At 35.0% G+C, this 64,728-nt stretch overlaps 1 protein-coding gene across 1 annotated transcript; it reads right to left on the bottom strand.

The window, feature by feature from the left end:
• Nucleotides 1-14,373: 14,373 nt before the first annotated feature.
• Nucleotides 14,374-43,570, bottom strand: LOC110109069. Its single transcript, XM_020839965.2, has 9 exons — nt 42,517-43,570; nt 41,538-41,593; nt 41,388-41,470; nt 38,516-38,594; nt 24,595-24,705; nt 23,877-23,986; nt 22,182-22,265; nt 18,488-18,525; nt 14,374-14,760 (listed from the first exon to the last, which is right to left on the bottom strand). The coding sequence occupies exons 1-9, from the start codon at nt 43,547-43,549 to the stop codon at nt 14,690-14,692; spliced, it is 1,665 nt and encodes a 554-aa protein (XP_020695624.1). The 5' UTR covers nt 43,550-43,570; the 3' UTR covers nt 14,374-14,689.
• Between the last annotated feature and the right edge of the window lie 21,158 nt (nt 43,571-64,728).

Below are 64,728 nucleotides of genomic sequence, written 5' to 3'. Positions count from 1 at the left end.
TTGTGTTATCTTGAAGTGTCGGGCAATCGGCTCTCACATGTCCAGGTTTCCTGCATTCAAAACAAACAACATCAGAAGATTATTTAACATGTTTATGATCCTTACCTTTTCTCCAATTTTGATGATGCTTTTGTTTCTTCCTTAGAAAGCTTTTGAATTGCCTTGTGATGAAGGAAACTTCATTGCTTTCAGACCCGGAAGATTCAGAATCCGATTTGTGCGCCTTTAATGCAACTATTTTTTTCCTTCTTTTTCTCACCTGCATCAAGATTTCTTTGATTCACCTCTTGCTCGTAAGCAATGAGTGAGCCAAGTAAGTTATCAATAGAATAAGTGTTTCAAATCCTTAGATTCAGTGATTGCAGTAATTTTAGCATCATACGATGAAGGAAAACATCTCAAAATCTTATTAACTTTTTCATAGTTTGAAAGTTCTTTTCCCAGTGCATGTAGTGAAGTAACTATCTGAGTAAACCTTGTGTACATGTTAGAAATCGATTCATGAGGTTTCATATGAAAAAGTTTGTAGTCATGCAAGAGAATGTTCAAACGGGATTGTTTAACCTCATTAGTACCTTCATAGGTGATGCACAATTTATCCCAAATCTCTTTACCAGTTTTACAAGTGGAGCCACGCATGTAATCCTCATATTTTAAAGCACAGAAAAAGCAGTTCAAATATTTTGCATTCAATTGAGCTAAATCTTGTTCATCGAAAGTCCATTCAGTAAAAGCAACTTCAGTTTTAACACCATTAATTTCACGAGAAGGTGGAGAATAACCTTCTTTGATAAGCATCCACATGCGATAATCAGTAGATTGTAAAAACATTGACATGCGGGTTTTCCAAAAATCAAAAGGTAAGTTATTGAACAGGGGAGGTCGGCTAATAGAATACCCTTCCGTAGTGTTACGATTCCCAAGGTTAGCCATGGATCTAATTCAAAAAATTTTCAAACTTAAATTTTTGAATCCCGCTCTGATACCACTTGAAAGTTTGTTAGATAACACTAGAAAGTGCTATGATATCACTTGAAAGTTTATTAGGGATGTTAAGCCCTATGAACTTAGTCCCAAGCTAACCAAGAGGGGGGGGGTGAATTGGTACTTTAAAATTTCTTTTCACAAAGAATGAAAATCACATAAATCAAAAATCACACCACAAAAATAAATGCGGAAATAAAAGTGGGAAGCAAAGAAAACAAGAACACAGGAATTTATAGTGGTTCGGTCAACTCGACCTACATCCACTCCCCGGAGGCCCTCCGAGATATGCACTACAAACTGACTGTCCTTTAGCCCCCACAGCTAGGCTGAGAAGCCTTTACAAAGCACCTCCTGTTTGCCACCCCGGCAAGGCAGATAACCTACCTCCTTTTGCTTCCTCCTGAAGCTGGCAGAGAACCACAACCAAAAGCTAACTCCTTACCTCTATAGACCCTTCCACGGATGAGAACTTATAGACAAAGAGGAAGCAGAGCGATCCTTGAAGCAACCCTTTGTGAATCCCCTCACAGCTCCCCCTCACAAGATCCTCTCTCTCTCCCTCTCTTCTCTTCTCTCCTCAAGGCCTTCTCAGGTCAAGGCAGCAGCCAAAGCTCTTATAAAACATTGAATAAGAGTTCTTAAAAATAAGAGCTTCAAAGGAGCACATTAATTGCAAGTTGCCGACATTATCGTCGAGGCCGATATGGACATCAGCCTGGCCGATCAGACAAAACTCAGAAGATTCGGCCAGAGTATCGCCCTGGATGCAAAACTGGATGATTGAAAATTGGCTTGATATCCAGGTCGATCTCACGATAGTCCCGGCTGATCAGTTCAAATCAGAGGAAAATCGTCCAGAGCATCGCCCTGAATTCGAGCTGGCTGATATTTATCGTCCTGAAGTAACCAAGGTTTTTGAATAGATTATCCTGGTCGATCCTGCGATCATCTAGACGATATGATCTTATCAATCATCCTTAATTACTCCCTTAATTTTCTGATCAATTAAGGATTAATTTGTGCATATCATCCAGGCCGATCAGAGATCGTCCTAGCCGATAATTTAAAAATACAGTATACCTTAATTTTATATGGCGGTAGCTTCTTTCTATTTTGAGCTTATCATCCTGGCCGATACACGTATCGTCCAGGTCGATATGTTAATGTTGGCTACCTTAAATAAGAATCCTATTTTAGACTTTTGTTTTAAGCCTAATCGTCCAGGACGAATAAAAATCGTCCTGGCCGATATGAGTAAAAACAGAAATTCTAAGTCTCTCAAGTGCTGTGTGTGTGTGTAGGGTTACTTGGCATCAGTCTCTTTGACCATTACAAGTAGACTCAAGAAGTGAAAAATAAAAGTGCAGACTGACTCAACTCTAAACCTACACAATCCTGAACTGGCTTCGTCTGTTCGTCTGATCTTCGATTCCTGAAAAGTTAGAAGAAACAAGTAGTCCAAGAGAATCAATAGTGTTTGTCAATCATCAAAACACAGGTCATGAAAATAGGTTTGCAACAAAGCCTTATTCTTAATGCATTGAAAATATCAAAGGCTAGTGGTTTTGTAAAAATGTCTGCAAGTTGATTTTCTATGGAAACATGAATAAGTTCAATTTCTCTTTTGGATACATAATCCCTTATGAAATGATGCATGGTGTCAATATGTTTGGTTCTCGAATGTTCAATAGGATTTTTAGAAATGCAAATAGCACTAGTGTTATCAAAATAAATGGGAATAGTTCCTATAGTTAATCCTAAATCAATCAATTATTATTTCAACCAAAGTACTTGTGCCACACAACTTCCTAATGCAATGTATTTAGCTTCAGCAGTAGATGGGGCTCCTGGATTTTATTTTCTACTGGACCAAGAGACTAAAGAATTTCGAATAAACTGACATGTTCCAGAAGTACTCTTTCTATCAACCCTACAACTTGCAAAGTCAGAATCTGAATAACAATTATTTTAAATGAAGAGCTAAACTTAGGATACCAAATTTCAAAGTTCTGAGTTCCTAACAGATATCTTAATATCCTTTTTACTGCTATCAAATGTGATTCTTTTGGATCTGATTGAAATCTAGCACACAAACAAACACTAAATATGATATTGGGTAGGCTAGCTGTCAAGTAAAGCAAAGATCCAATTCTTCCTCTAAATATTTTTTTAATTAACAACTTTTCCCTTAGGGTCCTTATCCAACTGAACTGAGAAACTCATAGGTGTATTAACAAGTTTAGTATTGTCCATTTCATACTTTTTGAGTATATCCTTAAAATATTTCAACTAGCTAAGAAATATACCCTCCTCAATTTTCTTAATTCTAAAGCCTAGAAAGTAACTTAAATCTCATATTAGACTCATCTCAAATTTACTACTCATTATTTTAGAAAAATCATCATAAAGATTTTTATTTGAAGATCCAAAGATTATGTCATCAACATAAATTTGTAAAATGAGTATATCCTCTCCAAATTTCTTCAAAATGAGAGTTATATCCATACTTCCTTTTTCAAATGATCTTTCAAGTAAGAAGGTGCTCAATCACTCATACCAAGCCCTAGGTGCCTGTTTCAATCCATATAATACATTTTTCAGTTTGAAAACATGATTTGGCTGTTTATAATTTTTAAAACCTGGAGGTTGTTCTACAGAAATAATATCTTAAATTATCCTATTTAAAAAGGCATTTTTTACATCCATTTGGTACAATTTAAATCCTCTAAAGTAGGCAAAGGCTAACAAAATCCTAATTACTTCAAGTCTAGCTACAGGGGCAAAAGTCTTCTCAAAATCAATCCCTTCAATATGATTATACCCCTTAGCTACTAGGAGCCTTATTTATAATGACTACCTCTGAGTCCTTCATTTTATTATTGAATATCTACTTAGTTCCAACTACACTTTGCTTTATTGGCCTTGCAGTTAATTCCCAAATTTTATTTCTTACAAATTGATTTAACTCTTCTTGCATAACCAAAATCCAAAATTCATCCGAAAGTGCTTGATCAATATTTATGGGTTCTATAGTTGAAATAAAGGCTGAATAATTGACTTCTTTGTTTAGTCCACGCATAGTCCTTACACCCTCACTAGGTTCACCAATAATCAATTCATTTGGGTGCTTTTTAGAAAATCTCAAATATCTAGGCAAAGGGTTTTCTATCTCCAAATTTTCTTCCAAATTTATTTTATCAATATTTTGGGAGTTAATCTCTATCTCATCTTATACAATATTTGGCTCTTCCAAAATTTCAGATTCATCAAATACAATATGTGTGGTCTCCTCAATTACCAAAGTTCTTTTTTTGAATACTCTATAAGATTTTCCAACACTTGAGTATCCTATAAAAATTCCTTCATCTGATTTTGGATCAAATTTTCCTAAGAAAGATTTTTTTATTGTTATGAATAAACACCTTACATCCAAAAACATGTAAATGTGACAAATTAGGTTTTCTTCCTTTTAGTAACTCATAGGGTGTTTTATTTAATTTTGATCTCACATTCACCCTATTCAAAATATAACATGCAGTGCTAACCTTCTCAGCCCAAAAATATTTAGGAAGTGAGTATTCTGCCAACATGGCTTGGGCGGCTTTTATTAATATTCTATTTTTCCTTTCGACTGTCCTATTCTGCTGAGGGGTTCTAGGTGCCGAAAACTTGTGATCAATTCCTTTCTCCTTATAAAAATCCTCAAATTTTTTATTTTCAAATTCTCCTCCATGATCACTTTGAATAGTCATAATTTCATATCTTAGCTTTCTTTGAATCCAAGTCAAAAAGTTTCTAAATTCCTCAAATGATTCACTCTTATGAAATAGAAATCTAACCCATGTGAATCTAGAGTAATCATCCATAATCACAAATCTATATACCTTCCCTCCTAGACTTATAATTCTAACTGATCCAAAAAGATCCATATATAAAATCTCCAATGGTTTACAAGTTCTAAGATCCTTACTGGACTGAAAAGAGGACTTCACTTATTTTTCTAATTGACATGCATCACAAAGGTTTACTTTGTAAAGTCTAGTTTTGGTATACCTCTCACTAAGTTCTTTTGGGTAATCCTCCTAAGATTTTTCATGCTAGAGTGACAAAGTCTCCTATCCCAAAGCCATGATTCATCAGAAATAGTTTTTAAACAAAAAGCAGTAGGAGTTTTAATGCAATTCAATCTAGCATATACACATTATTTACCCTTATACCATTCAAAACATCATTTTTATTTAGGCTTAATATGCAGCTAGTAGGAAAAAATTTTACACAGTATCCTTTATCACATAGCTGGCTAATACTTAACAAATAATGATTTAAGCCTTCTACCAATAACACATTTTCAATAAAAAAGCTCTTAAGATTTTCAATCATACCTGACCCAACCACCTTCCTTGTGGTATTATCTCCAAGTGTAACCATGCCTCCACTACTGGCTTCCAGCGATATGAATTATGTAGTATCTCCAGTCATATGCTTTGAGCATCCGCTGTTCAGGTACCATATGCTCTCATGAGGTCTTGTATGAGAGCGACCCTGCAAAATTATCAAACGTTAGACCTGGGAACCAAAATAAGTTTGGGTTCTCCTTTTGTTAATTTATAAATAGATGCATGTACGATATGTCTAGGTTTATGCATCTTAGGTCTCCACACCAAATAAGTTTTCTTTTTCAAAGTACAGGTCTGAGCTATATGTTCAATCAATCCACAATTATTGCATTTGACTTTTGAAAATGGATTCCTAAGTCTTCTACTATTCATCTTTATATTCGAGGATTGCATAAATTTAGGATACAAAATAGGATTATTGAAATCTTTTTGTCTTGGGGGTATCCTATTATCCTCGAGAGCTTTTATCATTAATTTGTAAAATGAATTCATATCTTCCAAAATTCAATTTTTATAATTAATTTTATACATTTTTCTCTCTAATTCATCCTTATTATTCTTGATTTCAATTTGAAGTTCTGCCAAGGATGTTTTTAACATTTCATGATTTTTATTCAAGTTATCAAACTCATCATGTAATTTCATGTGGTTGTCATCAATTAAAGCATGATCTTTCCTAAGAATTTCATGTTCTTTTGTAATTCCTAAAATTCTAAGCTCAAACTAGTATGCATTATTTTTAACTTTCTATATGCATCATGCATGTGTTCAAAAACTTTAAAAAGTTCATTGTAAGTCAAGTCGCATACCTCTTCTTTACCTAACTGATCAAGATTATCATCCATTAAGCATATATTAGTGACATCCTCTTCCTTTTTCGTCTCTGACGAGTTTGAAGCTGAGTCCGCTCAGAAAGCTCTTTGGAATTTTCTCTTTCCCTTCTTCACAATTGGTTTCTCTTCTACCTTCTCCTTGTTAGGAGTGGCTTTGAATTTTGGGCAGTCTGTCTTAATATGTCCAGGTTTTCTGCACTCATAGCAAATAACATCATTTGAAACCTTGACATTTCTATTAAATTTATCTCGATTCCATTGCTAACATCTCTTTTGCTTCCTCTTCAGAAAGCTTCTGAATTGTCTAGTCATCAGTGCGATGTCATCTTCATCGTTAGGTTGTGAGAGTTATCTCTCTGACTCCTCCACTTTCAATGCTATGTTCTTCTTCATTTATGGTTCACCTGCATTAATCTTTCTTTAGCTAACTCCTTGCTCATAACCAATTAGCGATCCAAGAAGATTATCAATAGAGTAAATGTTTAGATCTTTAGACTCAATATTATAATAATTTTAGCATCATAAGAAGTAGGCAAACAACGAAGTATCTTATTTACCATTTCAGCATTTGTTAGTTCCCTACCCAATGCATGTAACTAGTTGACTATTTGTGTGAATCTTATGTACATATCAGAAATGAATTCATTTAGTTTCATGCAAAATTATTCATAATCATGCAACAAAATATTAAGTGTAGATTGCTTAACCTCATTAGTCCCCTCATAAGTTATACAAAATCTACCCCATATATCCTTTTCACTCTTACAAGTAAAAACCCTCATATAATCTTCTGATTTAAGAGCACAAAAGAAACTATTCAAGCATTTGGCAATATGTTGTGCTAAGTCACGTTATTCTACTATCCAGTCCACAAAAGGTGTTTCAACTCTAACTCCGTCAACTAGTCTAGTTGGTTTTGTGTACCCTTCCTGAACTAAGATCCACATATGGTAATTAAGTGCATGTAAAAATGTAGACATGCATGTTTCCCAAAAATCAAAAAAGAATATTATCAAACAATGGAGGTCTAGTTATAGAGTAACCCTCAGGTGTATTTCAGTTCCCAAATATAGACATCTACGTTAATAAAAAAGTAGTCTAAACTTATAATTTTGAAACAAAGCTCTGATACCACTTATTGAAACTTGTTTAATATAAATTAGATTGTTAGACCTAAACTTATATCCCAACGACTAACCAAGAGGGGGGGGGAGTGAATTAGTAATTTTAAAATTATTCCTCTTTTGAAATTTAAACTGATAATAACTTTGGTGAATTTTTGTAGAAAAGGGTTTTCAACTATAAATTAAATGATACAGTAAAGTAAATAAATAAAAGCAGCGGAAAATAAAAAGACACAAGATTTATAGTGGTTCGGTCAAACACGACCTACATCTACTCCCCGGAGGTACCCTCTGAGTATTACACTAATACCACTAGTGACTCTCCTTTTGCACCCACAGCAAGGCTGAGAAGCCTTCACAAAAACTCTCTTCCACCAATACCCGGTGCGACAGAGAACCATCATCTTTTTACACTCTCCAAGTGTTGGCAGAGAACCATCCTCCCTTTCACACTCTCCAAGTGTGGGCAGAGAACCCTTCATCCTTTCACACTCTCCAAGTGTAGGAAGAGAACCCTTCGGCTGTTCACACTCTCAAAGTGTAGGCAGAGAACCTTTCGGCTGTTCACACTCTCCAAGTGTAAGAAGAGAACATACCGTTGTTCACACTCCACTAGTGTCGGCAGAGAACCGGATCTCCTTGAATGATCTTCTCACGAGAAATCTAGAAGGATGAGAGAAAAGAGTGAAGTAATCACAAATCATAATTTGAGATTCTTACCTTTGCGTTCCAAGTGAATCCTTCACGCTTCAGTAGTAAGAATCCTCCTTTAAATACTCTCTCACACTCTCTCCTTCACTCTCCCTTTAGTTTACATGAAGACCAGTAAGAAAAAAGATTACAAGATAATTTTAAGTGGACCATATATAGGAAAGACACGAAAAATTGCTGACTTTCAAGTCTGTACTCAGTGGATTGTCCCGTACTATCGTCATATCGTCTTGTACGAATAGTGTAAAAACAGTTGCATATGAACCCAATGTATATTGGTACAAACTAACTTCTTACCCGATCATCATCCTGTACGAACAAAATTCATCCTTGGACGAACAGTTATATCAAGGGTTCGTTTGGACAAAATGGCATGACGATCCTAAATTTTCAAGGAACAGAGGATTTCATCCGGGGACAAATATGAGTGTTCGTCTAGACGAATAGTTCATATCATGTGGCTAGAGAACTTCATTCTGACACGAACATGATGAATCGTCTAGACTATCAACACAAGTGAGAATCCAAAGCTCATCGTCCTGGGATGAATTATACACTTCATCCGGACGATCAATACAAAGTGAGAAATCCAGATCCCATCATCTAGGAACGAATGATACACTTCGTCTGGATGAACAATTCAAAGTGAGAATCCATAGCACATCATCCCTTGACGAATAGGAAAATTCGTCTGGACGATCACGACTTAGAAATATTTTCTCACTTCCTGTTCGTTCCATTGCTCTTCCGAGGGGATAACTGACCTGATCATCCCATACGAACTTGGTTCATCTTGTACGATCAGTATGATTTTTTAAGATCTCCCCAAGTGTGTGTGTACTAAGCTACTCAATTACAATCATATTCTCTCAAACTCAATAGAATGAAAAATACAAACTTCATTTTATAAATTATCTCATGCTGAATTTGATTTCAAGTCTTTATTAGTCTAGAGTTTTATTATCCTGAAATGTTAGTCCACACAAGAGCAAAAAATAATTCTTCCAAAAAGTGTTAGGAGAATATAATACTTAAATCAATAATATTTGGAATCATCAAAACTATACAAGTTACAAGAATGTAAAACATGCAAATAGCAACTCTCTTAACATCTCTCTCTCTCTCTCTCTCTCTCATGATAACTCATGATAATCTGAACCCTACAACCAGATTGACTCTCCATTTTATATCAGCTCATCCTCTTGATAGCACTTAGATAATACTTTCCTCCTATCACCTTAGTGGGGCGACTCCAGATCATCATTCCACTTAGCTCGCCCTTCTCAATAATCATTCTACTTGACACCAACAAGTGAACTACCATAAAAGATTAATGTGATAGCTACCACATTCAGGACATAACTCATGCATCCTTTCAAACCCTATAAAAAGGATAAGGAGAGAAAGAAAGAGATACCCCTAGGCCAAGAAGAATTAAAAGAATACCCTAAAAGAAGCTCAAGGATATGAAATGAAGTTGAAGATGAACTATAAATATTTAACACACACACACACACACACACACACACACACACACACACATATATATATATATATATATATAGTCGATTTGTTAAATATGTGTGTTTGTCACTTGAAATACCTAGACTAGTTTTTAACATTTTTAATATGTTGCCATTATCGGCTTCTTGAAAAGAACGAGGTAATAAAGCAACTGATATACACACCCATTTACCTACGTCAAATTATTTAATTCATTATGAGAACCTAAACTAGGTTTAACACAACTTTCGTTTAAAAAATTAGCTTGAACCTTTTGCAACTTGTGACTTGCTAGCATCGAAGTCATTAAACCTTACTTCCAACTAAGCTTTTAGTGCTTGGTCATTGAGCTTGCCTGATGAACTCATAAAATTACCCATATATAACATATACTATTCATCTAAAGGAACTCAATTAACTTGTTAAGGCTATTTATTAATCGCTAGAGGTTTTCATCAAAAAAATTCATCAAGTGTATTCACTCTCAACCAATAACTCATCCATAAATTTGATAAATGGAGTCAACTTCAAACAAAGCTTGATAACTATATAAATACCAAGCGTTATACCCACAATCTAAACATGCACGTCTAAGCTGAACATAATTTATATCCAATCAGGATTATTTGTGTTAAACACTGAGTACATATTGGATATGGCCATCAACATCATCATCTCCATTGCTTCTATTGTGCTTATTCCTAAGAACAATTCTAGCAGTTCTTGGAATGATTTTAGACCTATTAGTCTTTGCAACTTTTATTATAAATTGATCTCTAAAATTTTGATGAATCATTTATCTATTTTCCTGCCTTAGCTAATTTCTCCTTTTCAAATGGGTTTTGTCAAAGGCCGTTCCATTGCTGATAACATCCTTTTGGCTTAAGAGTTTTGTCACGATTTGGATGTTAAAGTGAGAGGTGGAAATATGATTTTGAAACTTGATATTGCTAAGGCTTATGATAATATTTCTTGGAATTTCCTTTATGATATTATGAAGTTATTTGGTTTTGACTTAAATTTTATCAATCTCATTAAGCTTTGTATTGAAAGCCCTTAGTTTTCTATCATTCTTAACGGTAGTTCTAATGGTTTTTTTAAGGCCTCTCATGGCTTGAGACAGGGTGATCCCATCTCTCCGACGCTTTTCATTATTGCGGCAGACTACCTTTCTAGAGGTCTTGCTGATCTCTTTGAGAAGTCTCCTTGCCTTTATTTTAAAACTTTAGGTAATTTTCATATTTCTCACTTATGTTTTGTGAATGATTTTATTACTTTTACTAATGCCTCTTTAAATAGGATTTATAAATTATTGAGGTTTTTATCAACAATATGAATTGCAGAGTGCCCTGGCGCTTAATAAACATAAATGTAGCTTTATTTCTACTAAGAATGTTCCTTTGGATTGCATTGTGGCTACTAAGAATTTAACTGGTTTCAGTAATGTTTGTTTACCTTTAAAGTACCTTGGTGTGCCTCTCTATAAGGGTATAAAGAAATCTTTTCTTTTCGAAGATTTAATTTTGGATGTGCGAAATAGACTTTTATCTTGGGATTCTAACTTTCTTAGTTTTCGTGATAGGTCAAGTCTTATGAAGAGTGTCCTTTGCTCTATCCCTGTTTATAGCTTTCAAATTTTGCTTCCAACTCAGGCTATGTGTAACAGGATTGAAAATTTTTTTAATAATATTTTTTGGAAAGGGGCTAGTAGCTGTTTTAAAATCCACTGGTCTTCCTGGAATAAATGTTGTGGCACTTTTGATGAAGGGGCTCTAGGGTGTAAGTCATTGAAGGATTTGGCTTATTCATTTTCTTTTAAGTTATGGTATAATATCCGTGCTAACTTGAGCCTTTGGACTAATTTTATGAATGCTAAGTATTGTGGGCGGAAGCATCCCTCCACGTGTTATTTTAGTAAAGTGAATTCTAAAGGTTCGCATCGTCTTTGCAAAGTGAATAGGAAGTTGAGCGGTCTATCTATTGGGGATTTGGTGGTGGTAATACTTTCTTTTGGCAGGATCGTTGGTTGGGAGGCCAATCCATTGATTCTATTATCACTACTTCCTCCAATGCTTCTGTGAAGGTTAATTATTTTTTCAATGATAATGACCGGGATATTGAGAAACTCTCTAATGTATTACCTAATTTTATCACTCAGCAAATTTTGCAGGTCCCTTTAAACATGAATTATCTTGATGTTCAGCTTTGTGCCTTAACTAAAGATGGAAACTTTAGTTTAAAGGATGCTTGGCATTCCTTTAGAGATGAGAAAGAGGTTTCTAAGATTTTCAAAATGATATGGCACAAAAGTATTCCTACTACGATTTCTATTTTAGTTTGGTGCATTTTACATAAGTTCATCCCTACGGATGATAATTTGATTTAACGTGGATTTATTCTTCTCTCTAAATGTCAATTCTACTATCTTATGGACAATATCCATCATGTCTTTGTCTCTGGTCCTTGTCTGGACTTATTTTGAGGATATTTTGCACTTAAACTACTATAATGTTAAGGTTTCTAATAACTCTTTACTTAATTATTGGTTTGTTAATTCTATAGGTCATATCATGAATGTTATTCCCTCTCGTATCCTTTGTTTTTTATGGTTGGACAGGAATAATTCTCGTTTTTATAGTGTGGTTATGAATCATCATAGAATTATTCAAAACGTTAAAGATAAAATTAAACTTTTTTCTGCTAAGAATTTCAAAAATTATCACATAGCTACTGTTGACTTTGGAATTAATCTTGATGTGGATAATTGTCATTATGTCCCAAGAAGTATCTTGTGGTTGAAATCTCCTGATAATTTCTTTAAGTTAAAGGTGGATGTTGTGTACAATAAGGCTGTGGCGAGCTATGGTGAAGTCATCAGGGACTCCAATTGTAATTTCATTTTGCGATTTGCTGGTCCTCGTTTTAATTGTGATGTTAATACTGCTGCCACTTTTGCTATCCTCTATGGTTTAAGGTTGTGTTTTTCTTTTGATTGCATTAATATTATGGTGGAGGTTTATTCTACTTATTGTTATTGGTCTTTTATTTTGAGAAATGATAAGATGCGCTCTTTTGATTTGTTTTACACGAGGGAAATTAAGAATTTGTTGACATGCTTGATTTCTCTTTTTCTTCTATTGAGGTGGATGTTAATGCTTGTGCTAATGCCATAGGAAGGAGGGGCTATGGATTGGATTCCATGGAGGATTTCTTTAGTTCTAATTTACCTCTTCATGTTAGGGGTCTTTTAAATCTTGATAAGATCAGTGTTCCTTATGTTATTCATTAAGGTGGATGGTGTTGCTGATTTTCTGTTGAACTCCTGTTATTCTTTTATGTTCTTTCTCGATTGGTTGGTGTGTTTGCATATATTCTAGGTTGATTTTATGTTTTCCCTGCTTTTGTTGGAGCATTATGTGGCTGGGTACATTTTTGTTTGCTGGTATTGGTTGGCCTGGTGGTTTTGGCTGTTTCTGAATGGTTGGAGGTTGCCTTGCGGTTTGTACGTCTGCTCTTATTTGTTCTGGGAGTGTGCTGTTGGGAACTATGTGGCCTTGTGGTTTTGGATGTTTCAGAATGGCTGGAGGTTATTCGTTTGCTCTCATTTGTCTTTCTGGGAGTGTGTTGATGTGAACCGTAAGTTTGGCATGGGCCATGTGCAGATTTTTTGGTTTTGGTGCCTGGCTGTTTTGGAAGCCATTCACGAGTCTTTGGATTAATCTGCTTTCCTTTGGGTTAATCTGCCTGTTATTTTATTTGTGTTGGCGCAAGTTGAGGGAAGGTATTTTTTCCTTTGCGATTTTGTCATGGGCTTTTGTTTTCTTGAAGCCTTTTGCTGGACTGTTTACCAGGTACTTGAATTCCTTTCTTAGGGGTTCTCCCTTTGCTCTTGGTGGTTTGCTGTTGTAGTTGGGATTGGCTATTAGGATCAAGGATCCTCTTGTTTTGGCTTATTGGTTGGGGCTAAGTTGTTTAGAGGTCTTTTTTCTGGCTACTTGGCATGAGATTACTAATATGAACCTCTAGTGGCTTATGAGACATTATACTCTTGGGTTGGGTTATTTTAACTTTGGTGGTATTTTTAATATCCATTGGTGCTATAACTAGATTTTGATATATTTCTACTACTATTTTTGTTTTTATGTCAATTACCCTTTTCTATAAAATGCTTTCAATGCAGATGATCGTGCTGTTGAGCTGCTCAGGAAGACTTTGGAGCTTAATATTATTTTTTGTTCCTTTATGATTTTTTGAATGCTCGTTCTTGTGCACCGTACAATGTACCTAAGTTTATATGTACTTTTACTTAGTAGGAAACTCGAGCTAATAGGTTATTTTGCTTTTATTTTTATAACTCTTTAGAACAATAGTAAGCTTCAATTCTCTTTAAAGACCGTATAATCATTTTTTTTATATAAACGTGTACACCTCTTCATAGGTTTCTCCTAAAAAAAGAAAATGATCATTGCTATTGCTTGCCTCAATAGCATGAATCATCTTCTCCAACTAGCACCGCTCACAACACACTACAACCATTCTCATTAGCAATCCCCATGACATTAATTAATAATATTAATGACTAATAATTATATTAGCGTAGGGAATTTTATTAATAATTACGCTTAAGATAATTCAAAATTCTATAAGTCTAAGTAGGGATACTTCAAATACAAGGATAATATCTTATCAAACAAATTAGAAAAATCAATCTTACTGAACCATAAGAATATTAATTTAACTTGAGGTAAATGAAATTCATTTCAACCAAATGTATTGATAAAAATTGAAATTATAAAAACAACAGAAACAACCAGACTTTCTTTAAATAAATTTCAAACAATTACTTCCAAACAAACTTGCCTTACGGCGCTCCGCAAGAATTAAAATATTTTAACGGTTCAAAATATTAGGAGCATAACTTCCAAAAAATTATATGTTATAAGCGTTCCTAAATCACACGGCAATGAAAGATGATATTCAGCCAATGAGATTCGCCATCTGCAATGAGCCAACTAAACCTCTAGCTTAGGATCACCACAGCTCAGTTCACCAAGGATCTGGATCTGAACTCCATTCAGGGGCATGCAAGCTTCCACGAGGAGAAGCTCAAGTAGATAGAAAATTTACTGCATGGTTATAAATAGACCTTGCCGATCTGATCTTCTAAATCTTGGAAACTCCAAGCGTCATCTGCAGCATATTCACCTACAGGAGAGGAAAACAGAGTATGATGAAAAAAGTATGGTGTATTCTGGAAACTACAATATTAAACTTGAAGAAAAGACATTGGCACTACATTGGTATCTATTATCAATCATATAGTTCACTATTGAAGTTATGGATGACGGATGAAATAAAAATGACATAGAGTTTTAACAGAGTATACAACTACAATATCCAAGATAGATTGCAACATCTAATGTAAAACTTTCTTGCGTTGGGGGTCTGGAACAAACTTTAGGGGCTGTAATGTTTGGTTTGTTTAAAAGAGGTGTAAAGTATTTCAAATTCAGGGATTTTAGAAATATGTGTTTGGTTTGAAGTAAAAGGAATGCAGAATAAATTTATGAAAAAAAAAAAGAAATTCACCCTATAGTTAAAATCAAGAGTATTTGAAATTTGGCCAATTTGGGCAATTTCCAAATACACCGGAAACTCGCCGCCATTTCCACTGCCAACCAGCACCTCTACCTATTGTCGACCACCGTCAGCCACCCTCGACCACCCCCGACCACCGCCATCCGCCCCCCTTTGCTAGCCAACGCCTGCCACCACCACCGCCGGCCACACCGCCTCCAATGTTAGCCACCGACAACAACTTTTTTGTATTTTACATTGCATTCACATTACTTCAATAACAACAACATCAAGCATTTGTCTCACTACGTGGGGTCGGCTACATGAATCCTTTTTTGTCATTGTGTCCCTTTAAAAGTCAAATTCTCATTTAAATCTAATAAATAAATATCATTTCTAATATTTTCTACCAAAGTCTTTTTAGGTCTGCCTCTACCTCTCTTAACATAAGTCAAATCTAATACATCAACTTTCCTAACCGGGTCATCGGAAGGTCTCCGTTTAATGTGACCAAACCATTTAAAGGCGACTCTCTCTAATCTTATCTTCCACTGGAGCTACTCCATCCTTTTCATGTACATGCTCATTTCGTATCCTATCTCTAAGGGTAAAGCCACTCATCCACATAAGCATCCTCATCTCTGCAATACTTAACTTAGTATTATGCTTCTCTTTTAATGGCCAACATTCAACACCATAAAGCATTGCAAGTTTCACCACCATCTTATAGAATTTTCCCTTAAGTTTGAGGGGGACTTTTCTATCACACAACAAGCCCGATGCATTCCTCCACTTCAACCATCCAACTTGAATTCTATTGATAATATCTCTATCTATTTCACCATCACTATGAACAATAATTCCAATATATCTAAAATGTATACTCTTATTAATGACTTGATCGCCCAAAGTCACAATCCCCTCACTAGGTCTATTGGTACTAAAATTACACTATATATATTCAGTTTTAGATCTACTCAAGCAGAAACCTTTAGACTCTAAGGTTGACCTCCATAATTCAAGTTTACCTTCAACTCCCTCTCTAGTCTAATCAACAAGAAGAATATCATCAGCAAAATGTATACACCAAGGTACATCCTCTTGCAAATGTCTAGTGAGAACATCCATGACTAACACAAAAAGATATGGACTTAAGGCTAATCCTTGATGTAATCCAACCGAAATAGGAAAATACTTGGTCAAACCACCTTGTGTTTTAACACAAGTAATAGCTCCGGCATACATATCTTAAATGATTTGAATATAAGCGTTATTAACTTCTTTCTTTTCAAGAACTCTCCATAGCACTTCGCTTTCTCTAATCAATAAATATCATATGCAAATCCACCTTATTCTCTTTAAAGTTCTCCATCAAACCTCTCAAGAAATGTATGGCTTCCATAGTAAACCTACCCGGCATGAATCCAAATTGATTTTGAGAAACATTAGTATCACGCCACAACCTACGCTCCATAATTCGATCCCATAGTTTTAAAGTATGACACATTAACTTGATTCCTCTATAATTCGCACTCCTGTGCATCACCATTATTCTTAAAAATAGAAATTAACACACTCATTCTCCAACTGATCCGAAATCTTTTGTCTTCAAAATAGTATTTAAAAATTTAGCAAGCCAAGAAATTCCTTTATCTCCTAAACATTTTCACATCTATTGATATATCATCAGGTCCAACAGCTTTTTAATACTTCATTTTCTTTAAAGCCTCTCCAACTTCGGTTTTACTAATACACTGATAAAAACAAAAATCTTTATTTTCATTTAGGGTGCTAAAATCACTAAAGTCAATCGTATTTTCACATTCTTCATTAAAATTTTTTTGCAAAATATCTAATCCACCTTTATTGCAATCACTTTACTTCAAACAAAAAAAGTAATCTTATATATTCCTTTTACACTCATCTAAACAACTCAAAAGTATTCATTTTACACTACATTCCTTTTACGTTGCATTCCTTTTACATTGTTTTTTTTTCTTTCAGACAACCAAATAGCCCCTTATCCCAAACCTAGTCCCAATCTATTAGATGCAATTAGGACACAAATAGGTATGTGGGAATTACCCAATCATCATCTATCCTAAACACAAAAAGGATTCTTGTGTTGCAATATAAACTAAAATACTTCAATAAATATCCATTTCTTGAGAATTTACACTTAGCAAACTAATCAGCTTATTTCCCGTTCGATCAATGATCTCCACCAAATCCACTCACATATACATTTTACCCAGCTAAACTCCACCCTCATAGATTGGCACTAAGGGCTTAAGTGGGACATGTAGCATTACTAACTAAAATAACTTTAAGATATATTTACGTCTATTTTGGAAAACAAAATACATTTCAATCAAAACAGCAGTTCTCCCCTGTAAAATTGATCTTCACTAACTGCATCCCAATGAAAGCCAATTTAGCCCAGACTACATCGCACTTAGCACACAAGCTGGGTTTCATGTAGAATTACCAACTAAAAATCCCTACAAACTTGTTCAAAATGAACTAAATCATTTACCTGGCTCCCTATCCTGACCCTTAAACTCAACGACATCCAACCAATCTATCATCAACTACTCTTTATTGTCTACTTAATCATATTTCACAAACGTTGAGTCTTCATCAACCAAACTAAAGCACAGGACGGACCAGGGATGAGTCCACAGTAATGCAAACCGGCTATTAGTCACAGTAACACAACCCAAACATTACTAATCAACATCCCTCTTTTATAGAAAAATAAAGCATAATTTCTAGAGATCGCCCTTGGTTGGAAGAAGCTCACTTGGACAATTATCAGGAGGGTCGATGAATATCACGGACACCAAAGCCTAAAAAATTGAAATTACCGTATTCACGTACATCTTAAGCCAATAGTTACAGGAAACAAAAATGATGGCTAAATATGAAATGCACAAAAAATATGGCCAACTACAACTGTAGATCATTAACAACTAAAACTACGTTAAAAAAGTGCCTTTTGTTTACTGGGGAAGTAATGGAAAGCTCAAGACATTTCAAAAACATATATCATTTATGCATTAGATGATTAAATAAAATTTGTATCAAAAAATTAAAAATGAAAAATCAATAGGCATTAAAAAAACATGAATATAAGTTGTTCAAAATGATTTATAAAAAATAAGTCTAACATCTCAATAGAAGTTATTCAAAATGATATGTAAAAAATAGGTTCAACATCTCAAGAAGTCCACAATATAAATGAATAAAATATGTGGATTTAGAATGCCAATCCTGGCCAACATAATTGAGATTAGGATAATGATAATAATGATTATGTTGGTATATCATTTACACATTAAGGAAAAGCATTTACCTATTGAGTCCCTCCTTAGTGCAGTCAAGTGCGCACAACTGCAGACATAAGATAGTTGATGAGAATCAGTCCAAGAAATTAACATTTTACACGTCTCCACTTATACCTTACTAGGAAGAACAATAAAAACCCTACAGAAAAATTATAACTAAGTTTATTACTACTGGATAATGTATAAGCACATTGTAAGGAAAAAAAAAAAAACACAATCTAGCAGCTGATAAATTTTTAAGATCTAAAAGTCAACATTTGAAAGTCCTAGGTTCATCATAGCAATAGAAAAAAAAAAACTACGACACACGCATGAAATTGAACTTTTAGCATAACAGAAATGCATATATCCATGTATCGATGTGTATAATTTTTTATGATCTTTATATAAAAGATATATTGCTCATTTTCATCTCCAATATGAAAGACTTACTGTAGTTTCATCAACTGCCATAATGATTCGACTAGCATACCAATTGCATTGAAAATGAGGAAGATAGCATGGATGCCCGAATTAAATTTCACTTCTAGACACGTATTTTCCTACCAAAACTATTGAACCTTCATTAATTATTATAAATCCTTTATTAAATGCTACATGTTGACCTCCATGCGCACTATAAAATACATGTTGACCTCCATGCGCATTATGAAATCAGTGCAAGCAAGTTCGACGAGAAGGGGACCAATCAATTTGACGTCAAGCACAGCTCACTCAAGACACCTTAACTGTGGTAAAAACCACCCTCCATACATCATCAGATCTCAAAACAGGTCGCATTGATGTATTCAGGATGTCGAACTAATCTAAGAAGAAACACCTGCACGCGGCTCGCTCAAGCAGATGATAAAAGCAACAATTGACCATGACGATGCTGCGAAAAATTCCCCGAACATCGCCTAATCACGAAATGAATTGCGATGTTGCACTTGAAACATCGAATTTACCTAAGGAAAACTACCCGTGTCCGATTCAAAAGAACGTGAACTAAACGACAAATTACGAACATAGCATTATACAACATCACCCGAACGTCGCCCGTTCATGAAAAGAACAACGTTGTTGCATGCATAACATCAAAATTACCTAGATATAACTAATATTGCATGCGTCTTTCCGCAAATCAAAAGGACGAAATTCGCATTTGCCCGAGTTGATGGCACATAAATTGAGGTGCACGAATGACAAAAAATTGCTTGAGGGGTTGATTCACATTTGCTTAATAATTTTATAGTATTTAATGAATTAATAATAAAAAAATTGATAAATGTAAATAATGTGTCATTTTATGTGTTATATTTTTAGAGAATATGTTGTTTTAGTTGTGTTGTGCAGGAAAATACATAAAAAGGCTTAAAAATTCTAAGTTCCATATAGTGTCATGGTGTTGGAACAAACAACGTCGCAATGCCATCAAAGACACCGCAAGAGCGCCAGAAGATCAACATTGCAGTGCCAACTTCTTTGTCGAATAGTTCCACGATAGTTAAATATCAACTTTGCAATGTCGAGTGTTATGTTGTCCAGCACCGCGACGTCACAATCAATAACGCTCCGGTGCCCAAACTGCCCTTCTGGCGCTGCAGCGTTCTGAAAGTCAGCATCGCCGCAGTGTTGCAGTTGTTACTTCCCAAGGACATGACCTGTCAGCGAAGCGACGCGAATGTTCACTAAGTAAATGATCCATGTCAGCAAGTGCCATGGCAGAACAAGAAAAATAGTGCAACGACGTTAATTCATTTGTTGGGCGCAACGGCGCTAATCTTTAGAATATTGCAATGCCAGATACCTATTTATGTTTTTCTATAAATAGTTGTGTTGTTATATTTGTAAGGGAGTTCAGTCACTTAGAAAATTTCAGTATAATTTAGAGTGCTTCTCTAAATTTTCCTTAGGATGACAACTAAGAGAATTTAGACAAGTACTTGATACCATCATTAAAGTGTTTGGCTTGTGCTTGTGGAAGCAATTTGATAAGTAAAAAGGAGTGTAGAGAAGATCCATTGAACCAATCTAGTGATATCTATCTCTTGTATTTTCTTTCTAGCATGCTATTAATAAAAATGAGTTTACTTCAACTTTTCTCTAACTCTGACTAAATTCTCTAGTTTTGGATTGATAAAGTATTATATGAAGTACAAATGAGTTCTCTTATTTCATAAATGATTAAAATGATATTTTCAATATTATCATATCTTAATTTAATGCACATAGTGACCAGATGTGTAGTTAAAATTAGAAGTAATGTGGAGTCTCGATGGAGGAAAGCAGACATAAAATTAGCCACTCAGGGCTAAAACTTTTTAATAAAATTTTGAAGTATAACATTCATTAAATTTTAAAATATTGTAAAAAAGTTAAATTTAATCATCTAAACTTAAAGAAAAATTAAATTACCCTCCCCAATTGTTCAACGAGGGCGATAAATTCAATAATAAATTCAACTTAAAAAAATGAATGTTCAGTCGAGAATATCACTAAGATTCATTTTCAAATAATATCCTACTAAAAAAGACGTGACATGTGACTTTTAATAGATGTTTGGCTCAATGGCTTCATAAAATAAGTGGTTTGGCCCAACAACTACAAGTGAAAAACGATTATGATGGGATCCTCTAATTGGTGGTTTGGCCTAATAGCTCCACATGGTAAATAATTATGATTAGTCACACTGACTAGGTGGTTTGACCACTATGGCTTCTACTATATCCCCCCCCCCCCCCCCCCCCGCTCTTTAATAATGAATCATAGGGCAACTTAATAGGGCACAAAACTCTCCATTAGCCGAAGCTTACTAAAATTAATTCATAAGATAAATATTCATCCTAGGTCTATAAGGTACCCTTGTATAAAGCAACCAATGACTGCCAACAATGATCATTCTATCAGATTAGGTCAACGACCACCTCTAACTAAGTAGACTAGGGGCCATGACAACTCGGGATGATAGAACCATGAGATCTTGATTGTGTTTGTCATAATTATCCTGACTATCCGCTTTAGGTGAATTGGTGATAAAATTTCTAATCTTAAGCATCTAAAACTACTGCTACTATACATTAGGAACCTGTGCCTATCTAGTGATAAGTTTTAATCGAAAGTGCTCTCTCAGTACTGGGAGGAGTAATTAACTTTAAGGAATTACACCTATAGAAAACCTGAACTCAGATCTTGATGTTCTCGCATATGAGGGTGAAAACTTTCGGTAATGTTTTATCTCTAACCAATGTCTAAAAATTTCGCCCATAACCTAATATGTTACAATTTTCCCCGAACCATGCGGAGTGGTTGAGGCTCCAAAAGCCAAATTTTTGTAGCCCACACTACATGAATGAAATAAAAACTTACTAATCTCTCTTTACGAGACTATTAAACGCAACTAAAGGATGACCAATATTTAAAAATCATGAAAACATGTATTTCACTACATTTAATGCATACTGAAGAGTATATATGGTCAAGAACAGCTTCATAAGACAGACAGACAATATATAGCACATTCTCTGAGTCAATGGCGATTATTCCTTACAAAAGAAATACAAAGTGCACCGCATCTAAAATAAAAGAATTACGTATAACTAAAATATAGATTACCACATCCCTTGCAAGTACAGGTTGAGTGTGCTTAACAAATAAATCAATACATATGAGAAACATAAAAAACGTAAAAATATTAAATTTAACTTCAGGGGAGGAGAAGACCTGCCAAGTGCCTTTCCAAAATCTGCACAGAGGGATCGAATGTAGGTTCCTTTAGAGCATGAGACCCGAAATATTAGATTTTGTCTGTAGTTCATACAGGAAACAAATAGTCAGTTATGATGAAATATGCCAAAATAAAGCATATCATAAGGGTACCTACCCTACGGTAATAATAATAGATAAGAAATTAACCGTTTAAAGAAATTCTCTGTTTTCATGAAATTAATGAAAACAAGTGCATGCTACCCAGCGTAGAAAAATTGTTTTATGTTTGTCATAATTTCTTATTCAGGCTTGTAAGCTGGATTCTAACATAATGGCAACTTATAAAAAGCACTTGTTCTATGCATCCCGGAAGATATGAAGCCATATACATGGTTATATGAAGAATTGATGCATGCGATATGATCTATAGGATTGTTGTCATATTCTTCTTTCCGTGATTGTCACTTACAGGCGTTGGTATGAATTTAGAGTGATCAATCCGCAAGTTGTATGTTAAAAGCTGTGAAAATCTATCATTTAATTAAATTGATAATTTCATCTGCACCTACTAAGCCATTGAACTACTTCAGATTAGAAAAATAATTTGTGCTGCTTGCTTTCGTTTTAATCAAATGCTCCAACATATAGAATCAAGGCCATACGATAAAGAATTAAGAAGCTGCATTACCAACACAATGTAGACAAATTCCAGAAATTCCCTCAGTGATCTCTAAATCAATTCCTCAAGGAGAATGATGCAGAAAATGCAAATAAATTTCCACATCTAATTTAAAATAAGGCTGCTTGAACATAGAAAAATTATTTCCAGGTGCTACTTAAATTCTATTGTAGCATACACTCGCACCTACAACATAATGCCAGAAAGTCAATAAATTAAAATAAATATTTTCTGGTTTTTTTCCTGTATATACTTAACTGAGAAGAGCCAAATTATTAATCAATCTGATAAATTCGAAGAAAGAATAATAAAATAAAGGCCACTGGGGTGGGTAACAAGATTTTATTGCTTTGAAAATTATAAGGAACAAAAGAGCAACCCATTCCTTAAGAAAACTCAACTTACAAAATTATCTGGAATGAAATATCACGTGAACATTAAAACGTGAAGGAAAAATGAAACAGTGCCAAAAATTATAGTAAGGAGTTAAATAAAGAATAATTTGCAGGCATTTTTCTATACAAATGCTGAACATAGAAGAAGCCAAATTGCAATCAATCAGACAAATTCTAAGAAAGCATAGAAGTTCAATAAATGCAAGCGCAAGCGGTAACAGAAGTTTATTGCCACTGTACTTGGCAACGAGAAAGAACAAAAAAGCATTCCATTACTTGCGAGACTTCCACTTAATAAATCATCTGGAAATAAATATCACGAAAATATTAAAAAGTATAAAAGGAAAATTGGTTATACTTATAAATAGTACCTAAAGCTGTAGTAAGGAGTTAACTGGATGATTTAAAAGTATCAACAATAACAAACATCAAGTCTTTATCCCACTACATGGGGTCGATTACATGAATCATTTTTCTCCATTGTGTCTTATTAAGAGTTAAATTCTAATAAGAAAACGATCATTTCTAATATTTTCTAACCAACTCTTTTAAGGTCTACCTCTATAATTCTTAACATGTGATGGTTTAAAATTATTAAAAAAAAAAAAAAATCTATGCATGCCATTATGGTCAAACCTGTCATTGAGGCTGCGTTCAATATCAAACTCAAAGATTGTTATGCGCCTCGGTGAAAGCTCAAGCATCTCCCCTCTCCTTGCTTTATCATACATCTTCTCGCCTCCAACCTAAAATAAACACAGATTTTCAAGATGAAATTAACCAGTGTTGAAACTGAAAACACAGCTGCTATGAAGACAAACATTACATGCAGAAAATAACATTATAGCAGCCTGAAAGTCAAAGAAAGACATGGAACGGAGCAACAAAAACCATAATTTAACCACACAGACAATTACATAGCATCATTAAACACTAGCATAGAGAGCACAGGACAAATCAGCTAAAAGTTACATCCATAAATGCTCACATATCTTGTATAATATATCAGACTGCTTCTTTAATAAAAAACACTATGTCGCTGCACAGGAGTGAAATTACATCTTCAAGTATCCAATGGCTTAATTTCTAAAGAGAAACACATACGTACATACATAAACAAACACAGACACAAAGCCAAAGAAATAAGCATGTACAAATGCACATAATAACATCAAAAAACTATACACAGGAATTGCACACAAGCACGCACTTGACGTAGAAAACAGCAGAGTGATAAGGATATAATCTACTAAAATATAGCTTGTCAACAGAAGTCAGTTTTCCAGATAAAAAAATTCTCATTACAAATATGCATTTTTATGAAAATAAACAATGTAAATGTTTAATAACTCACCTTAATGGCAGAAAACATGGGAGGTACCTGCCAGATCTCCCCATGGAAGGATGCAGCAGCCTTTTTAATATCTTGATCTTTTATGTGTTCCCATGGCTCTCTTTGAATAACCTATGAAACATAACAAGTCCATGCATGTAAATGTTAAAAGCACAAATAAAAAAGTAAAAGATCCAAATAAATGAACAGATAAGAATATATCTACAAGTAATTTTCCAAATGAAATCCTATAATGTACTGTGAATGTATCTTTTCTGAATCTCTATACTTGACACAACTTCAGATAATACACCCTGGAAAGGATAGAAAGTGCCCTACCTCTAATCATAGGATTATCCAAACCAATTCAAAACAAAAATTAATGCAACTAATTGCCAACCAAGAAAAACAATCTCATGTAATGAAAAAAAATACAACTTGAGTCTTGAAACACAGAAGAAAGTGCCAAAACTATAATGCTAGGATTATCCAAACCAATTTAAAAGAGAAATTAAAGCAGCTAAATGCTCATCAAAAAAACTTTAAACCACAAATATATATATATGGAAAAAAGATACACCTTTTGAAGAAAAAAAAGATCTTTTCTTTACGTAAGGAAAAAAAACATAAGAAAATTATATTCATTGTCTATGATAAGCTAAGAAAATTTAAGTTTATAAAGCTATTTGTTCCAGTCATGCACTAAAGGCAATGGGTGTATATATATATATATATATATATACATGCACTAAAGGCAATGGTTTATATATATATATATTAGCCCTCAACCTTTTTCGTAGAGTGATGATATGGAGCTTAGCAAAGGATACATAGTTGAAGATTAATAAAATTAAAGAGATGGCAATTGAGGTTATGTTAACGATTGATGAGAACATTAATCTAATGTAATAAGTGGTTATGCTCTTTGATGTGGTGGTATCAGATGGTGGTCTTTGGTATTAAATAGAAAAATAAAAAAATGGGTTATGGATTTAAAGTAAAGGGATTTAAGCTGTGGATTGATTGGAGTTGTTTGCATGGTTCTTGTTGCTTTGAGAACAAGTGGTTGGGTCTTCGTACTATTATGAGATTTGCTTGTAGGCTTGCAAGGTGGGCACAAGATTGCGGAATCTGGTTGATTCATCGTTCACATGTATCTACATTGGATTTAAGGGCAGGAATCAAGTTACTTAAGAGTTTAGAATTTAATTGGAATTAACTTTACATTAAGATTGATCATATGCTGATCTTATCTCCTAAGTTAGGCTAAGAGAAATTTACATATAGTGAAACAAGTCATGCAATTCACAGCTTTTGGCTTAAATAAAATATATCCTCAGATTTTCAATTAAATGTTAAGTTAGATGTGCAATTCCTTCAAGCACGATACAATTGCAACTGATTGATTTCAGGGAAAATCATCTCCTTGTAAATAGTATGAGGCTTGAGCTTAGATAGCTTTATGGGATAGAACATTAGACAATATATGTTAGAAGCCTTTCTTAATAAATTCACCCAAGTGTGCTGTGCAAATCTTATGAATGTAAGACTAAGAGCAAAAGCATTCAAAACATTTGAGGAAATAGAAACAAACAAGAACATGGCTAGATAAATTTTATTCAAAAGAAACGGAAATAGATCATAATTGCATAAGGTCCATGTTGACCTCTAAGCATTAACCAGCAGGAACAAAAAAAATTCAAAATCAAAATACTTGTAAACCGCTGGATCCACGAAATCCTCCGCAAATCCAGTCGTTCGGCGCCGTCTGTGTCGTATCCCGAAAATCATGCGTAAATCCTGCTCAAATTCTGCGATCCGTAGCTCCGCTCGCGTCGTTAAATACCCGTTGCTCACACGACACTTCTCCCATTCGCTACTTCTTCCTCTCCCGATACCTCTCCTCCTCTCCCGTCACTGCCTCCACTCCTCTGTCAGAACCCCAGCGGCCACAAACTCCAGCTCCCCATTTTCCGAAGCCCGTCTCCTCCTCCGACCAAATTCCTCCAAAATCTCGTCGCCCCCCCTTGCCCGAGCTTCCTCTGCGTCCGAACCCCTCCACCTCTTGTATCGACCCCGTCTGAGCCCTCTCGGCTCTTCTGATCCTCACAGAGACAGAGAGAGAGAGAGAAACAGAGAGAAAGAGAGAGGAAGAGCTTCTTCCCTACCTCCTCTCCAAGCCGCAGGAGCTCCAATACCTCCTCTCCAAGCCGCAGGAGCTCCAAGCCACATCTCCACTGCCGATCTCCATCTGAGCCTAGCTGAATCCCTTAAGCTGAATCTCTCGATCTCCCCTGCCCTAGACGACATTCCTTTCTTGTCGTTTTGGAAGTTCAACATTTTGATCTCGAGCAGTGACGTGAGCTCTTGCTGTGAAGGTAACGTTTCCCTTTCACGCACTGCTTCGGCCAAATCCCGCAAATCTGTTAAGAGAGTGGAGAGGGAGAGGTAATTATTTTAATTTTATTTATAATTAATCAATCTTAATTATAATTAATGAAATAAATATTTTAAATTATAATTAATTATGATTAAATATTGTTATTTATTAGTAGTTACACTTAACTATTAATTAGCATTAATTATTTTTAATTATAATTAGGTATAACTAATTATAATTAATTATAATTAATAGATTAATTATAATCAAATAGTTAATTGTTATTAATTTTAATTTGTTATTTAATTATCATTATTATAATTAAATAATATTAATTATAATTAAAAGTAATAAATGAATTAGTTATAATTAGATGATTAATTAATTACAAATACCTCTCTCTCCCTCGATCCTCGAGCCTCGACCACCGCCAACCCCGCGAAGGTACGGATTTCCTAAACTCAGATTCTCGCTTCCGTTGTGTGCGGCGGACCGGAAAACCGCCTATACAAGCCTTTATTGCGCGTGGTGGGATGGGACCCCGGTCCGACGCTTTGATCACTTCATTAATTTACTAGATGCTTCTAACATCAAAGTTGTTTTATCCGTTAATGGATAAAGTCCATTTATTTCAGATAAGATTTTGCTGACATAATAGATAGGGATGTTGCATAGCTTTCTCCTCTCGAATCAAGACCTAGTTGATAGCATAGGTGGAAACAACTAGATACAGGTAGAACCATAGTTTAAAATTGCGCAATATGAGGCGTGCCTCTGCGCAATTCGGACCAAAAACACCTCATAGCCTACGCAATTATGGTGTTTGCTGAGGCGTACGCCTTAAGCTATGTGAGGCGCGCCTCAATTGCCCAATTTATGGTGAGGCATACGCCTCATAGAAGGGTCCCACTTAATTAACATTAAAATGAATTACCATCAGCTCCCCATCTACCGGTCCTGCAAGCTCCCGAACACGCCTTCAGTCCCGATCCCGCAAGGTCCCGAAGCCGGCATTACCCGCAGTCCCGCACGTCTCCGTCGCCTCTCCAGCCAACACCGCCGCTCACCGGTGAGTTCCTTATTTCCGGCCGCCCCTCTACATCCCTTCTTAAAGAGTTTTTAGAGTTTTTTTTAAGTTTAGGGTATGATTTTTCACCTTATAGGAAAGCAAGGGTTTTAAATTTTTTTTTTATTTTTCTTTTTTCCTTTATGAAAGATGGTTAAGGGCAAGGAAAAGTATAATACGTCGTTGCGGAGGGACCCTTCTTGAAAATATGGTGTACAAGTTGACATAGGCGGCGATGAGAAGACTTATTTGCATTATATTTATAGCAAGTGAGCAATTAACATGATAATGATCATTCTTATTGAACAGGGAAGAAAAGAGTGAGTCACGTTGAAGATGATGAAGATATGACATTCATAGATAAAATTGGAGAAGAAGATTCCCTTGAAGACCCATTTAGTGATGGGATATGATTGAATTTTATATGTTCTTTCTTAATTGTACTTTGGGAGTTTTAATAGACTAATATTTTATAATTTTGTACTTTGGGACATGATTTTATTGCATCTATTTTCTTACTTTCCACTAATTTCACATGCCATTTAGATGATTTTATTGTATGATAGAAACTTGCTATTATTTACATGCTAAAACCCTTAAATTCTCATTTATGCAATTTTGTGTCCGTGAGGCTTACGCCTCACCTCACAGACGAAAACTGCCTCGAGGCTTAATTATGCAATTTTAAACCTTGGGTACAACTTATCTTCTTATATTATTTTTGAAAGTAGTGGCAGCGATGTCAAATACTTTCGTTGTTGTTTAAATGCTTCTTGGCATTCATTGATCCATTGAAACCCCGAGCTGCAAGCACACCTCTCAAAATCTTAAAGAAGGGCAAATATTTATCCCCTGAGTGAGTCAAGAAACGATATAGCACTGCAATCCTTTAATTCTTTCTTTGGACTTCCTTGATATTCCTTAGGGCACCATATTTCTTAATGCCTAATTTTTTCAAGATTGGTCTCAATCCCTCGGTGGGTTACAATGAACCCCAATAATTTTTCTAAAAGGACTCCAAAAGCATACTTGGCTAGGTTGAGTTATATATTGTAGCTTCGTAGCAGATGGAAACATTGTTCCAAGTCAGAGATATATTGAGACTTTTTTCAAGACTTTTTACTAACATATCATAGACATATACGTTCATAGAGCACCCAAGAAAGTGCTTAAAAATCTTATTCATAAAGCGCTGATATGTGGCTCCAGCATTCTTGAGCCCGAATGACATTACCAGATAATACTATAACCCCTTATCTGTTCAAAAAATTGTTGTTTCTACATCTGCAGGATTCATCTTTATTTGATTGTAACCAGAGTAGGCGTCCCTGAAGCTCAGCATTTGACGTCTAGATGTGGTATCGAGCAATTGGTCAATACGAAGAAGCGAAAAATTATACTTTGGAGAGACGTTGTTAAGATCTGTATAGTCCACACACATTATCCAAGCTCCTCTAGCTTTACATACTATAATGACATTTGCCAAATAGGTAGGATAGTACACTTCCCATATAAACCCCGTCTCCAAGCGTTTATCAACTTTCTGCTCGATTGCATGGTGGTAAATCGGGGCAAATTTTGTTTCTGGATAACCAGCTTGCATGTTGGGTTTACTTTGACAGAGTGCAGAATTACTTCAAGGTCGATTCTAGACATGTCGGCCGAACTCCATGCAAAAATATTTAGATTTCTACGTAGAAAATCACATACTTTTTCTTCTCTTCATCAAAGATCAATGATACAATATGCATCATTCTCAAAGGGTGCTCATCTGATAGAGAGATATAAATAAGGTCCTCCACGAGGGAAGCCCTTGAAGGAATATCTTCATTCTGGAGATCAAAATCTTCGATACTTGGGGTAACTGATGGGTGTGGTTGAACTTGCCTAAGATAGCAGGATTGTGCTGCTTGTTGATCTCTGTGTACTATACAAATCCCTGTTGGGCTAAGAAACTTCAGTTTGAGATGAGGGATGGAGGCGATAAGCCAAAAGATCGACTGAAGTGACATTCCAAAGAGAGCATTATAGGATGATTATGACTTTACTACAATAAATTGGATGATATGTGTAGCTTATCGAGAAAAATTCTCCAAATACGACTGGGAGGATGATTATTCTGTTCACCTGTACGGGTTGATTATCAAACCCAGACAGTGGACCTGCGGCGAACTAGAGTTTCTCTGGCTAGACCCATGTTAAAAAAAATAAACTAAAACAGGACATCCATGAAGCTTCCATTGTTGACCAAAATCCTCTTGACGTTCTAACATGAGTCATCAATCCCTGCATTAATTACAAGTGGATCTTGATGAAGGGTCTTTACTCCCTCTAAATCAGAGTCAAAATGGAGTGGTAGATGCGAGACTTCTTTGGTGTCAGTTCCTTGCTTGCTACAATTAAGACTTGATTAGATAATATGGTCCCCGTCAATGATTTTAATTTCATCAACTGTTTGATGATTATTCAGCAATTGCCTTTATTGTTGTTGATTTTGCTTCCCAGCGATACCATCCTTATACCAAGTTGGTGGGTTTTGGATGAATTGCAAGAGATATCTTTGTTCGATCAATCTTTCAATTTCATCATTGAGCTATTTACATGTATCAGTAGTGTGTCCATAGCTACAGTGGAAGTGGCAGTATTGCTCCTGATTTCCCATGTTCGGCTTCAAAGGATTTGGTAACTTTACGTTTTCCTGATCTCATATTGCCATCAATATATTTTCCCTAGATACATTAAGTGGCATATACTCCTTTTCATGTCGAGGGCCGCGTCGCAGCTGTGAGAGTCAAGGGGGAAAGTTGTAATTTCCTTGCTTCTTTTACTACGAGGATGAATTATCCGTCCCTGGTGCACTTTTGCGCTTTCTGTTGGTTTGCTCAAACTACTTTCTATGAATATTGATGGCTTCATCTACAAAGAATTATGCCTCCACAGGATGGATCAGGTCAACATATAAATGAATTGTGTCTCGTATGAGTGCTGAGAAAAAAGGGTCAGGACGAAGCCTTCCAAGGAAAACTCTAAAAAAATTCAGATCCACCCCTAGAATTTGTCGAGCTCCACTAGAAAATCTTTAAGAAAACTCTTAGAGGGATTCATTTTTTTTCTAATGAATCCCTGAGAGGTGGAAAGAATCATTAGCAATTCTCCGATTGGCAACAAATAGTTCGACGAACACTTTGGCCAAATTAACGAACATTGGAATGATTCCAGCCAAGAGCAAATAGAACCATGTTCGAGCTTTCCCTTTGAGGGTAGTAAGAAAAACTTGACAGAGGAGCACATCTGATGCTCGTTGGATATGCATTATGATTATGTAGTGATTGATATGCTCATATTGATCGGACACCCCATCGTAAGAATAAATGCTTGGTAATTTGAAGCCAACCGTAATGGGATGTTGATGGATGGCTTCAGTCAGGGGTGATGACTCCTGAAAGGCCTAGTGATGAAGAGTTATCTTCCACCTCTCATGGGGAACTCTTCACGGACCAATCATCACAATTTATGACATAAGGCGTTGCATGGGAGTTCAGCAACGTGAGGTCGGTCCAAGTTCTCGGCGACATCTAATGGAATGAGGATTGGCCGACCTATGCAAGAATGATGGGTAGAGCTAGCTGTGTCAACAAGGTTGATGTCTTCCCATTAACTTAGGCGGGACCCCTTAACTGAGGAAGAGGAATCCTTACATGAAGAAGTTCAGGTCGAACATCCTCAACCAGTGGTGGATCTCGAGAGAGAAGAACCTCCTCTTGTTGTGCTAGTGTTGGTTGTCGGGTCTCTCGTAAAAGTTGAAGGATCTCATTCTGAGACTCCTCCATTTTCCCGATGCGATCTTCTAGGTATGGTCCTAATGTTCCTTCCCCAGCAGGGTAAAGGCAAAGAGAGGCAGACGTCAATCATCCCTACTTCATTACCTGATTACTAAATTGATGTGAGCTAGAGCGAGAGGCTCCCATGTCACGATTACATTGCCTGTTGACCATTGAAGCAGTGCTTAGGATAGTGGGAATGCAATTCTCATAGACAGCGGCAAACTGTTGCGGGCTAGAATATATGCAGCAAGAAAGTTAGAATGTTTCATCTTAACGTTGTACGGATATCAAATACACAAATAGGGATTAAAAAATATAAGGTTTTTTACATGAAGAACCTTGGAAAAGGGAAAACTACTGTGCCACACCCAGTTGAAATTATTCCACTAGTATTTGAATAGATTATAAAGCTTGATCCGTCCTTTAAATTGAAGAAAGTGAAATTACAATAATAAGAAGAGTTAGGTGGAAGTTCGACGATGATTGATGGCCAAGCAGAAGTTGGAGACGGTCGTTGGTCGAGCGGAAGTCTAGCATTGGACGGTGGCCGGGTGAAAATCCAGCGACGGTGGATGGCCGGGCAAAGGTCTGGGGCACGGTCGGTGGCTGGGACGAAGTCCGGCGACAGTTGGTGACCAGGCAGAAGCCCAACAGTGGTCCAATAACGATCGGTGGCCGAGGAGGAGCTTGGTGACAAAAGAGATCTCAGATATCTCTTCTTTCTTCCTCTTCTTTTTTTCTTCTCTTTTTGTGAAGAATAGTGGGTCTATTTAAAATTTTTTGGAGTGACATGGCTAATAAATAAGGAGAAGATCAAGGGCATGTAGAGAGTGTTTTGGATGGATGACCGATATTGATTTCATTTATCATACACCATTTATTAAGCATTTGAGTGCTTTAATGATGTCAGAATTTGGCGATCTTGGGCCGTTGGATTCATCTTATCAAGCCACTCGATTCGACTATAAGAATGTCATATTTGAAAATCACTTAGTCATCCAATTTATACTTTGAACCTTCTAAACATGCTTCGGGCTCTTGATTTGAACCCATTTGGGCTCAGATCGGATCAAATTTGGTGTCATTGGATTTGTCTTTTCAAGATGTTCAATTCTGCTATAAATTTATTGAAACCGGGGTTCGGATGGTCCTGGAATTAAATTTGGAAGTTACCACATCAAATTTTCCTCGAGATTCATGCCCGATCAAGGTAATGTTTTGATGATATATCAATTTAAAAAAAAAATCCAACTCTTTTCATTTCCTACTATAGATTATTTGGTTGTTTATTGATGGTAAATGTGTTTTCATCATTTTGAGTGCAAAAATTAAAACTAATTTTTTAGGAACTTGGATAGTGTTAGTATAGTTTAAAATCTAATAATACACATTATTTTTTAATTATATCCAAGCAAATGATGAAATTTAATAAAATCATCTTTTTCAAAACATGGTTTCTAAATCAAGCAGCCAAGTGATCCCTTAGAATGCAGAACTCAAGCGTTGGATTCCTTATCAAAGAAAAGCATAAGCTCCATCACTTACCAATACATGACCAAGGACTCATGTATTCCTGGCATTAAAAAGTTTCTATGCAGCTGTAATATAGCCATTGCAATTGGCTTTCAATCCTCCCTTTCTCTTGATTCTGATGAGTGCATTTGTCGATTTTATGCCAACCCACAAAACATGATGAATTTGATGCCTTTCATTTTATTTTTCCAAAAACTATGATAATGATCACTTTGGTTGCAATTTTTGTTATTTCTGCTATTTTTTTATTCTTGCATACAGAAAGGTTTGGAATTATTTCTCAATATGCAAGCCAAAAGTTTGGATTTTATGTTTTTCCTGCAAAGGATTAATACTACAATTTTGGATGCATGGCCTAGACAAAAAAAATTCACTATCATTAATAATAACGGTTATTCTCTTTATTACAAGAATAAATTCAAAATTGTAGAAATGACACTAATTTCTTATTACTCTAATATTCCTTGGCCAAAAACAATGGTCTATTCTTAAAATCTGCTCCTTTAGACTCCAGTTTGGCCAACACTGGTATTTTGTAGCAATACCATAAGTTTTCATTTTATAAAAGTAGGTTTTACAGGTTAATTTATAGGAAAAAATCGTGGACGCTGCCTCAAAAGGAATAATGAGTGTACTAAAAGGAGCTGGATCAAATGATGATGTCTATGGACAAAAGAATGGTCTTTATTATTGATAACTTGGTTATGGATTCAGAAACATAAAAAATTGTTCTCATAATTCGAGACTCCTGGTTAGCCTTGTTGTCGGACATGCTTCTGTCAGTATTTCTATTCCTACAGCAAAAGATTATGGAACCGTAAGTTCCATTACGCACTTAGGTTGGTACTGAACACATTTATCAATAGTATTAGAAGGAAAGTTCTATTATACATAAAACTTTATCCTTTAACTGCAATAAAATTCATCTTCTCTTCTCCATGTATCATATATGCATTTCTTTTAAAATTCATGTTATAAGATGTTTAGATCAGTGTAGCCAATTCCTAGCATTAATATATATGTTCAGATCATATGCTGGTGGAGTTCCTTTCATCAAACAACCAGAAGGCTTAAGCCCCACCTCCTTTACATTCCCTCTAAAGCGCTACTAAGGGTGACTGAAATCCCATGCAGAGTTGGCAAATCAAAAGTTTATTTAGGGCTAAATAATGGTCGACACCAGCAAGATGATCATAAAAAAGGTATGCAACGCATTCAAAAGGCTCAATCTTCAAGCTCATAATCAAATCTCCATCAACCAAAGCTTAGATGTATCAGGCGCCCCCCACCAATCCTCCAACTATTCCTGATTACCATGACTGTAGCACAGGAAATATCAAAACTAACGTAATAAGAGTTACGGGAAAAGCATTTTAGTGAGTAATTCAAAAGTTTTTGCACTTGAGGAATATACAGGACCTCAAAAGAAACAAGTTAATGTTAAGACAAACTGCATAATGAAGAGGTGGTTAGATGGTATATACAGGATCTCATATGGGCATACACAGTTCCTTAAATCATGTTCAATTGTTTATAAAGGTTTCCTAAATTATACTTATAATGTTTAAGAAAGTATTTAATTGTTTGAGAAAGTTTTCATAATTATGTTTATTCTATTTAGGAAGTATTTAATTGTTTAGGAAAGTTTTCTAAATTTGTTTAATAGATTAGGAAGGTTTCCTAAATTATGTTTAATTGGTTAGGAAATTTCTATTTGTGTTATGGTGTCTACGGCTATTTAAGGGGGAGTTGTCTAGGGTTTAGATCATGCTCTTGATGAGTTTTGTGGGTTAGTTCTTTTCAATGAGGGCTTCCTAGCTGCGTCTAGGTTGATTGGGAGAGCAAATCTATCTCTCGAATTGCAGATCATCTCTATCTTGTTTTCTCTTATTGAAGTGTTAATTAAAAATCAGCCACAATTTTGATTTTACTGTAGTTTTTAAATTATAGTTTGCTGTTTTTGTATCCACAACCTAACAAATTGGTATTAGAGCGGTGTCTTAGACAAAAATATCATATTTCCTTATTGATTTCTGCTGAGTTTTTCCTCTCCGTTTGCTGAATTTTGTTGTTTGGAGGTCACGTTCAAATTAAAGTTGCTGATTTTTGACGTTGGAAGAACAGTTGGAAGGGAAAGTAGGAAAATTACGAGCAGATGTGGGATAGATGAATGAACGTATTTCAACGATGGATGGAAGGTTTGGGAATTTGTAATACATGATGAAGAAAATAATTGAGATGCAGATGAAAGCTTCACTGGCGATTCCTTGGGCAGAATCAAAGGGAAAGGAAATTCTGGATGATAAGATGAGAAAGCTCATGGAGATGCGATCCAAAACCTCACCGATGATTCCAATTGCTAACACAAATAAATATTTGATCGGGATTCCCTCAACCGATTCTTAATGGAAAGAGATCTGACAGGAAGAGTTCGACAAAACGAGCTTTCATCAAGAGCCACCTCCTATGGCTCTCAGAACGGGGGAATAGGGTTTTTGGATGGGGGTACAGCGGGAAGGGAGTCTTATTGTAGAGGTGGTGGAGTGGTCGACCTATGAGAGGCTTTTTGGGCAAGAGGAGTGGACAATCGAAGGAGGAGGGCGGGCCGAGCAATGGGGATCGGGTCATGTGCAGCGGATGGAATAAAGGTGGGAGTCCCACCCTTGAAACACTGGAGGAACATGAACGGATCACAACAACCGCTATACTGGGAGAGGAAGAAGTTGTTGGGGCGGTGGCGATCCTAGTGTGAAAAAGCTGAATATGCAAATAATTGAGGAAAAGAGTGAGAGTTCAATAAGAAATACACAAGCTTCTTCCGACGATAAATAGATCGACAAAGGGAAAGATGTGAATGAAGAGGGTAAAGAAATAAACTTGCAAAGTCAAGCTTATAGTACTGATCAAGAAATCTATTGCATCAAATTAACTGGAGCAGCAAAGATTGGTGAAAGCGAGCTAGAAAATCAAAACCACACAGTTGTCTTTACCAGAGGGGATACTCTTCAGGCAATTGATATGAACCAGGATAACTATTTGGAAGAGGCTTTAAAAATAGGAATATTTTGGAGAAATTCAATGAAGATCATGAACTGTGCCCACCAACCATTCTTGGTTTAAATGGACACATATTTACATGAAGTATTTTATCTTTGGGATGGTTAATGTCAAACCAAGAAACAAGTTTTGTGACAATTGGACAAATAGTTCTAGCTACTCCACTGAAGGTCTGCTGCCAATATAGGCATGCAGATGTATTTAACAAGATTTTTCACATCATTAGAGGTAACAGAAGCAAGACTTCTTGTGGAAAATACCTAAGTGAAGATATCTTTGCAGGATTCAACTCGACATTAAGGCAAAGAAAATATCACCCACCACGAGTACATTCAAGATGGAAAAGGTCGTGATGTTGGACTTAACCAAATCTTCTTGTTTGAAGTAAAGGTTGCATGTAGCAATGGAGAACAAATACTTAGCAGAGATATTTATCACTTGGACCACTGATTTGACTTCTTCAGCATGCTTTCTTGCTACTTCACGACTGCATGGTTCTATGTCCGCTCAATGATGGTTATTATCATAGTCCACATTTTTCTCTATGGCAAGCCTTACCTGTCATTAAGGGGATTGAGTCTGTCATTATGAAGCAAGCACTAATGAGGGAAAATAATCCTCTGAAGGTTGTTATAGCATCTCAATCTGTTATCTAGCTTGGTTTATTGATGGTCTTACCCATGGTTATGGAGATTGGGCTGAAAAGGGGATTTAGAACTATATTGGGCAACATAATCATCATACAACTTCAATTGACTTAGCATTCTTTACATTCTTGCTTGGAACAAAATCCCATTACTTTTGATGAACAATCCTACATGGCAGAACAATATATAGAGCTATTGGACAAGGATTCATTTGACAACATGTAAAGTTTGCAAAGAACTACAAGATGTACTCTAGTAGTCATTTTACAAAGGGTCTGGAACTTATGCTGCTCCTAATTGTTTATCATGGATCTGTGACTACTGATTCAATAACCTTTATGTTTCTCACTGCATCCATATAGTTCCTTGTTGTCACCTAGTTTTTTGCGCAATTTCTTTTTAACCTTTATGGCTTTGAGGGAAAAAAATAGTTGATGACTGGAGCAAGTGGATAAAAAGTGAAGGCATTGGTAAAGATGTTAAATTATTGAAAGATGGTATATTCTCCAGAGTGAAGCATGAGCAGATAATAAATGATATTTGACCATGTGTTAAGTGGTTCTCGACAGGAAGAAGATTTTGTTGTTAAAATAGATGATCAGAAGACAGTTCCCTTCTTTACACCTTGAGGATAAGGTGGCAATTTGGGACGAGAGTATTGATACGCCGGAGGGGCCAACCTTGTGGGGCCCAGGGAAAGATATTTAGAAGGTTTCTAATAAATGGAGAGTTATTTAGGAAAGTTCTTAATCAAGGGGGAACTGTTTAGGAAGGCTTCCATATTATGTTTATATTATTTAGGAAGTTTTCCTAAATCATGCTTAATTATTTAGGAGGTTTCCTAAATTATGTTTATACTTTTTAGAAAGTATTTAATTATTTAGGAAGGTTTCCTAAATTATGTTTAATTGTTTAAAAAAATTTCATAAATCATGTTTAATTGTTGTAGGAAGGCTTCCTGCATTATGTTTATACTATTTAGGAAGTATTTTATTATTTAGGAAGGTTTCCTGAATTATGTTTAATTATTTAGGAAAGTTTCCTAAATTATATTTAATTGTTTAGGAAGGTTCAATTTGTGCTATGGTGGCTAGGGTTATTTAAGGGGATTTGTCTTGGGTTTCGATCATGCTATTGATGCGTTTTGTGGGTGTTTGCTGTATTTTTTTTCTTTTGAGGGTAGAGCCGATCTATTGATGCGTTTTTCTAGCAGCATCTAGGTTGATGGGTAGAGCCGATCTACCTCTTGAATTGTAGATCATTTATATCTTATTTTTTCTTATTGAAATTTTAATAAAAAATAAACCATCGTTTTGATTTTGCTATAATTTTTATATTATTGTTTGTTGCTTTTGCTTCCATGAAATAAAACAAACATAACTATGACAAATCCGGTCCAAAATTAATGTTGGTGATAAAAGTAAAGAAGACATACTAGAGAATCAGCATCCCAAGTAGATGTAGCTTCTCCTAAACGGAAAACACCACTATAACATTTAGCCATACCCTGATATCTGAAAAACATACAAAAGCTTTATAAGAACTAAAGCAATAGTTTTAATCAGGAAGGGAAAATAAACAACAAATTTATTTAAAATTTTCTGAATCGCTTCAATAGAATTCATGTAGCCGACCAGGATATAACGGATTGATGTTGATGTTGTTGTTGTTGTAATATCTGAATCACTTCAATCTTCTAGGTATTTAAGAAGTTCATCAAATACTTGCACTTTAATCAAAATATGATGCAAAATATAGAAACACTTAGATTTTTTTTTAATCTACAAATACAACCAATAATCTTATTAAAAGATAAATAGACATAATGACTATCACAACCTTCATTATCATTTCTCACTTTATAGCAGGAGAGAGAAGACTACAAGAGGTATAAAGATGCATTAGAAATCATTTGCACCTTCGATCGCACAATAATAAGTACTCTCAAAATCATTTAAAAATGTAAACTAACAGTACATAGGAATGCAATTAAAATCTAGACGTATTTCACTTTGATTCCAAAATTTGATACCATGGCATTTAGAGCCTAATATCAAAGTACTGTAAATTTTGAATAAATGCTATGACATGAAGATTACCAAGTACCAATATCATAATCCCTTTCCTCACAGCTTCTCATTTCTTAAATAATTCCAAAATCATGCTTTGTATGTCACCTAAGTATTCCAAAATAATTGACCGCCTTCAAAGTGGTACCTTGGTACCCACCGCTTAACGGTAGTTACAAAATAGCCATTAATTAGGAACACCTGATCATGCATATAATCAGTTATTGATTGTTATATATTTCAAGTGTTGAAAATGCCGTTCATTACAAATCTGCATTTCTCCATGTTCAAAGAGATGGGAACCCTAAAATTATTGACAAATAAGAAAAAATCGGGAGAAAAGAAAAAGGAAGATAACCATGACAAACAGGATGAATATTTCTAAATATGGCCATGAAAGAACTCCTCATAAAACTTTGAAAATAAAGAATTTATAATAAAAACTCCACAAAAAAAAAAAAGAAAATGTATAGATGAACTTAATCAATGCTAATGGTAAGAGCACACACCTATATATCGCAAAAAACTTATCTTCCACAAACTCTTCCTCCCTTTGTTTTCCCTATTGTAGAGCAGAGCAACAAGTTCTTTGTCCGAGACAAGAAGTTGCAAAATGAATAGATAGAGAACTACCCACAATCTTTTCAGTTCATCACTTCATCTCAATAAGGTCATCTAGCTCATCTTATAAGTAAGACCATTACAGGAATTTGGAGAATTGCTCTATCATAAAAGGACGAATTTAATATGCATAATTAGACACAAGGACTTATTTGTAAAGTTTTTATAAATAAGTGACCCCTTGACATCAAAGGCCCGTGATTTATCATTATTTCAAGAAGGATCAGATTAGTAGTTACAATCAACTGCTTATAAAGACAATCGAGTGTACAAACCAAGGGCAACATGTTTACTACGGTAAAATAATGGGTTTAGAAGGGCGCTGTTTAGATTTTCAAGGTACTAGCTGATTGTAAACAGACAATTTAGTAAACCCTAGTTATATGTATTATAACATATTGTCCAAGTTTTATTGGAATTTTTGGCACATGTACAAAAGCTTTTGAAATAGCACAAAATGCAAAAGGCATAAAAAATTATTGGCAACCCCCAAACATAAAGAAAAATGGAGAATAGAGACAACCAACATCATTCTGAATCATTTCATCAAGCATAAATTACTTGAAATAAAATGAAACAACAGCTACAACAGCTGAAAATGATGTTCTCACTAGCATGCTCATCATCACCAAATTTATCTTCCTATTGAGTGAAATCACAGAACTAGTAATAAAACGACATAAAAAAAATGCCAACCATAACAAAATTGCATGGTAACCCTCCTCAATATGGCACCAAAATAAAATGAAGTTCAATGACCAGTGGAAGAAACATTACTGAAAAGTGGAAGGAACAAAGTAAAGGGTTAAGTGCAACCTTATAATGTTTACATTACTTATCAAAGAATATCATAAGTAGAAACGGACCATTATGAAAAAAATGTATATAATTGTAGTTTAACTTTCAGGTTCTCCAGCAAAAGAGAGCAACATCACATGATATATTAATAGAGAAAGATTAGAAACTTAGTGGAACAATCAAAATACTAGTATTTAAGAGAATTTGGCAGTTAGTTCTAGTAACTAGCTCAACAAAAATGGAATAAATTTTGTAGGAAATAATAGCAATAGTAGACCAAAAGAAATTTGGCATCAAAACTTTAGCAGCTGAAAATGAAAACTAGGATAAAGATACTTATGATAGAAAAAATGGAGTATTTGAAGTGTTCTCAGCTGAAAGAGAATATTGATCAAGCTTTAGATTATAATTAAGCTATTATTTCACTATATTAATAAGAAAAGTAGTCATGTCAATTAGAAAAAAAAAACTTTAGCAAAAAAAATATCCACACCATTAAAAAATGTCATTTATTAGTGTTTTACGCATTACAAATATGCACCATAAGCAGCAAACTCATTGCGCTTCATTAACGTTTTGAACATTTTGACCAAAGCAAAGTGCATACGTTGCATAACGCTTTGATTTAGTGACCTTCCTTGCCCTTCCAAGTGAAAGCAAATTAAAAATAAGTAATGCCTTCCATTGAAAAATATGCAGTAATTCAATTAAACAAACTCCATATAGTGATAGTCACCAATATAGATGTGTAAATATATAAAAAAAAAAAACCTCATTAATTCAAGAAAAATGTCTTCTGAGATTCAAAACAAAGTGTACCTTTCAACCAGTTTGGTTGCTTTACCCACACAAACAATTAAAAGACCAGTTGCCATGGGATCAAGTGTACCGGCATGCCCAACCTGTAATTTGGAAGTTTACTACAATCGGTCAATATTCATGACGGTCATGATGTTCAGTTTAGAGCACCTTTTGCACTTTGACTAGGCGTCGGAGTTTCCCACAAACAGTAAATGAAGTCCAACCTGTCATGACTTGCAATATCTTAGTAATAAAAAATATAAGCATTGTAAGCATCCGAAATAATGATTATTGAAACCATAAAATATGTAATGATTCCCTTCAACAGTTAGCTTGTGTTTGACTAATTTTTATAATCCCATTTACATTATGAATTAAATGCGATCAATGCCCTGTTCTATCATGTTCAACTTGGTGGTAGTTAAATTATGTTTATTTACACATAAAAATATGCCTATATATACATGTTTGCATGTATATTTAGATGTGTATGTTTATGCGTATGCATATATACTTGCAAATTTTGTGTGTGTGTGTGTGTGTGTGTGTGTGTGTGTGTGTGTGTATATATATTATATATAGTGAGAGAGAGAGGGAGAAATTTACTCTATAAATTATATATGACATTTAGGTAGACCATTTATTCTTAAACAATATGTGTTTGGCTCAATAAGTTGATGAACTGAACAAAAATGGAAAATTTTGGCCGATTGCTTAACAAGCCGAGCCAAATAATATTTGAGTTGCTCTAGCTTACCTCTTTTACAACCTTAGTGATAAAGTGACACATTAAGAAGATTTTAAATTTCCAACCCATAAATAGGCCAAAGCATTGAAAATAATATAAGGTGTTGGACTTTGATCAGCTAAGACAGAGGTAATCAGGCTCTGATAAACACTTGATATTCTTCAAAAATTCTTGGGATATGAAAAAATAATTCTAGAAGACAAGTTTGTAAAATTCACTGGTAGATCACTGAATATTTTTAGTAAGCGGTAAGTTGCAGTACAAGTGTTCCCTTTACAAATGCAAGAAATAGTAAGCAGATACAGGGGGCATACACATACCGTGTTCTAAACTATAGGGCATTATAGCCGTTTGAATGAAATGAGAAACTGAAGAAAAAAAGGGAAAACGATCACACACCTTTAGGTTTATCCACAAGAACTACAGTTCCAGATGGCCCATCCCATTTTGCAGGAAGTCCAGTTCCCCTACTCGAAAGAAACGGCTCACCAATAACCTCCCCGGCAACATCGCTTCGGCTCTGAGCTTTCGGAACCTTCTTCAAGGACCGGAAAAACTCCTCCACCTTCTTCTCCGACACATCTCCTCCCCCGTCCTTCCTCTCTTCCCCCTTCTCCTTCTTTTCGTCAAAGAAAACCAAGGCTCTCTCATCCCCTTTCTCTCCCTCATCCTTATTAGGCGTCCTCTTCCCCTTCTTGTGTAGCTGGAACGAATCCTCGGATATGTCAACAAAAGCTTTGTCAAAGGATTGCTCCGGGAAGAACTTCTTCTCGAGCTGGTACACCATTCGATAGTGCTTATCCTTCTCCCAGGGTAAGGCAAACGCGTCGTGGAAGTAGAGTTCCTGCTCGCGGGCATGCAATCTAGGGAAGTCGATGATCTCAGGCTTCAGCTCCACAAAATCGGATCGACGTCCGGAATCGGAGTCCGAACCGGAGCCGCCGTACAAGCGCCTCTGCCTTTTACGATAGTACCGGCGTTTGGCACGATCCATGGGGTCGGTGTCACCGGGGGCTTCGCCAGAGGACGATGAATTTTCTCCGTCGCCGGAGGCTGCAGCGACTATGGAGGTATAAGAGTTTGGAAGGCGGTGAGGATGGCGGGGGTCGGGGCGGTAATGAATGAGCTCATAGTAAAGGGGATAGTGGGTCGAGGAGGAGGACAAAAGGCGAAGGGGGAAGGAGGAGGGTTTGATGTTGGAGAGGAAGAGGAAGGAAGATGATTTGATGAAGGGGAAGGAGAGAGTTGAGAATGCCCTCGAAGAGATTAACTGCATTATTACAGAGCGCGAAAGCACAGGCATGCCATGACATTTACAATCTCTCCATTTACAATAGGGGAAGATAAGGCAGACAGTAGGAATCACTTGCATCATAAACTCGTTTGCCGTTTGCCGTTTGCCGTTCCCTCCATTCGATCGATCAAAACGCATGCCATTCGCCCGAGGGTGAACACTCACAGACGAAAAAAAAAAATAGTTGAAAAAAAAAATTAGTTGAAAAAAAAAATATTTGAAATTTAAATTAAGTTATTAAAATGTTGAATTATTTGAAGAATTTAAATTAGGGATACTTGAAACATTAACTGCAAGAGTAGGTGGCTCGGTGTTAGGGGATTCTTCAACAGAGGTAATCGGTTGAGTAATAAGAGTCTTAGATAGTGGAGGTGGAGAATGTGTTTGGTAGTCAAGAGGGTGCCCGAAATTGTTGGTATGCACTACATGATTAGAAGAATCAGTAGTGACGGGAGGGTCAGTTAAGGGGACTTTTGGATTAGAGTCAGCTTGAGGAGGCCTGGAAGAAAGCTGAGACCTGGAGGAATTCCGATTTTTGGGGTTCCTACTGAAACTTTTTCCACGGGGGTTGGGTTTTGCGACCGCATAGTTTTGATCATTACATTCCTTGACAGGATTAGACGGACAGGAGGAAGAGTAGTGCACTAAAGACTTACAGTGCTCACAAGGGGAAGGCCTTCATTCGTATTGCAGTTTCAGTCCTACCACATCACCATCCAGGGAAACCAAAATTTCTTCTGGATAAGTAGCATTGCAATCCATTAGAACACAAATTCTTGCAAAGGTTACCAAGTCTTTTGTTCAGTCAATTTTCCCTCTTTCGCTTGAACTTGGGGTTCCATTTCTAGAGTACAAATGGCTTCCCCGGTAGAAACCACACGCCTCTAGACCATGCCATGTCTCTGCACAAGAGAACCGAAGAAGAAAAAATCCATCACTAAGAGAAAGGAGTTGAAGAAAACCTTTTAGAGTCCAAGTTTTTTTTTATAGCTCCCAACAGCACCTCATAATAAGGCCTTCGACCTATCGAGTAGCCGACCAAGCACAAACTCCAGTCTTCTCCACCCTTAGCAAGTTTATCACCGGAGAATGGGATAATATCGGGTTAAGAAAGAAAGTGGGTAAAGGTAAAAGCTTTTGGGGAGCTAATATCGGGAGCAAAAATTTGGTTCTAGTTCCGCAGAGGGGAAGGAGCCGTATGACCAGAAGAGGAAGGGGGGGGGGGAATCTGTGGAGAGAAGGGTCGAATCCATGTTGGAGAGAAAGAACAAGCCTCCGGCCAAGCCGGAGGAGGCGGGAGAAGAAGGGAGAAACCAGCTGGAATGAGGGTATAACAAAACCCTAGCAGAGCCCTAAACTTTTTCCTCCTCAAGCTCCCAGCAGATATAGTCTTGGTTGCCGCCTACTAGCATCACCTCTCCTAACAAGTTAGAGATTCTTAGCACTCAACAAGATCCTGATGTTCAACATGACTCTCTAACTGATAGTGATTATGTGGGAAACATTCATAATCTTATTGATAAATCCAAGCAGCAACCTGCTCCAGTCATTCCCAAAAAATCTGCTAGGGGGAAGCAGACCAAGAAATTCCACCCTCACTCGAATTCCTGATGTATTTGCCGACCATAACTATTTGGAACATTAGGGGGTTTAATCGCCCTGATAAAGTTTTAAGTTGCAAACATCTTGCTCAATCCTTTAAGTTAGACATGTTTTGTGTTTGGAAACTCAGGTCCATGCCCAATCTCTCCTTGATCCATTATTTGAAACATCGCACTCCATCTTCTCTAATGAGGATAGCTTACATAATTTTTCTTTATCCACATCTGGACGTATTTGGATAAAGTGGAATGCTAGTAAATTAAATTTTACTCCTACTCTTGTAACTTCACAAAGTATCTCTGGGTCTGCAATGGTTGGTAATCACCCTCCATTTCAGCATTTTTTCATTTATGCTTCTAACAGTGCAATTGAAAGAAAATATCTCTGGGACTCCATTAATAATATTGCACCGTCCAATGATGTCCCCTGGGTAATCATAGGGGATTTTAATTATTGTCGATTTGCTGTTGAAAAACTAGGAGGTTCAATTCTTCATCACTCTGCCCTAGTAGACATCAACAATATGATTTTCAATAATAGCCTGGTGGATTTACATTCTGTTGGTTGTAATTTCACCTGGTTTAACCATCACTCCAAAAATCCTATTTACATTAAGCTAAACAGGGCTCTCGTCAATGAGGGTTGGATAATTACCTTCACTAGTTCTTACTGTTCCTTTCAGAGTCCGTCTTGTTCGGATCAAAACCCCATTATTCTGCATCCGGGTGTCAGCTTTCAATCTCATTATAGATTCATGTTAAGAACTTATGGACTAATAAGGATAGCTACTTGGTTCTTATTTTAGAGGCTTTCTCCAAGCTTATTTATGGTAATCCTCTTTCTCATATATGTAATGTTCTAAGCCAGTTAAAGGGTGATATCAAAAAGGAATATTGGGCCAATTCTAATAGTATTAATAGGCAACTTGATGCCCTACAGGCCAAGCAAATGGAATTGATGGGGTTGATTCAGCTTAACCCGTCATATGCCTCTCTTAGTGTATCCCTTAAAGATACCAATGTAAGAATTTATGAACTTACCTCCATGCTTGCTTCTTGGATTATTCAAAGGGCCAAAGTCAAATGGCTCAATCATGGTGAGGATGATCTTAAGTTCTTGTATGCCAAAATTAGAAGCTCAAAGTCTATTTTTAACTTGCTAGCGTGTGACCCCAATACTACTAGGTCTGAGGTGCTCAATTCCATTCTTAAGTACTTTCATGATCTGTACAACCCCACTTCCCCTTCATGCATGAACATGGAGATATTCCCTATTGGTGTTCCTCTTCCAGATTGTTATGCTAACTCTATTATCTCGTATGTCTTGGATGATGAAATCAAAATTGTAGTTTTTAAAGGGTCTTCCAATTCTGCACCGAGTCCGGATGGCTTCAATTTTCATTTCTACAAATCTGCATGGCACATCATTGGCCCTTCTATTTGAAAAGCCATCAGATCTTTTTTTCTAAAAGGGTATATTCCTAATGGGGTAAAATCTACTACACTTGCTATTATTCCAAAACATAAAAATGCTGCTTCTATTTCTGATTATAGACCTATAGCTCTATGCAATACGTTGTATAAAATCATTACTAAGTTTATTGTAGCTTAACTTAACCAGATCATGCCGGTTATTGTTAAATATACTCAAGCTGGTTTTGTAAAATCCAGAATTTCTAGTTATAGTATCTTGCTTGCCAATGATATTCTCTATTTATATAGAAAAAGGGGTGGAGGTAATATGTTATATGCTAAAATTGACATTAAAAAAAAAGCCTTTGATTCTATTTCGAGGGAATTTTTATTAGCTCGTATGGCTCAGAAAGGTTTTCCCAACCTTTTTATTAGCTGGATTAAAGCATGTATTGCTTATGTGAATTTCTCCATTGTTATTAATGGTGCTGTGGAGGGATATTTTTGTCTACTGCTGGCCTTAGACAAGGATGTCCACTCAATCCTTATCTTTTTTGTTTGGTCATTGATGCCTTTTCTAACCTTCTGGAGGAGAGAGGTTTTAAAGGCTTTAATTATGATAATTTTCATCTCCCACACCTTCTTTATGCGGATGATGTGTTGATTTTTGGGGAAGCAAGTTTAGAGAATTGCAACAAACTAGCTGGAATCCTTAGTGATTTTGCTAATGCTTCTAGGTTACATATTAATTTTGATAAATTCTCTATAATGTTTTCTAAGAATCAAAAAAATCAAGAAGAAATATGTCAATCTCTCTCCATTTTTAATATTTGTCCTAAGATCACATATCTCGGTATCCCATTATCCTTCTACATGCTCAAAGTAGAAGATTTTTTGCCTCTCATAGATAGTATTCATAAGAAGTTGACTGGTTGGAGGGCTAATCTGTTTTCATTTGCGGGTAGATTGCAATACCTGAAATTTACTATCCAAAATACTAATTCCTACTGGATAAGAGGTTCTATATTGCCTAAAATTATCTATAAATTGTTTAAGAAATCTTGTTCCAGATTTTTGTTCTTTGGGGATATTGATTGTAGCAAAAAATTGCATATGGTATCTTGGGATAAAGTTTGTATCACAAAACACAAAGGCGGATTGGGTATTCCTTCTATTACTGCTCTTCAATTTGCTTACAACTATTCTGACATAATGTATAATTTCTCTTCACCCCTATCCACATGGCTTTCCAGATATTACACTTCTCTGTGGAAGCCTCCTCACTCTAAAGCTACTAATTTTTGAGTTTTTGTTTGTAAGACTGCTGCTCTTGTTAAATCCAAGTTTCAGTTTAAAATTCTACCTAATGCTCCAATATCCTTTCACTGGGATCATTGGTGTAATAACGCTACCTTATTTGAACTTTGTGGAGGGGCTTCACTTGATCAGTTTAATCAACCTTTGTTAAGTTCTTACATTATGAACTTGCACTGGAACTTTCCTATTATTGTGCCATTGCAGCTGACGTATATGGTTAGTAGTATACCTATTAGTGATAGTGTTGGACCCTGTTTGCTCTAGAATAATCGAAACACAATTAAATTTAGAGATTATATTGAGGAATTTTATTGTGATTTACCATCTTGCTCTTGGTCTAAACTGGAGTGGCATAAAAAGCACATCCTGAAACATTCGATTTTTGTTTGGCTTGCTCTTGTGGGTGGTTTGAAAACAGCTGAAGCTTTGAGAATTAGAAATATACAGGTAACAATTACCTGTAGTTTCTGTCACACCAATACTGAGAGTGTTAACCATCTATTTTTTGAATGCCCCATCTCTTACTCTATCTTGGGTAGTCTCATTCCTGAGACTAGGATTTTCCTGCTTAGACTTACTGTGCTTCATCTTTTACAATGGCTGGATACTGCTTATGTTGGATCTCCTACGATTAAAAATTATTATATGCTGATAATTTGTTACATTATATACCAAATTTGGAAAGAAAGGAACAATAGAAGATTTGGGTTTGCAATTCAAAGTACATCATCCTTGATGATCAGTATAACAAGAGTGGTTTTTGGGAAAGTTTCAAAGTGGAAAAACTCGAACAAATTACTGAAAAGTTTTGATATGGCTGGCTTCTTCTTGACCCGTTTAATCAGTTGGTTCTGTTTAGCCTGGACGATGATGAAGCTCCATATGTTCGCTCGTGATTGATTGACTGCCCCTTGGATGGTCTTCGGGCAACCAAGGGTTTTGGTCTGCCACTGATTCTTTTATAATTTCTAAGTCTTGGCTATTTTGATATGGAGCTATTTTTTGAATTCTAGATGTGTGTAATTTTTTTTTTACAACCATCTTTGTGTTGTATTTTTGTGCTATTTTGAGCTTCTGCCCCTTCTTTTTAGTTGGACATTTTTGGTTTCTTACTAATATGTAACCTCTTTGTCTTTTAATATACTGACTCTTGCCCAAATATTTCCCAAAAAAAATGTTGAATTATGTTATTAATTTTTTTTTATAAAATGTAGTGCATTCAAATTTTTTCAAATATATTATGTAATTAGTTTATAATTTTAATATATTAAAATTTAATTAATTAATTTAAATTAGAATTTTCATTTTAAATAAATTAAAATGTTATTGCATAATTAAAATATCAAATTAATATAAAAATTAATATAAAATTCACATATAATTTGAAAGGACATAGAATAATAAAAAATTACCTTTTTTTTAAAAATTAAGTGCACATCCCAATTATATAAACTAGAAAGAGAAGTTATATTAAGCTGCAAAATAAATAGAAAAATACAATAGATGGAGTTATCAAATTAACACAAAAACTAAACACCCAACATCGAGTACTTGTCTCGTCATTTATGGAGTTACTACTCTTTCATTATTTATTCCCTATTTGGATAAGAAATATTTCGTCCCATCAATATTTTTTTGGTTTTAAAACTAAAATTGCAAAAAAATGTCTCAACCAATAGGGTGTCTAAAAATATCTTTTCAAACAATGTTTCTCTAACAAGCCCATATCTGACAAAATCACTACCATGATTCGAGAACCAATTAGATGCTTGAGTTACTGCTCTCCAGTGAGCAACTTAATTCTCAAGAGGGATGTTTTGTGTCAAATCCCAATAATTTTTCAAACAGAAGATGTCAATATTATCAAAGTACTCGTATTCTACATTGGTTTCAATACTTCTTATCTTATATAAGTCAAGTGTTTTGTTGATTCCATTATATTCCCAATCTATTAAGGAGGAGATGGTTTAATTTAGCAAGGCATACTTTATAATTTTTTGTAGTTTTTCTCCAATCATGCCAATGTTCTTTTCAATTCCAATTCATATAGAGTTCAGTAGTCCATATGTCAGCAAGATTGTTGGAGATATCGTCAAATCTCTATATTTGAAACAATCATAAACTTCCAATTCATTGTATGCCCTATAGATCTCATACTTTATTTGACAAGGACAACCTATGTAAGGGTGATTTAATATGGCATATTTTATTGTTACTTTTGTACATGGTTGGGCATAGTTATAAAATAGCTCTTTAACCTTCGTTATTCCTCTTATTTGGGAGAATCTGGAAGCTAGAAGCTTCAAAAATTCTTGAAGTATTGTAAATTCTACAAAATTAGCATGAAAAGGCATAACATATAGTTTCTCACCTTGTTCCTCTTGTGGTGATTTCACTCATTCTTCAATGTCCATATTACTATAAGAAGATTCAGCTTCTGCAAAGAATTGTTCTTTTATTAGAGAGGCCTCCATAGGTATACAGATGATGCAGATATAAGAGGCTTGATTGAGAGGTAGAAACACAACCAATGCATTACATTCTCCACAACCTCTACTTACAAAAATTTTAGTAGCATGATTCTTTGTCAGTTAAGATTCTCACACTTCTCAACTAGTCCAAATCAGAATTGGCAAATCAATGATCTCCTTCCTTGAAGATCCTCATGCTTCTCAACTAGTATATAACAGAATTGACAAGTCAATGATCTCGTTCTTTAAGATTATTATGGATTTTTACTAGTTCTGAACGAATTTCACAACTCAATTACCTTTGTCATTTAAGATCCTCATGCTTCTCAACTAGTCAAGAATTGAATTGACAAGTCAATTATCAATGTCCTTTAAGATTCTCACGCTTCTCTACTACTCTTGAACAAATATACAAGTCAAGGATAAAGATGCCCACATCGCACTATGAAATGCATTGATTGATCATTTGTGTGAGCAAAATTGACAAGTCAATGATATATATCCATTAAGATTATCATGATTTTTAACTAGTCTTGAACGAATTTGACAACTGAATTACCTCTGTCATTTAAGTTCCTCATGCTTCTCAACTAGTCCAAGATGGAATTGACAAGTATATGATCTATGCACTTTAAGATTCTCACACTTCTCTACTACTCCTGAACGGATAGACCAACCAAGGATAAAGATGCCAAAATCCCTCTGTGAAATGCATTGATTGATCATTTTTGTGAGCAGTATATAAATTCTAATGTTTAGTTAATAACAAGTATATTTTTTTATTCTTATTTATGTGTTATAATGTAATTTTTATTTTATTTAATAATATTTATTTTATTAAATGCATATTTATATTCCAAATTAATTTATCGAGTAAGCTTTACTTTTGTTAAAAATTTTACATGTTGGTCTAATTTGAAATTTTGATGAATATAAAGATATGATTAAAAAAATATAAAATAAAATATGAGAGAGAATATAAAAAATAATCTTTTTTGGTGTAAGAAACTAGAGTTCGGTTGGACATTAGTTACTACATTTATAATGGAAAATGAGTTTTTTATTTGCAATGTCCTTTAAGATTCTCACGCTTCTCTACTACACAAGCTTGAACGGTAGCATTTTGTGTCTTTCATGAATTATTTTTGCTAATACATTATATATTTTTTTAAAATATTATTTATATGGAATAAAATATTTATATTTAGAAAATTACATCAGTTACATTTTAGATTTAGGGGGTTATTTGATTTGTGTAAAAGGTATATAAAGTATTTTCAATACAAAATGTTTGAAATTTTCGGTATTTGATTTGATGGCAAAAGAATTGTGAGTAAAATTTTAGTGAATTATTTTGTTCACTCTATAATTCAATCACATGATGCGCATTGCCACTATTGGCCAAAGCCTCCCATTATTGCATGCTATATACTACTTCTGCAAACCACCAATCAATGCCATCATTGAGCTTTACACTGTATTCATTTCATCATATCCTAGACACATGTCATTGTCTAGTTGGTTGGAAGTGGAATTGCTATGCATAAACCTAATAGTTTGACTCAAGGGCAAGTTTAGTTGTGTCGAGTGCACATAGGAAATTCTAGTAGTGTCAAGTGTGTATTAATCATGATTTATAAATGAGGAGTTATGACTAGTGGAGACACTAAAGGAAAAACTAATAGAATCCTTAAGCTTTTGGGAAATTTTCTTTTAAATGATGGTGTTACACTCCTTAGTAAGTCCTATAATTTCAAAGTCTCCTAATTTTCTCTTTTTTTTATATATTTTTCATAAATTTTACTTAGGTGGGCATTTGCTCTATAATTTCAGCAAAATGATTTATTAATTATTAATTTTTTAAAAACCTCTAAAAATCTATAGAACTATCTATCTAAGTTTATTTTAATGATCACTGAGAAAAAGGTGGTGGTGATCTCTCAACTACCTTTATAATTGGTTTTTTTATTTTCTTTGTGGGCTATAATTATTCCTCAGATTTATTAGACTCTGATGGTTCTTGCTTAAGACTTTCTTTTATAGGCTTCTCCTCTTTAATAATCACTTCCTTTAATTCTTTTCACTCCTAAACTAAATAGATTTACAAAGTTCCTTAAAGTTTTCGTTAGGATTTACTTTGATGTTATTATGCAGGGTTCCCTGTGGCTTACTATTCAAAGAGCTAGCTAACTGCCCTGATTGATTTTCAAAATTTTTTATAGTAGCAGCCTGACTTTACAATTGAGTACCCATCTGCAAAACTAGAACTTCTAATGAATGATTCATATCCTTATTTTGATCATTTGACTTAAAACTAGTGGGATAATTAAGCCTTTCATTTGTATAGTTTTGAGGAGGATAGTTCCAATTTTCTACTTAATTTGGCTTGGAGTTCCAATTATTATTTTCATCTTAATTATTACTCAGGTTAAAATTGAGGTGATTTCTCTAATCAGGATTATAAGTATTTGAGAAAGGGTTGTTAGTTTTGTTATTGATCGAATTTAGGGATTCAATTCTTAAATGCAATTAGCATCCATAAACACTCTCATCTTTTAGCAAAGGTGAAACCCTTGGATGAATTCACTCCAATATTATCTAACTTCCAAGTAGCTACTTACTGTTGTAATTTAAGATCTCGAGCTTGTGATTTTGATAGTCTCAAAAATGAATAATAATAAAAGCAACAGCTCTCTACTCTGGTTTTTTCTGGCGATTCCAGGGCGATTTTTCTAGGCATCATCGGGAGCGCTGGTTTGCTCTTTCCGTGCCTCTTCTATTAGATTTTTCAGTTTGCTGGCTTTCTCTCTGTGCGCTTTATGCTGTGTTAGTGTCATTTTGAGGTTTCTTTTTGGATCGGTGCTGGGCGATGACGCCTGTTTTTTCATTGCTCTCTAACCCGCTCATTTCCTTGCTTGGTGAGGAGAAGTCGTGCTCTTTTAAAGATGTTTTCGCTGGCTCTACATCTACTTCTTCGAATCTGAAATTTGTGCAGTCCTCTTTTAAGGGATGTCCGGCTCTTTTGTTTGAGGATTCAGTTGTTGATTTGTTGGTTTCTCCGTTTGCTTTGACTCTTGTTGGTAAATTTTTTTGCAACGACTTAATCTAGATGTCATTCAAAAATTTTTTCTTAACTTAAAGCTAACTGAAGCATTTCATATTGGTCTGTTTGATCAAAGACATGTAGCTATACAAATTGCCAATGATCTTGATTATAGCCGGATTTTTGCTAGGAGATCTTACTATATTCAAGCTTGTCAGATGCGGTTACTTAAATGGTCACCGGATTTTGATGTTAGGGAGGAATCCCCTATTTCTCATCTATGGATTTCTTTTCCGAATTTGAGACTTTATTTCTTTAATTATCAAATTCTCTTTGGTATGGCTTCTATATTTAGGAGACCATTGCAAACTGATCAAGCAACCGCTGCTATTTCTAGGCCGTCGGTTGCTAGGGTTTTAGTTGAACTTGGTGTCTCCAAGAAACATCCTACGGAAATTTGGATTGGATCAAAAGTTAAGGGGTATTTCCAAAAAGTAGAATTTGAAAATTTACCTATTTTTTGTTCATTTTGCAAGATGCATGGACATTGTATGAATAAATGCTCGTTGAAACAAAATGAATGTGTCAACTCAGGTGAACTCTAATCCTATTCAAGTTGATGTAGAAGAAAATACCTCATATCCTAATGCAATGCTGATGGGGGTTAATTTGGATATCCCTATTATTCCTTATATTAATGATGGTTCTTTGATTATTGATCACGGTCATATTGTTAAAACTCATGCTGATACTAATATTGTTTGTGAAAATATCAAGGATCAAGACTTGAATAATTATGAAGCTCCTACTAGTACTAATATTGTTGTTTCTCATACTTGCATAGTTAATTTAAATACTAATGATTTTAATGGAAAGATGATTGTTTCTACCTTTGCTAATTTCGTAAATGAGTAGGAAGCGTTGGCTATTCAAGTGGTTCCTAAAGATGCTCTTTTAGAGGAACGAGAATTTGTTTCATCTCTTCAGAATAGCAATAAAGAAATTATTCTGAGAGAATGTGATGTTACTAAGGAGGAGGAAAAGTTTATGGAGAGTGAATGTTCTCATCTATCCTCTATAAGGAATCATCCATGTGGTAGTAAGGCTCTTTCTCTTTCTTATTATAATAATGATGCTTTGAATGATACTGAGGAAATGCATATTGCTACTAAATGTTTTGCAAAAGAAGATAATGATTTGAGTTTTATTAAAGTTCATAGTAAAAGAGGTAGGAAACCTAAGCATATTTCTCTTTAACCTCCTAGAAACACTCGATCACATATTTCTCATTAATTTGGTTTATTATGTTTAGTATTATTCTTTGGAATGTGAGGGGCATTGGTTGTCCTTCTTCTAGAATTCGTGTTAAAAACTTGTGTCATGTTCGTAACCTTTCTATTCTTGTTTTACTTGAGCCTCTTATCTCTTATGATAGACGTATTAGCACTTCTTGGTTTTTGGGCTTTATCCATGTTATTTCCAATGCTGCAAACAAGATTTGGGTTTTCTGGAAAGACTCGGTTAAAATTGATGTCATTGGTGACTCTACTCAAGTTTTGCACTGTAAGGTAGAGGTTCTTAATTTTAACTGTTGTGCTTCATTTGTTTACGTTGCATTGTCTCTTTATTCTAGAAAAATGCTTTGGGATCAACTTTTGAATTTTCATAATATTTTTAATTTACATTGGCTTGTTGGTGGTGATTTTAATACTATCTCTAACCCTTCTGAACGGATTGGAGGTTCCCCTCCTTTTTCTTCTATGGAGGATTTTAATAATATAATTTCTTCTTGCAATCTTACTGATATTGGGTTTGTTGGTAATAACTTTACTTGGAATATGGGTCATTTATGGCAAAGATTGGATCGTGTTCTTTTTAATGACCCTTGGCTTAATTCTCCTTTCTCCACTAATGTGCAACATTTGAGTAGAACTTTGCTGGATCATTCCCCTTTACTTCTCAGCATTAAGTATAATCATGGTAATGTTTCTTCTCAATTTAGATTTTAAAACATGTGTTTAAATCATTATTCTTTCTTGGATGTTGTTCGGCTTAATTGGCATGCTCCTCTTCATCCCGATAATTCTATTTTTGGTATGAAGATACTCTTTTTTAAGTTGAAAAGGTTAAAACAAGTTTTAAATTGGTGGAACCATCATGTTTTTAAAAATGTTTTTTATAATATTCTGCAAGCTGAGCAACTAGTTAACTCTCTTGAATTAGCTTGTAAAAATTATCCTTCTGATACTAATCTTTCTCTCTTAAAAATTTATAAAGAGGATCAGTTTAATTTACAAGCCCAGGAAGAGGTTTATTATAGGCAAAAATCTACTTCTAAGCATTTGCTTGAAGGTGATAACAACACTAAGTATTTCCATGCTTTGGTTAAGAGAAAAAGAGCCAAAAAATAGTATCAATAAAATCCAAAGGGAAGATGGGTCTTTTACTGAGAACTCAGAGGAGATTGCTAATTTAACTGTGAATCATTTTCAAGCCAGGTTTAACAAAGTTTTTACTTCGGATCAAATTGATCATTCTTTCATTCCTTCCCTTATTTCTAGTGAGGAGAATATATTTCTTTCTAGTCCACCTTATTTTGAGGATGTTAAAGAGACCTTGCTTAATATGAATAAGGAGTCTGTGGCTGGGCCTGATGGTTTTATCACTATGTTTTTTCAAAAATGCTGGCATATTATTGGTAATGATATTTTCCATGCTATTTTAGATTTTTTTGCTGGTACTCTTATCGCTAAGTTTTTTATTTCTACTTCTATTGTGCTTATTTCTAAAAATAATACTATTACTAGTTGGAATGATTTAGATTTATCAGTCTATGCACTTTCTTCAATAAGTTAATTTCTAAAATTATTATGAATCTCCTAACTAATATTTTGCCCAGAATTATTTCTCCAAATCAGATGGGGTTTGTGAAAGGAAGGTCTATTACTGATAATATCCTGTTGGCTCAGGAATTCTATCAAGACTTTGATGTTAAGGTAAGAGGTGGTAATTTAATTTTGAAGCTGGATATTGCTAAGGAATATGATAATATTGATTGGAACTTCATTTACCTTATTTTAGAATTTTTTGGTTTTAACTCAAGTTTTATCAAGCTTATCAAGAATTGTATTGAAAATGTTCATTTTTCAATTATTGTTAATGATTCTAACAAGGGTTATTCAAAGCTTCTCATGGTTTAAGGCAAGGTGACCCCATTTCCCCTGCTCTCTTTATTATAACTGCCGAGTTTCTTTCTAGAGGTCTTACTAATTTATTCAATGCCAATAATCATTTTTACTTTAAAACTTTGAGAGGTGTCCCTCTATCGCATTTATGTTTTGCAGATGATTTTATTGTTTTTGCTAATGGGACTATTAACAAAATTCAGAAGCTTATGGATTTTTTGATTATTTTGAGAAGGTTAGTGGTTTGCCCTTTAACAAAAACAAATGTTGTTTTGATGACCCCTAAGAGAATTTTCAATGATCGTATTTTATCTATTAGTAATCTCACTGGCTTTTCTCATGCTTATTTGCCTATTAAATATCTTGGAGTGGCTCTTTTCGCTGGTAGAGGGAAATTCTTTTTGTTTGATGATCACATTTCTTTTATTCAAAACAGACTGTTACCTTGGGAATCTAATTTCCTTAGCTTTGGTGGTTGGATTGTGCTTATTAAAAGTTTTCTTTGTGCTTTTCTGGTTTATAATTTTCATTCTATTTTTCCTACTCAAACTGTTTGTGATAGAATTCACAAGATTATCAATAAATGTTTCTGGAGAGGCACTTCTTCTAGTGCTAAAATTCATTGGGCTGCTTAGGAGAAATGCTGTGGTGTTTTAGCTGAAAGTGGTCTTGGGTGTAATAACTTTAAGGACCTTACCAAAGCTTTTTCTTTTAAACTTTGGTTTAATTTACATGCTAATGTCAGCCTTTGGGATAATTTTATGGTTTCTAAGTATTGTAGTGGCAAACATCCTACTAATTGTTTCTCTAAACATGGTGACTCTAGAGTTTGGAAAAGGCTTTGTAGTATTAAATGGGAGGTTGATCCCTTCATATCTTGGAGCCTTGGCGATGGTAATATTTTTTTTTGGCAGGATCATTGGTTAGATAATAAGTCTATTAACTCTATGCTGAACTCTTCTTCCACTTCTTCTATTAAGGTCAATAACTTTTTGAATAATAATTTGTGGGACTATAATAAGCTTGCCAATGAGGTCCATGAATGTATCCTCCTTAGTATTTTAAACTTACATATCAATACTACTTCTAGAGATATTTTGTTGTGTTATCTTTCCAAAGATGGTGGTTTTCATTTAAAAAGTGCTTGGCATACCTTTAATAGAAAAAATAAAGATAGCATCTTCCATAATATGTGGCATAAAAGCATTCCTTCTACTATCTCTATTTTTGTTTGGAGAGTTCTGCATAGATTTATTCCTACGGATGATAATCTTATTAATAAAGTTTATATCTTGGCCTCTAAATGCCAATGTTGTTTTCATAAGGAGAGTATGCACCATGTTTTTTTATTTCGATGATTTGTTTCAATTGAACTGTTTTAATTCTCATTTGTCTCTTAAAGCCATGTTTTTAAGTTATGGTTCATTAATTCCAAAGGTCACATTTGTCATCTTATTCCTTCTCTTATTTTGTGGTTTTTGTGGCTGGAAAGGAATCATTCCCTTTTCAATAATGTGAAAATGAACCACCATAATGTTATTACAAATGTGAAGGATAAGGTGTTAGCTCTGTTGACTGTTAATTTGATTTATGTTAAGAACTTTAAAAATTGACACCTTGTTGGTAATTCCTTAAGTTTGAAGTTGGAGGGTGTTCCCGACATGTCTCATGTTATCTACTGGCATAAACCTCCCATTAATTTCTTTAAGCCTAATGTGGATGGAACTAGTAATGCTTCTCTTGGTGGTTGTGGCGGTGTGATTAGAGATAGTAATGGTGGTCTCATTTTTGCTTTTGCGGGTCCTATTCAGGTTAACTATAATACTGCTAATTTTAAGGCCATCGTGTATGGTATTCAATTGTGCATCTCCCTTAATATTTCTAATTTGCATATTGAGGTTAACGCTGACTTGGATTTTCATCTCTTTCAAGCCGATGATGAGATGTCTTGTTCCCTGAACCTTTTCTATATGGTTAGTGAAATTAAAAATCTTCTGTTGTCCCTTAATTATTCTTTTCAGTATATCAGTAAGGATGGTAATGCTTGTGCCTCTTGGTTGGCAATGTGGGGTTGTAGTCGGACTAGTTTTGCTGATTTTATTTGGGACACTAGCCTTGCCCATCTTCATGGTTTACTTAATCTTGATGCTTGTGGTTGCTCCTATGTTAGACTTTAATATCTCGTGGTTGGGATTTCATTTTTGTTTTTTGATTTGGAGTTCTGTTAGCTGGTCCCTATTTTTTATTTGGGTTTATTGCCTTATCCTATAGTTTGATGGGGATGTTGTGATCTGCTTCCATTATTCCTGGAATTTGCCCTATGTTGGTTAGAATTTCTATGGCGAGGAGCTCGTTTACATGAGTCTTTGGCCTTCTATTACTACTGCTTTTATTCTTCTTAATGGTTGTTTGTCTTTCCCCTGCTGGGGGATCGTTAACTGGAATGTTAGTTTTTTGTTTATGTCTGATATTTTCTTTCTGTTCTCGGTTTCTTCTTGCCGGTTTCTTGTGGTCTAGGACTCTCAAAGCTGGTCCTTTGTGTATTTTTGGTTATTTTTAATCTGTTGCGCCCAACTTTTTGATCTCATCTTCTTAACTGCTTTTCACGGGGTACCTTTCGATTATGTTTGGCTATTTCAGTTGATTTTGTTCATTGCTACTGCTGTTTGTTTGGCTATGGATATGAGCAATGATTGTAATGCTATTATTGCTGAGAGCATTTTCCTTTGGTGCTCTCCCTCCCTTAGGGTGCTTCTTTGGTTGGTTGGGAGTGTTTCTATTCATTTGGCTGGGGTTTTGGTTACTTTTAACTGTCTCTTAACTGGGAAGTTAGGGGAGCTGTTTCCTCAGTTTAGGTGATGGAATGCCTTTGGTTGTCCTTGTGGTTACTCTGTCGAGGGTTTGGCCTTTGCTCTTCATAGCTTGAATTGGTGTTGCTTAGCTTTTGGTGGTTTGTTATGGTGCTGCAGTGCTTTTGGGATGGATGGTTCCTTGTACTTGTATTGGAGTTCTGTTAATTATACTTCTATGCTCGGGTCATTTAGAGAACTCGATGGTTTATGCTCCTGAGGGTTGGATTGAGTGGCTTGGAGATATTCTTGATGAAGCTAATCATATTAATTTAATCCCGAGCTCTTATACTCTATATCCTTGGTCTGACTTTCAGTGGTGCTTTGATCATTTCTGTTTAAGTGGTTTTGCTCCTCTTTTTTCCCTCGCTAATTTAACATTTTGTAATTTTATTTTATATATTATTTGGTGTTATAATCTTCTCTTTTGCAGTATTTTTATTTTGCAGGTGATTTGGTTTAAAGCTGTGATCACCCCTTATTTTAGTAAGCTCGAGCTTCATTTCCCCATCTTCAGCTTTCTTTTTTGGATGCTTCCCTGTAGCATCTGTAGATTGTTCCTAGGTTCTTTTGTAATTTTGCTTAGTGGAAACTTTTTGCTTATAGGTCTTTTCTTTTTTCTTTTTTGTAGCTCGTTGGAGCATAGTGAGCATTTAGTCTCCCTTAAAGATTTTGTAATCATTTTTATTATTAACACGTAGGCCCCTCTGAGGGTATTTATTAAAAAAAAAATATTATTGATTCTCTTTATTTAACCTAGTATTTAAAGTACATATTTACATTTATGTGTACTAACATTTATGGTTTCATCATATATCATATAATGGATGATTCAAGGCTCAAGTATGGGTAGAATAGGATGAGGTTTTGTAAGAGTATGCAATTTTCATTTCTTTATTTTTATATTTTTTTAGGCAATGTCATGTAAAGGTGTAAGCTAACTTGGAAATTGTGTACACACACAGGGGTGAGAAAATAAATTTCAAAATTTTTGAACTAATCATATCATAAAAACTATATCATGTTGTATGATCAGACATTTTGAAAATTAATTAAAAAGGCTAATTAAGTCATTAATATTTTTGAGTTATTCATATTATACGAACTAGATCATACAGGACGGTCAGTTTAACTCGAAAGCCCTAGCTGCCAATCACATTTAGTAAAGTATTTTAATATTTATTTGAACATATCATAATGTATGAACCCATTTATAATGTATAATATTTAAAATGTTACCTAAAATAATACATGTGATCAGCTAATCAAATCAAGGTTTAATAAATCTAACAGATCATACTATATAAGATAGATCATACAACACAATTGACAGAGATGAAGAACTTTCATCCCTAGATCATCCTAGATGAAACCTTTATTTTTGGAACTAATCATTCCATATGCTAGTTGACTAGATTAAATGCTTAAATCAATAATGTAGTTCTTCTAGATGATGGACATAGATGATTTTCAATCATCCTAGAGTTCATCCTATATGATCTTAAGATAAACATTCATTTCGTACATATGAACACGTGAAAATACAATATAGGGGACATTTCAAACCATCATAAAAACAATCTTAAATAACTTATCATCCAGGACGAACATCTGTTCGTCTGTATGATCGTTTTGTCAAAAATCTGTACGTAAGGATGCATCGTAACTTACATGTTCACAAAAAGTCGTTACCTTTTTGGACATATCTAATCGTACATACGAAATTTTATTTCGTACGTACGAATCCAATATCATACGGGATGAAATGTTTTCGTTCGTATGAATGTTCATTTTTTTCTTTAAGTTGAAGGGTTTAGAACTCAAACTTCATTCACTTCAAAAACCTTTTCAAACCTAAAACCTCCTTGATCTTTTCTATGGCTAGTTCAAGCAAAAGAGACAGGCAAAAGGTACTTTCTAAGGGACCCCCCTCTAGAAACTCAGGAGAGAACTTTCTGTCTAAAGAAAATGAGGAGTCTTTTCTTAGGTTCGTATTCACCAAAATCACCTCCTCTAGAGTCCTTCTCCAAGAACAACTCACTTTTCAAGTGATGAATCTTTTTGCTTCTACCCAGTTTTCTTTTATTCTGACTCTAATCCACCTCTACAACAAGGAAACATTTCACTACTTCCTTGCAAATATGTTTTTTAATTATGACCATAGTGTGATTAGGTCTTATGTTGTTAATAAGAGGGTTAGATATTACAAAAGAATATTTAGGGATATTCTTAAACTTAAGGACTCATGGGATTAGAGCCCATACTTTGACCTCTTCCTCTGACTTTGACTGGACTACAATAAATCATGTTATTAGAGGGTTTGGAGGGGCAGTTCATTTACCTAAGGTGTCAACTCTTAATCGAAATGCCTGAACTATCCAGCATGTTCTTCGTACCTCCATTATTCCTAAAGCTGGTGATCGAGTAAATATTATTCCTCTTCTTTTTACAGTGACATATCTGATTATGACTAGCCAACCTATAAATGAAGCTCAACTGATCATTGACTACATGTATGGACTTTCTGAGATTTTCCGTGTATCTCACAAGAGAAAGAAGAATATAGCCTTAGGACATTTTGTGACTTACATTTTGGAAAAGAATTATGACCTAGTTCACCCTGTTCAAAATTTAGAGGAGCGGATCTACTACAATGATGGATCTTTTTGAGCAATGTTTAATAAAGATCCACATATACTAAGTAGTGACTCTGAGGAGGATAGGAGAAGAGCTACACCTACACCTACACCTACACCTACTATTAGACAAAAAATTCAGGATTTGGTCCAGCGATTTGATCTTCATGAGACTCATTTTGATCACCGCTCTGATCAAATTGAAGCTCATCTACAACTGCAGGACACGCAATAACAGCAGTGAAAGTTCGTTAGGGATGTTAGGCCCTTATGAAATAGCCCAAGGCTAAATAAGAGAGAGGTGAATTGGTTATTAAAGATCTTTTAAAACCAAAAACAAAACTCAAACCAAAACTAATATCTCCACAAAGAAAACCAAATGCAGAAATTAATGCAGATGTAATAAAGGAAAGAACACGCCAGATTTATAGTGGTTCGGTCAAACCTTGACCTATGTCCACTCCTTAGAGGCACCCTCCAAGTATTGCACTAATTAAGTGTCTCTCCTTTAGCCCCCATAGCTAGGCAGAGAAGCCCTTAAAAAATCACTTCCACCTCCCCCGGTGCAGCGGAGTCGCCGGGTCCTTTGACACCAAAGAGAACTTCTTCTTTGGTGAACTTCCCTCAAGACTAGCCTTAAATCCGACGGTATTAAGGTGCAAGCCTGCCGGAGCAACCGTGTGGAATCCCGCTCCATACTCCCTTGAGTCCCCCCTCACAGGATCTTCTCCCTCTCTCAGACTTCACCCATTCCTCCCTCCCTTTCAAGCTCTCTCTTCAAGTTTCCCCCAAAACAACGAAGCTACAATGGCTGCCAAAGACTCTTTACAAAGTTTCATGTCATAGCTTAAATAGAATATCTCAAAATAAGCTCATTAATGCAAGTTACCGTCATTATCGTCCAGGACGATAGGCATATCATCCTGGCCGATCAGTACAAATTAAGCTCAATAGCCCGGGATGCTTTGGGACGATCAGAAGAAAATTGGTTACGTCGTCTAGACCGATCTAACGATCGTCCTGACTGATTAGTTTAAAATTGATTTCAATCATCCTGATCATCGCCCATAATTGATGCTGGCCGATGTTAATCGTCTAGGACATCATCCCGGCCAATCCTACGATCGTCATGATATGATCATATCAATCAGCCATTAAGGCTTTCCAAAGATACCAGATCAATTTAGCCATACTTGAGTTAGATTGTCCTGGACGATGTGGAAATCGACGTGGTCGATTTCCTAAAATAAAGAATACCTAATCTGATCATGGAGGCTGATTCTTTCTGAATTGTGACTATCATCCTGGCCGATACAAGTATCATTCAGGCCGATCGGCTAATGATGGTTGACTTAATGAAGATGCCCTAATTAGGATTTCTGCTTTTGGACAGATCATCCAGGACGATATAAATATCGTCCCGAATGATGTTACCAAAAACAAAATTAGGGAACAACAAAAAATCTTCCAAGTTGCAAATCATCAGGAGCCACACCAAATATAATAAAATCAAGAAAGGAAAAAAGGTACAAACTGATTCAGACCTAGTCTACCCAAGCTTGAGCTGATTCCAAATTGCAGTCTGATCGTGTGAACATGGAATGTCAGTAGATAAGGCAGTCATAGATAAATAAACGTGTTTGCTATCATCAAAATCATAAACCATGAAAAAAGATCCGTAACAATCTCCCCCTTTTTGATGATGGCAAACATTATAATTTGAATTTGCAAAAGGAACATTTCCTCCTAATCTCCCCCTCACTAGAATAAAACTTTTAAAAAAGGGAGATAAAAGTATTTTTGTTATTTTTAATTTTTTGAAAGAAAAAAGGATACAAATTCAACAGTACGTTCTCCCCCTTTGACATTATCAAAAAGAGAAGATGGACAAACAATAAAAATAAAATAATTAAAAGACAAAAACGATCCCTGATCTAGTAAACAAAATAAATATTCTTAACATGAGAAAATTACCTCTTGGTTTTAATCAAAAACTTAGTATAATTGGATTGACAACGCATAGCCCAAAAAAGGTTAAAAATTTAGAATTTGATAATCCAAACTCAAGTTCTTTAAAAAGTCTAAAAAAAACTTTTTAATTCAATATCTAAATCATTGAATAAATTAGAGAAAGAAACAGTCATTTTTAAAACTCCTTTTATAAAATATATCTAATAGAAGATTAATGCACAAATTGTTGAATCAGAAATCATGATTTTCAATATCAAGTATCAAAAGTATCAATGGTTTTTTTAAGCTTTTAAGAAGTACTTAGAATGGTAAGCATTAAATTTTGTGAGCTCATTTTATGCCTCTTGACAAATGGTTGGCGCACTGCGCATCTTTTGATTTTTGATACACTTTATGTATTCCCCATTTTTTTTCAATTTGGCGTCTTTGCGCATGTTTTATTTTTGGCATCATTGGCCAAATTTTTGAATATGCTACCTTTCTTAAATTTAAAAAACAAAAGTAAACCCATCATATTGAAGAAGCGAATTTCTTGATTAAGAAAATTATGAGTTAGATTCAATAACTTGCAAAAGATTCCTATGCGATAAATAAAATGTGGGGAGATAACAAATTTAGTTTCAAAAACCAATTTAAAAGATGAAAATGATTTTAAATCAAAAGTAGAATAACCTCTTTTAGGAAATAGAGATTGAGAGTAAAAAATATGAGTTTTCTTCCTTTGACTGTTTTTAAAGAAGTCAAACATAATTTACTAAAGATTTCAAGAAAAATCAGGAAGTAAATTTTTCATTTTTAGAAAAGTGAATGTGTGTGTTGATCAGAGAAAAA

The sequence above is a fragment of the Dendrobium catenatum genome, unplaced genomic scaffold (assembly GCF_001605985.2).
Source record: "Dendrobium catenatum unplaced genomic scaffold, ASM160598v2 fragScaff_scaffold_1494, whole genome shotgun sequence".
Taxonomy (NCBI): domain Eukaryota; kingdom Viridiplantae; phylum Streptophyta; class Magnoliopsida; order Asparagales; family Orchidaceae; genus Dendrobium; species Dendrobium catenatum.
Note: the sequence above shows the minus strand (reverse complement) of the source record. Positions and strands in the feature narration are given on the sequence as shown.

Excerpts from the sequence above, each read along its gene's own strand:
- LOC110109069 (XM_020839965.2), bottom strand. The coding sequence starts at position 43,549 with ATGCGTTTTGATCGATCGAATGGAGGGAACGGCAAACGGCAAACGGCA. Across the intron at positions 41,471-41,537 it reads GCCTAGTCAAAGTGCAAAAG|GTTGGGCATGCCGGTACACT; the intron begins GTGCTCTAAACT and ends TCCAAATTACAG. Across the intron at positions 22,266-23,876 it reads GAACGCAGCCTCAATGACAG|ACAAAATCTAATATTTCGGG; the intron begins GTTTGACCATAA and ends TATGAACTACAG.